Here is a 71,610-nt window from a genome sequence, read left to right as displayed (position 1 = left end):
GAGTCCTTTTGGCGGGGGCTTAAGACCTTTTTATTTACACAAACCTTTTAATACTGACACAAGGGGGCATGGCCTTTTCTTCTTCTTCTTCCTTTTTTTTGGGGGGGGGGGAACCAATTGTTTTGCTTGCATTTATTGTTTTTAAATGTTTGATTTTTATACTTATGTATTTTTTTCATGGTTTTCATATTTTATTTGTTAGCCGCCTTGAGTGCTCCTTTCTGGAGTGGAAAGGCGGGATATAAATTCTGCTAATAAACAAACAAACAAATAAATGTCTTTTTTCCTTAGAGACATGCATTTAAAAAAGAAATCTTGGTACAATTGTACATATGGATGTATTAAGAATTTTTGTGCAGCACTTTACTAGGGCTTAGGAGTGCAAGTGTACATTAGTAAAACACAGTATGAAAGGAATGTTGATGCCATCATAAGCACAATCACATCAGAGTTGCTTTTTTGCTGTGTTTTATCAGTGAGCACAAGCATGCTGGTAGCATAGAGACAAGGGAAATGCAAATTATCCATAAGCCGCAGCAAACTTCATGTGCTCCAGTTTGGAATTAGTTTTAGAAATCTGATATTTAAATCAGAATTCAGGAGAATGGACAAAGGCTGCAATGCTATAAACCTGAGAGAAATTTTGACTGAACTCAATTGGGCTTTTTTCTGGTTAGATATACAGGATTGAACATAAGACTCTAAGAACAGCCCTGCTAGATCAGGCCATAGGCCCATCTAGTCCAGCTTTCTGTATCTCACAGCGGCCCACCAAATGCCCCAGGGAGCACACAAGACAACAAGAGACCTGCATCCTGGTGCCCTCTCTTGCATCTGGCATTCTGACATAACCGATTAACCCATTTCTAAAATCAGAAGGTTGCACATACCCATCCTGGCTTGTAACCCGTGAAGAACTTTTCCATTGCATTGTAAGGCACAGAGCAAAATTCTGAAATCACCCAGTTCCATCCCTTTCTGCCCCCATGCGCTATGGGAGGCCACCCTCTGACTTCCTGTGCAGGGCCTCTTTGCCAATATTTCTTTTGCTGACACTTGCACTCAGTGCAGTGAACATCTCATGATGTCACAGCCGCTGCCTAACAGCACAGGCAGGCCTCTCCCCTACTGCTAAACCTAATTCTTAAAAACCAAAACCCATTTTTCCAATCTCCTAAACTGCTTTTGGATGACATGATACAAGTATAGGACTGATGGTCCTGCAGCTGCTTCCAATATGTACAGTTGCAAAAGCCATTTGTTTGTTATAACAATGTCTGTTATTTCTTTACCCTGCTCACTTTTCACAAAGGCCAAACTCCAAACACACCTTCCTTGGAAATTGGATAGTTTCTGCAGAAATATCTGGGGTGAGAGTGGGAGGGGTGAGGCATTGTGAATTGCGGGGGGGGGGGGGGGGGATCTTCCATTATGAAACCCATATGGGTCTTTAAAAAAAATCATCCATAGTTATGAATATACTACACCTTCCATTTCCATGGCATGCAGATATTTAAAAAGATTTTAAATTCCATGTTCTGTGTGCAACTCATTTTTTTACAGAAAAGATGGGAGAGAATTCCCACATTTACATACAGAAATGAGAGAGAGAGAGAGAGAGAGAGAGAGAGAGAGAGAGAGAGAGCTTCATATAGCAATGATTTACACCCCAAATTCTGCAGCTGTCATTTGCTTTACGCAAGAATAAACCACAGTCAGCAAAGGTTCACACCAAAAATATATATGTATATATTTTTATAAACAATCAGTACTAAGTCATGTGCTGGGGGCCTGTAACACCCCCAGCAGAACAAAAACAAAACAAAACAAACAAACAAAAAGTCATGCAGATAAATGATCTGATGCAACAGCAATGACCGTCCAAGCCTCTGTAGGTCTACTTGGAAGTAAGTCCTGATTCAATGGGATTTACTTCCAGGTAAATTGGATGGGATTGCATTTCTGCCCCCTCCTTCCCTGACCCAGATGTCAGAGAGGATGAAACATTTCCACACCCCTGGGGCTTGGAGACTTCTCTAAGACCCCTTGACTTTTCCTGTTCAGAAGACTAAGAGGGAGGATTCTTCGCCCACATGCCGGGGTGTGGCTGCCCCTGGGCGATCCTCTAGGGGGCGAAAGGGCTTCTGTCTCCCCGCCACCCTCCCTGCACACTCTTTGGGATGAGCCTGCCGGGGTCAAGGCAGCCCCACAAGATGCCTTGCTGCAAAGGGCCCTGAGCCGCCAGACCGGTCCAGGGTCCCCTTCTCCCTTTGGAAGAAGCACTTGCAGCGAGATGCCAGGGGTCCGTTCCAATTTCCAGTTGTTCTGGCTAGCTTGGCCGTGCAGGGTGGTGGTGCTCGGTCCCAGGGCAGAGAGGGGACTCTGGGCACTTCACTGCAGGGGTCAGTGGATCACACCGTCTGGCCAGCGAGGCAGTGTCAGGGGTCGCTGCCAGACCCCAAGCCGTGCACCTTCCAGTCAAAGGAATGCCACTGAGTGGAGCGTGTGGGATCATTGGGACCCCCAGACTTCCTAGGACATGGACCGAAAAACCTTTCTCGACTCTGAAGCTCAGCAAAATTCAAATCATGCAGAAAAAGCCTTCCCCTGAGCATATGCAAAGTCACTTTCCTTCCCTGCTTATCCACCGTTGAGGCTCTGCACCAGCAATTTTCACCCAGTGCACCGCAAATGGTTCACAGGTGTGCTGCAGAAGATTGGGGGATGATCATTTATTGGTAGGGCCATCGAAGATGTGAGCCCCCCACAAACAGCATGGTGTGCCTTGTCAATGGTCAAAAAACTGATGGGGCGCCTTGTCCGTTTTAGCACTTTGTCAGAGTACTGCGAGATGAGAAAGGTTGGAAATCGCTGCTCTACACCAATGAAAGTAATAAGATGATTTTCTGCAGTGGGTGCGGCCTCCGAAAAGGCTTCCATCACCAGCACCTCTGTATGGATAGTCAACATCCTAGGAACAAAGTGCCTTTGAGCATTTACAGAGTATATTTTCCCTCCCACACCTATGCACATGGAAATTAGAGCAAAGGCCTTCAGGTGGTGGGGAGGTTTGAAGGTGATTTCCTAGCAGGTCTCAGCCTTGGCACCTTTTCATTAAACGAGAAAGAAGATATCATGCGACTGATCCATTTTCTCACCAAGCCACAAACAGATCAGTTCAAAGCAGTTTCTTCGTGAAAGCTGGGAGCACACATTTTGTCTTTGCAAAAAAGAGAGATGAGGGGGAAAAGACTCTGGTGCACTTTGAAGCTGATACAAGAGTTTCCAAGAGCATCAACAAAGGCAAAACAGAAGTGGAATGGGGAGATAGAGGTCCTTAGCAAAACAGCATCTTTCAAACCAGAAAAAGTGGGGAGGAGGGGGTTGTACCAGATATGTCTTTTCAGCAGAGATGGGAAAGGTCAATAATAGCTTTGGGGGAGAGCACATGTTTTGCATGCAGAAGGTTCCAGATTCAAGTTCTACTGTCTTCCTTTGAAAGGATCTCAGCAGGTCTGAGTAAAATGCTTGCCAGTGATGCTAAAGAGATACAGTACGACCACTGCAGACTGAAGCAGTAGTGCTGGCCTAGGGTACCAAGGAATGGTTTGAGCACACATGATGCAGCCACCTCACTGAAGACAAGCTGATCTAGGTATGGTTAGCGCCTGGAAGACTAACCAATTGGGAATCCTATGTGCATTGAGCTTTGCGATAGAAAGTTTGATATAAATGTCATCAAAGGTGAACCAATGCAGTATATAAGGCAGTTTCATGGGGCATTTCCCCCTTAAATAATTGTTCATGTAGCCAAAATATCACAGCTCCAGACACAGGATCTTCATGCTGGGAACTGGTAGATGTGTGGGATTTCTGCCTGTGTCAAAGCTGTTCCAGGCAAGGGGAGGACGATATGGGCAGCTACCCTACCCACCCCTAGAACTCTATATGACAAACACCTCAGCTGGTGTTGCAAGGGCAACCAGCGCTCTCCAGCCACCCACTCCCTGGCACTCAACAAACCCATCCCAGGCTCCCAAATCTAAATTTCAATTGTCATAACCTTGTAAGGCAAGGAGGTTCATGCAGGTGTAAGTTTCCCTCTTCCCATAAGGCATTTGGGCTATTACCCTCTTCCATTTGAAATGTTTCTGTCTTTTAACAACTTGCTGGATGGGACCTAATCCAGCACAACCAATCAGCATGCATTGTAAAGCAGATAATCAGCCTGCCAGTTTGCATGCATTTTGGAGGAGGGAAGGAGGGGGAGAGAGAGGCATATGGCAAACCCCTAGAATATGCATGTACCAAACTTCCACTCTCAGGAATCTCATCTCTTCTCCCCAGTCTTAGCACTCCAAGTCCTCTCCCAGTTTGATAAGGCCTGTTCCCATGATCTATCTCTAGGTGAAGCTGATCTTTAGCAGTACACCAGTCCTGACCAGACAAATTGTCTCACCTCTCTGGGAAAGGCTGCACCGGCCACTGTGGTTACACCTTAAGGTTCTGGGATGCCCTGGTCTGCCCACCATGCAACAAACATGCAACAATCATTTGAGGGAAACACTGATTGCCTATCACCAAACCTTAACAGTAGCTTCCAACCCCTTCCCTTTTAGGGACCGGAAAAGGGAACAATCAAGGAGACAGACATGGACAAAGGAAGTTTGAGATCAGTTTATAAAAAGGGGAGTAATGAAGTCAGGCGAAGCTCCTTCTCCCCCATAAGCGTATCTCTCTTGAGGCTGCTGCCCTTGTTCACCACCTTGATTTTGAGGGACATTTTCTTGATGTTGCCAGCTCCCAAGGCATCAAAGAAGAAGTCTTCATTGAAGATGGGGTTGCGGCTGTTCTTGATAATGGTGCTCCGTTGTTTTTGGAGCTTGCCGGGGTTCAAACAGAGGGAGACACAGCAGTTAATGCTCCGCACATCACAGTGTTTGTCATAGAGGTCTTCAGCTGTGATGACACGCACCCTCAGGCGGGCATTGGAAGGGTCGTATTCAGCCACCAGGCGCATGCTACCCCCTTTGCTCAAGCTGATGGTATGTTCTTTGTGGAGGCGGTCTTGGGGGTCAGCAGGCCCCACAGGTTGCTGTTGCACCCCTCCCACTGCACCCCCTGCTGGAGGGGTGGCACAGCGCATGCGCCTCTGTGAACTGGGACTGGTGTCAGCCGAACTGTCGTCGGTAGACAGGGAGCTATTGCGGGCGACAGAGTGTTTCAGCTTGATGACTTTCGATTGACTCTCCTGACTAAAGATCTTGAGGAGGGACACTGACCGAGACAGCAATGGTGAGCCAAAGGGGGATGATTCTGCAGAAGAGCAGGTGTCACTCTCCCCACCACTGAAGTAACGGTAAGGGTTCATGAGAGACATGTTGATGTCTGAGGGGTTGAGGTGGGCACTCTCCCCGTTGGTCTTGCTGCCTCCCGAAGTGGCCTTTCTCTGGGAACTGGGAGAGGAAGACTGGGAGGGGCACAGGCTGGTGTGCTCGCTGTGGAAGAGCGATTCTTTGCGCCGTGTGTGAGGACTCTCCATCAGTGTTGCGAAGCCATAAGACGTCTGGGCCTTGGGCACATAGGGCAGTGACATGGCAGTCTGTGACTGTGGGTCTGCATTTGTACTGAAGTCCTCCTCCGACATCCATTCATCGGCACTCTCAATCTGGATGATGTGACGGCTAGCTGCTTTCAGGAGATTCTTGCTTTCAGATACAGCTTTCACTGGCAAGCGGGGGCTGCGCTGGGGTTTGCGGGCTGATAGGTTCTGTTCTGAAGCTGAAGTGCCTAGGTTGGACTTGACCTTCCCTTCCGCCCCCTCTGCCTCAGGGGGCACCGTTGGAAGCTTGGGTGGAATGAAGAAATCTGGGATCTTATCGGGTGTCAGGACATTGCTGTACAAAGGACCCTTGGATTGCTTATCCCCAGAATCGTTGGCCCGGGAACCATTTTCCACCGAGCCACGAATTTTCTCCAGTAGCCACATTCTCTTCCTCCAGATCAAGAGAGGAGTCAAGTCCAAATACCTGATGTAAAAAACAATGCAGGAGAAAACTGTCATTTGAGAAGGAAGTCTAAAGCAGCCTTCTCACTGACTGTACAGAAAGCCTTTTCAACTTGCAAAGCAATTAGCAATTGATGTATTGCTATTTTATTGTATTGTATTGTTTGTTTGATTTTCTCTGTAAACTGCTTTGTGAACTTTCTCTTGAAAAGCGGTATATAAATACTGTTGTTGTTGTTGTTGTTGTTATTATTATTATTATTATTAATAATAATAATAATTAATAATTAATTAATAATTAATAATTAATAAATAATTAATAATAATAATAATAATAATAATAACCATCTGTTTGCCAAGTCAGCAGCCACTTTGGATCAGCTGTTGGGGAGCTTAAGATGGGCACAGAGAGACAAAATGAGACAGTAAATTAAAGCACAGAACAAGCAGATTTCCAGAAAACAAAATCAGCTCATATTCACAAAAGACAAAAATACCAGGCACAAATCCAGGGTGCAGACTTTAAAGATTTAAAGACTTTAAATCCAGGGTGCAGACTTTAAAGACTGTGTAGCTCTTAGACCTCTCTAGCTGCCTCTTATGCCTAGAAGTCTCTGCAGGGCCCAGTGGCATAGCTAGAGAGGTTGCAAAGCACTAAATTTTTAAGGGAGCCTCACCCTGGAGTCCAGATGGCCCCTCCCTCCCTCCAGAGCCATTTTTTGCTCCCACAGCCCAGAATGGCTCAGAGGGGGGGTGGGCTCTTTGCAAGGCTCCCTGCAAAATTTAGTGCTTTGCACCACCTCTAGCTATGCCACTTCCTGGACCCCATAGATTTTGTGTTCCTATAATCAACTCTAGCACTATTAATAGTTCTATTCCTATAGTTCTCTACCACTATTTATCAACATTCAAAGCAAGCTCCAGCAGCCTCACCCATTCATCTCCACATCCTGACAGGACTGCAATTGCCCCAGAAGGAAAGTGACATCCCACTAAAATTATAGCTGCAAAGAAGTACTGAATGCAGTGGCGTAGCTCATGATTGAGTAGCCTGGTGTCAGGCTCAAAATGATGCCCTGGACGTCATGCCCAGGCTTTTAAAAAAGTGAAAATGCGGGAGAATTCACATCCTCCCCACAGCAGCTCACTGCCCACTTGCTCTGCTGCCTCTTCCATGGCTCCCCCCATATTAACACTTTATTGGTTCCCTGCTGTATCGTATTAAAACCTAATTGGCTCTCGGAAAAATCAGTCTCATTGGCTGGTTTTGAGTTTAAAAAATCCAGTTTTTGTTACATAATGCAGTTGTGTTTTTATTTTCTGGTTATTTGACTATAACTTTTGATAGAATAGAGATATTTTGACACAATTTCCTTGCATTCTGCATTAAATGCTGCATCAAATGGTGTATAACATGATGGTTTTATTAAAAATACCAAGGCCGTTGAACATGCCAGCATGATTACTCATGGGTGAGCAGTGCAACTCTATGGAACTTTCCCACTCTCCTGTTTTCATGGGAATAATCCCTAGAGCCATCCCACAGACACAAACCTTTGCATCACAACAGGCCCTAGAATTGTCTACCCCCCCCCCCCCCCACAAAAAAAATCCAATAATCTTGTCAGCATTTTTGTGAAGAATAGAACCTTGCCTGAGCATGGAAGACTCAAAACTCTGCTGGAATCAAGGACATTTTTCGACTGACAAGTTGTGATAGAAGCCCCAGGTCTGCCACATAGGTCTTGGGAGCACTGGCTTCTTTGCAAGTGATGCTCTGGTTCAGGATTTGGTAATGAGACACACTGACTAGACTTCTAAACTCTTCTCATTGGCTCACCCAACTTTATGCCGTTACTTATTTTCACTGGAAGAATTACTCTGCCTTTCCACCCTTGCAGGAGTTCAAGACTCCAAATTTCCTGTCACCAGAGTCATCACGCTTTGCTTCTTCAGCTCTAGCATCCTCAGGTATCCAACAGTCTCTCAAACACTTCCACCCTTACTCTTTCATTGTCCTTATGACTAGAACATTGTCCTGGTGTCTCTTGGCCAGGAATGTGCAATGTGGGGGCTCAGCATGTGGGCTGTGAGTGCTTGCACACCTCACATGATGGCAGTGGCATTTTTTGGCAGTGGATTCTGGTGGGAAGGCTCTGCCTCACCTGCTGTCCCCACACCAAATGTCCCCACATGGCACCTCTGGCTCACTTCACTAATGTAGCCCTTTCACCCTTCTCGCCCCCCATTCTTAGAACTTCCTCCCTGTTTAGCACCAGTTCTCTGTCTTTCTCAAATTCCTGACTGAGGGCCCAATCCTATCAAACATTCTAGCACCAGTGCAGTTGCAATGCAACCCCAAGGTAAGGGAACAAATGTTCCCATAGCTTAAGGGGCCCTCTGGGATTACTTCCCCATCACAAGATGCAGTGCATGCCCCATTGGCACGACTGCACTGGCACTGGAAAATTGGATAGGATTGGGCCCTAACTCTTCTAAGAGACATGGATGTCTTAGTGGGAGTTCTCTTCTGTTTAACAAGAAGAGAGCAACTGCCCCTATTCATCCATCCCAGTGGGCTGTTCACTGGTGTCTCTTTTCTAGATTGCCAGCCCTTTTATTAATTTATAGCATTTATATCCAGCCCTACTCTTCAGGAAGAGACCACCAACATGGATAATAATTTAAAAACAGCCCATCAAGCAATATGAAGAGAGATGGGAAAGCATTTCTTCATTTATTTTGTTGGGCAAGCTGCTTTAGGAACTTCTGTCGTTCCTGATGAAAGGCTGTACATACATATTCATCATCTTCATCAACTCTGTTCTCAAAATCCATGCAGCTTTTGGCTCAGCCCTTTAATCCTCAACCTGAACTGAAACAAAGTCTGTACCTGTGTCACAACACATGCTCCAATTCATGCCTAGTTACCTTGGCACCTCCCCTCCCCCTATTACCTTCCCCTGCTGCTAAAATATGGATTGTAAATTCTGGGGCTGGGGTGGGGAGGAGAAAGAGAACCTTCTTTCTTTTTTTAATGAAACACTAGAAAGCACTGTCAACCATCCGTGCTGCTGCATAAGTGCTGCTGGATAAATATTAGCACCACAATCCTCTGTACACCAACACAAAAGTAAGTCTCACTGTTTTCAACGGGGTTTATTCCCAGGACAGTGCATACAGTATAGGACTGTAGCCTAAGACACGTAGCAATCAATGAGGACTCCACAGAGATGGGAAAACAAGCTCGGCCACAAAAATGCAGGCAGCATATATCAAACAGAACACAGTAAGCTTTTCTTCACAGAGGGCCAAGGACTATCATCTTGGATTCAGCAGCTTCAAGTTAACAGGGTCATTTGGCACTGATTGTTTTCCAACTCACTTTGCAGCTTGCCGACAGACCCTGGATTGCCAGCTGCATTTGGAGAATTACATACTGTACATTTTTCTTTATGTCCAAAAGTTTAAAAATTACCAGGGATAAGCCTCCCCCAGAACCAGGCCCCGCTCAAAGACCTCTTTCCTTTGCATCTGTCTGTCTGTCTGAGCAGCCCAAGCATGGCTGACCCAAGACTCTTCTAACATGTGAGATGCATGCCAAATGCATCTACCTATACCTAATTATTTGCCAGCCTTTGCCTCTTCCAGTGGTGTACCTAGCAGGCAGCGCAGGGAGCGGGATGCCTCAGGTTCCACATTAAAGTGTCATGTGGGGGTGCACAAGAGGACCAGGCCATGATCGTGGCAGTTGCATCTGGTAGAGCAGTTTGCTTTATGTTGTCACACAGTAAGGTCATCCATTCAGTGGCTGCTTGTCCGTCTGTCTCTTCCTTACTTCTTTGAACATCTACCTACTTATTTTGTTAGTTCAAGGCAGAGTCATCAATGAGGCTGGCTTGGGGTGCAATCCTAACCTCTTATGATAGTGTTTTCCAGCACTGACATAAGGGCAATGCAGCTCTGAGGTAAGGGAACCAACATTCCCTTACTTTGAGGAGGCCTCCATGAGTGACACCCAACTGCAAGATGCAGCACACATCTCATTGGCACCGCTATGCCAGTGCTGGGAAGCACTGACATAAGGGGTTAGGATTGTGCCCTTAGATAGTTACCTCCGGTGGCAAATTGGTGAGGGGCACTCACTGCCTGTGCCTGCTTCTATCTTGCCCGTCCCTGCTCATCTCTGTCGCTCCTTACCCACTCCACTCCCTACATTTGGAAAGGAAGAAGGGAATGGAGCGAAAGAGTGAAGGAGAGGACAGGAATACTTTACAAGAATAGGAGGAGGAGGAGGAGAAGGAGAGAAGGAGGAGGAGTGGTGGAGAAAGACAAACCTGGCTTCTACCAAGTCAGTCTATTGGTCAATTTATCCCAATATTTTAGTACTAGGGTATTTTCGTCCTGGACAATTGTGTTTTGGTCAAATGTGTCATGGTCATTGGCATCCCTGGATGTTCACATCCAGGGTTTTTTTCCCCTTTCATCCTGGTCATTTGCATCCCACTATAATGGGCAACAAACCCCTTGTTATATATGCTAAGCCTCTTATCCTAGCCCTAACCCTACCTTTGTGTTTTAAAAATAAAAAATACATATATTATAATTTTCCATACATTGGGACACAAATGTCTGGGGCACACAAAAAATGGGCACAAATGTCCAAGGATGCCAATGACCAGGACACACTGGACAGGACACAGTTGTTCAGGATGCAACGATTCTGTCACTCAATATTTCTACTCCAGTTTCGCAGAAGTTAATCAAGGGGAGGCCCTTCCAAATGCAGCTACCTGCAATCTGTTCAAATGGAAATGCCAGGGAATGAAACTAAGATCTTCTGAGTGTCATGCTTGAGTTTTACCACTGAACTACAGTCTCATGTCAGCTCCATCTGTTTTTTTTCCTTTTGGGGGGGGGGTGTTAGGGCAAAAGGGTCCCCCACTGATGTGCTTCCCCATGCTCTGGAAAGCATGTGCATGTACCAGCCTCCCCCCCCCCCCACACCATGGAACCTGGAAACCTGGCAGTGGATACAACAGTTCTCCTTTGTCACTGCTGCTATAGTTACACGTGGCCATAGTTACAGGTAGCAGTGCAACAGAGGACTTATGACCACTGCTTCCATGGCTCTCCACTGCCTTCTAGTAAGCCCCCTACAGTGAATGGCTTGCTGGATCACTGGACAGTAGGAGAGAGAGGTAGCAACACCAGACCATCCTCTTTCTTCCCCCAATGCTATGCAACCATGCACAGATGCCCCAGCCTCTGATGGAGCATCAGGGGACAGGGCATCTGGACACCATAAAATGGCAGTGAGGGAAGAAGGTGATCCATCTGCTGCCACTGAATCTCCATCATCAGCCAACAAGCATCTTAGGGGCACCGGCTTGCAAAGCCGTGGTGGGGAAGATTAGCAGTCGTGAAACCTCACTGCCAGAGGGGTGGGCCAGGAAGAGCTGTGGACCCTCACACAGACATGGCTCTTAGCATGTGCCCCACCAGACCCCCCCTGTGGAGCTATCCCTGCTCCTCCCTTAAGCAAATGGTTGTAGATTATAAAGCACCTCTAGTGCATTGACAGAAAAACAGATAAATAACAGCCCAATCCTACATAAACCCCAGTGCAGTGATGCAGCAGCACTGGCACGACCTCCGCTGCATCCAGTCGAGGAGTTTTGGCTGCTGGGGGTCTCCTCAGGGGAGGTGTCCTCAGGGGACATTTGTCTCTTTGCCCTGGGGTAAGCCCCAGCAGCCGCAATGGGTCAAACTGGACATGAACCAGTGATATTGCTGGCGCAAGTTCGCTTTGACCTGCACAGGCAAATCAGGCCCAGAAAGGGATTTGAATTTGGTAGGCATCATCATCACTGGACCTGTTCTCTTCCTAGGCCGCATCTACCCATCCACCGTCCCATCACTTCCCTGTTCCACCCTCCCCCTGCCCCGTTCCATCCCTGCACCAGACCTACCTGCTCCGGTGGATCTCCCAATGTCCACCAGTGCATGTGGGAAGGTTCTGGCCTTCCCACCAGTGCGCCAGCTGCTTGCATGATCACAAAGTGCTTTACAGCTGCTTTACAGCAGCCTGCACCAGCGGAACACACATTCTGCTGGAGCTGCTGTTAGTCAGGATTGGGCCATAAATGTAGTAAGTCAGTCAGTCAATAAGCATGCGGAAGAGGACAACACAGGACTTGGGGGACAGTGTTTACTAAAAGATCCCAAGTAGGCATCAATGTGTCTCTGAGCAGAAGACACAGAGACTCATTACACCCTCCTCAGGGATGCAAGTCCTCCCTACACACCACATACATACACCCTGCCCATCGTACTGAGAAGCATTTCACTAGGGTCACAAGAATAGATCACGCTTGTGTGAGGATACACATGCAGTGCTCAGCTCCTTGCTAAGGTTAGTTCTCCCCTTTGCTCCCCCCTAAGGAAAAGGCTTCAGCAGATTTGAGTCGCCCCACCTCATATTAACATTAAACAAGGCACCACTGGGCAGGAATCGGCACTTCTCCATCTCAATGAGGGTTAGACCCGGGGAGACTGGACTCTGTTGCAATCGCAGTAAACACTTGCATGATTTAACTTCTGTAACAAGGACAAACCTGCCTCTGACTCCACTGCTGCTGCTCTCAAGCAGCCAGTGGATTCCTTTAAAGCTTTTTTCTTTTTTCCTTCCTTATCTCTTGCAGTCTGTGGTGGAAAAAAAAAAAATCAATGCCACCCAGAGAGGTTGACAAATACACCAACAAACCAACTCTTAGCAAGCATTCTTAGCTAGCAAAAGCAAAAGCACAGAGGAGAAAAGGATGACTAGAGGTTGGAAAAGAATTGGGGGGGGAGTAGAATGTCTCAAGATGAGATGAGATGAGATGAGCATTGCAGCAGGTTAGGAATGCATGAATTTTTTTATTTTTTTTTACTCTTTGAAATCCTGCAAATGTTTCCTCAAAATATGAACTGCCCAATTTGGTTTGAATTTTGCTCCTCAAATTTTGCTGAAGGAAGATGACAAAACCACAGAGGAATGTTGAGGATCCTGTCAAAACTCATTGGGCCTAACCTGAAATCCTACAGATATGGCATTTCACTTCAGGCAAAATGTCAGTGCAAGCGAAGAACAAAGCTTGAAGAATTTCAGTGCAAATTCTAAGAACATACTCATGCTTTCCACCTGCTCCAGAGATCCTATTTTACCTTCTGATGCTCAGCTGGCATTAGAGGTTCACAAACTATGGATGAGATACATCAACATGTCTTGTAGTGCAGTACACTTTTGGCCTCAGACAAGGAACACAAGCTTGTCCAGGCTTCTGATACGTGATAAAAGATAATAATGTAACAAGCCATAATAGCAGCTTATGCCAGTGGCTCACAAACTTTGAGGGAGCTTTACTCCCTCCATAAGTCTTTGTGGGGGAGGGGCTAGGGCAGCAATGAGTCACTAAGAGGGCCTGCTGCAGCCCCGCCTACCTAACATGTCAGAAGCATCCCCCTTGCCCCCCCATGTGGACATGATCCTGGGGATTGCTTCCCTGCTCCTCCCCTTCCCTCATCCCTTAAAGGGACGGGGGAACCTTTACACAAACCGGTGGGTCGCGACCTACCAGTTTGAGAACCACTGGCTTATGCAGTAATGTAACAATTGTCTTGAAGTTTCACTCCTCACTAGCCAATGTTTTGGCCAGGCTAAGTGCTTCTGAAAATCTCCATCAAATTTCTCCTTGGACTTTGGAGATCCTCACCCTAGATTTGGGAATTCTGAATTTGCTCGCTTTCAGTCCATTCTTATCCATGTCTACTCAGAAGTAAATCCCACTGAGTTAAGTGGGGCTTACTCCCAGGAAAGTGTTTAGAATTGCACTCTTTGTCTCCCAAGTGGAACTACTTCCTAATCCTCATTGTTTTGTTTTTTATTTTCACATTTTGTAAAGGTGCGATGGATCTTTCAGTTCCTTCCTGATATTTTCCCCCTGTGCATTGCCATGTGCCTGTGAGATTGATAAAACATTGTCAAAAATTAAAAAGCAATCTCGATGTGGTTATATCTATGATTGCATCAAGATTCTTTTTATGCAGTATTTTACTGCAGCCCAGGAGCACATGTGTACATTGGTAAAACACTGCACCAAAGACTGTGATGCTGTCTTACGTATAATCACACTAAAATAGCTTTTTGCAGTGCTTTTTTTCCCCTTTGCACACATGCATATTGGTAACATAGCAGTGGGAAAAGTGCAAATGAATTGAATTAGATGGAATGCTGTGGCAAACTGTGCATGCACCAATGCCAGAATTTACTGTAGAAATTTTTGTAGATGGACCTGAATTCAGAAGAAGTAGAACTCAGAACAGAGGATACCCTGGAACAATAAGGAATGGAACAGGAGAAATCTTTGTGAGCCTTGTTTGGACCGAGATTTTGAAGGGTGAGCTGGACTTCCATGACTGGCTTTCTTGTTGCACAATTTTTGAACATTGTGGTGATAACAGAAACAAAGTACCAGCAAAAAACCAAAGAGAAAGTTTGTCTTGTAGAAAAACATACTCAGCATCTCCCAAACAGTTCATTGTTCTGTCTTGTCAATGCAGCCAGAAATAAAGAGCATCTTAAGGAACTGAAAGAGAATCTTGCTCAAAATCACAACATTATATGACTCAGGGAATTGGCTTATGTGAAGATTTTGCAAAGACACATACACACAGATCTATTACCTTATTGTTGCTATAGCATCCTGGCCACCTATATTTTCCCTGGACCTGGTAATATAAGCATAAACAAGGCAGAGAACCCTCCCCCGAGGAACCTACAGTCCAAAGAGAGATACAATAGCTCAATATTAAAGCATATGCTGTGCTTGTAGATGGTCCTGGGTTCAAACTCCATTAAAAAGGAATTCAGGTGGCAAACCAGTCTGTATAGTCAGTTTCAACCCGAGGGGCCAATCCTATCCAACTTTCCAGCATTGATGCAGCCGCAATGCAGCCCTGAGGTAAGGGAACAAACATTCTTTCCCTTAAGGAGGCATCTGTGTCTGTCCCCTTCCCGTCCCCCCCACCCCACGCAGGATGCAGCACATGTCCCAGTGGCATGGCTGGTAAGTTGAATAGGATTGGGCCCTTAGTGGATGAATGTCCTAGAGCTTGTAACTCAGTGGTAGAAGATGTGCTTTTGCACACACGAGGTCAGGTCGTGGGTTCCAAATCTAGTGAAAAGATCTCAGACAGCAAGGATGGGAAAAACTTGGATGTAGAGACTTGGCCAGTCAGAGTAGACAGTACTGAGTAAGATGGACCACTTGTCTGACCCAGGAGGCAATAACTGAGATGCCCCTATTTGTGCAGCTCCTGTTCGTCCCCAGCAGATTCCGCAAGCTTCTTCCCCAGACAAGCTCTGCCATTGTAGTCGTAACCGGGAAGTATTTCAGATGTGAATAGCAAGCATCTATGGCAAAATTCAGTGAGATTCAAATGCCCAGCCTTAGAGACCTCTAAGCATGTCAACTGAAGAAACTGTTCTGTTTAATCATTTACAGTAACCATCAGTAGAACCAGTGGGTCTGCCTGAGATATGGCTGTTTCTCAGGAGTCGTCAGAAGCTTAGAACCAAGGGGAGAACCGCTTCCCTCAAATGCAGGTAGAACACACCTGTCTTGCCATCTTGACTCCAGGCAGTGATCCCTTCATCCCAGTATGCCATGGACAGATGGCATTAAGGAGAACCATGCAGGAGGCAGACAGGGCAAGACAGCAGAGCCCTTTTGGGCAAATGCCTCTGGATCAAATGGTACATCATAGGATCCGACCACCACTTTGTTTCCTCATGTCCCTTGCAAACCTTTCAAATGCTACACATTTGCAAAGTCATGCGTTGTCAGTGTGCCCAGAGGGTTAATCCCTGCGATTCATTGAGCATCAAATTCATTGATTCATGTCAGAAAGATACCGGGGCTCAGGCTAGCCTCCACCTTTGGAAGAAACAGGTAGGCTTTGGTTCTTCAGTAAGAAGGTGCACTTTGGACATGCTCAGAGGGACTCCCAGGCGACTCAGTGCAGTCCACAGATGATCGCTGGCTTAGAGCCTAAGATCAAGCCCTGCCGACCGGACCCACCTCACTGTCAAATATTTGGACCGGGCACTACACAAACATACACACACACACACACAGACACACTCCTGATGGCCAAGTCACCCCACACACACCCTGACGGCGAAGTCTGCAGCGAACAAGCTCTGCGATCGGAGCAAAAGTTTCCTGCGTAGCTGCGCTCGCGAGGCGCGGGGCAGCGGGAGAGGAGCCCTCGGCTTCCCAGCCCAGCCCAGCCTGGCTGCCCCCGGCCGCAGGGAGGACTTCGCCAACCACCTGTGCCTGCCGCCCGCTCCCGGACACGCGCTGCCCTCCAGGGACCACCGAGCGGGGCGCCTCCCCCTTCCCAGCGCCGCCCAAGGAGCCCGGCTGCACCCACCTGTGCCCCCAAGTCTGCCCAGGAGCGAGCCGCGGGGGGATCTGCACGGCCGCCTCCTCCTCGGCTGGCAATGAGGTGCCCGGCACTTGCGCGCGCCTTTTATACCCGCTCGGCTGGCTGGCTGGCGGGCTGGCGGGCACCCTGCACTCCTCGCCGGCACCCGAGAAGAAGCCACCCAATTAGGAGCCCTCCGCCACGGCGCCGTATTCCTCCGAAGACGGGCACCGCCGGCTTTCCTGGGAGCCTCTCCCCCTCCTTGCTGCACACACACAGGCCTGGACACACAAGCTGTCCAGTCCCAAAGGCCCGCGGTTGATCTGGGATAGTTTTTTTCAACCACCCCTAATTCTTTTCCCCCACATGCCTCTCTCGCCACGCAACAAGCCTGACAAATGGGAGGGGGGGGTCCTGCTTGGTTCCCTTAGCTTCTGTTGCTCCCCTTCTACAACCCTCTTTTCTCATCCCTGCACCTCTGTTGGCCTCATCCTGAGATGCCCCCCTCTGCCCTCTGAATACAGAACCCCCCCCACACACACACACAATAGCCATCCACTTTGGCCCTTTGGGTACCCCCTAGAGCTGAACTTGCCATTCAGAACCTGCTTTCCCATCTCAGAAGGTGGACTCTTGGCAATGTTGTCATAAAGCTGTGCACCTGTGACTTCTCGGCCTCTTTAACATCTGGCCTTCACAAGCTGGGGGCTTTACTAAGATCGCTGCTGCTGCTCTTTTATTGTATTAATGTTTTATTACTGTTTTTAAGATGTTCTTGATTGTGAAGTGTCTTAATTTGTGTTTTTAATTGCATTCTTTATATTTCTGAATGCTGTCGTAAGCCACCTTGGGTCCCTTCAAGGAGAAAAGTGGGGTATGCATAAATAAATAAATAAATAAATAAATAAATAACTCAAATGCCTCTGAGCATGCACAGAGTGCTTTCCCCACACTGCTGAAGATCACATCATTTGCAGTCAGCACTTATGCACATACTGTATGCCAGTGTTTCTCAAACTGTGGGTCGGGACTCACTAGGTAGGTCACAAGCTCATTTCAGGTGGGTCCCCATTCATTTCAATATTTTATTTTTTAATAAATTTGCTGCCATGGTACATGACTGCATTTGGGAAAATGTTACAGATCTGTACTTTGAACAGCCTCCTACATACATGCTTTTAACAATAATAGTCAATGGGACTTACTCCTTGGTAAGTGTGGGTAGAATTATAGAGTAGGATAGTGAAAAATTTCCCTGCTTGATGATGTCACTTTCAGTCATGACATCACTTCTGGTGGGTCCTGACAGATTCTCATTCTAAAAAGTGGGTCCTAGTGCTAAATGTGTGAGAACCACTGCTGTATGCACATTTGTTTAAAATCTTGTTTATTTAAATCTTACCCAAACAATATGAGGATTCCCTTCTCAGGGATGCTAGTTAAAACCTTTTGCAATTTGTGGCACTGAACCTAGAACACACATGTACTCTCCCCAAACTGTTTACCCAAGCCTGACTGCCACAGGGCTGTAACTGTCATTTCCAAGTTCAGGAGCAGTTGCTATGTTCACAGTTCCATTTTTGCCAGAAATAAGCACTGCAGTGTGTTAAGGATAGTGGGGGCCTTTGAGACTGCAGTCCTATAACACTGACTTGAGAATGCTCTCATAATACACATGCAAAGGATTGCATTGTAAGGTCTCAGTTGCTTAAATGTCAAACTCTCACAGTTTGGGCCACTTCTGAATATACTCTGTGCTTGAATTTCTCCAGGGATTTGGTTTTTCTCAGATTGGCTGATCTATTTTGTTTCCAAAGTGGAGCCACTGCATTTAGAGTTCTTCTGGTTTTTCATTCCAAATCGTGTACATCACTTTGCACATATTTACTTGCTTTAAACAAAATGTTGGTTCCGCCTTTCTCCAAGGATTCAAGGTGGCTCATGGCAGGAACTTAAAATATAATTAAAAGACAGGAAGAACCAACAAATAACAAATGAGCATGCCTATCAAAATAAAATTCCATCTGTAAGAGAGAAGGAAATAGCACTCAACAATAGAAAAGCATCAAAAAAGTCCTTTGGAAACAAATGAATCTTTTTCCAGTCTTCTCTGGAAAAGCCCTGGGGGGGGGGGGGAGTACAGTAATCCTTTTGCAGGATGAAATTCAGCAGTGGACCACCACTGAGAAGGTTCTCCTGAATCCTGTTTTTACAAACTGAACTTCAAATAAGCAAGGGGAAGCCTAAGAGAGAAGTTCCCAAGGATCTCAAGTTGCAGATAGACTCCCTTAGGGGGGATCTTTCTGGTACCTTGGGTCCAAATCATTTAGTGTTTTAACCCATTTCTGCCCAGCCCACAGCTGTACACATTTGATCCCTGTTGCATATATTGAGCAGAAGTGGCTTAAATCTCATAACCAGCATTTTGAATTGTGTCTAGAAGCAAACTAGCAGTCAATGTAGATGGAACAAGATGTTCCGTGATCATAATATGTTGCCCCTGTTAGATGCTCTCCCACAGCTGCATTCTGTACTAGTTGAAGCTTTTAAAGGTTCTTTAAGGGCAGCCCCATACAAAGGGCATTGCAGTGGACTGAATAAGAGGTAACTAAGGCATGGATAACCAGAGCCAGATATGACTGAGACAGATGTGGGCACAACTGATTTAGCAACCAAGGCTAAGGAAAGCTCTTCAGGCCATAGGGGACACCTGGACATCCAGAAATAAGGTAGGATTCCAGTGCCCCCGCCCCACGCTGAGCATGGGATTCTTCAAGTTTGCAGTCCCTGTTCCAGCCCCTTCAGTTCATTCACATAATTCCTCACCTCTACATTCAGAGTATGCTATGTTCATGGATGAAACGCTGCAAAAAAGCGATCATTACAAGCTCGTACACAAGTGCATCAAGATTCCTTTTGTATGGAGTTTTACTGATATACCCATGCATTTGTGAGCATTAATAAAACACTGCCCCACCCCCCAAAAAATCTTGATGTAATTATACCTAAGATTGCATCAAGATTTGACAATGTAGTGTTTTACCAAGGTGCAGGAGCCCATGAGCACTTCAATAAAACACTGCACAAAAAGGATCTCAATGCAAACAACTTTACAAGTTCATTAAGCTGAGTTACTTCAATGAGGTATTGAAATAGGGACAATAGTTTCCTATTGCAGCCTATAATCTCAAACTCAATCCAGATAAAACGGAGGTTCTGCTGGTGAATGGTCTGTCAGTCCAGTGGAGTAGAGTTCTGCCAATTCTGGATGAGATGGCATTCCCTCTGGAAGATCAGGTTTAGAGTTTGGGGGTGCTGCTTGATCCATTGTTGTTGTTTGACATTCAGATTGTTTCAGTGGCATGTCACTCAGCTGATATGCCAACTACAGCCCAAACCAGAGAGAGATTTCCTGGACACAAACCCTCATGGTGCCCAGGTTAAATTACTGTGACCACATTACTGTTGATCAATCCTATCCTCCCCCCCCCCCCTTCAATGCAGCCATGCTAAAATGGCTTGCACTGCATTGTGGGGGAAGGCAGTCACAGAGGTCTCCTCTGGGTAAGAAAACAAATGTAAGCCTTCAAGGCCTGGCCAGGCCTACTTGGACCTGCACCAGCAAAATTGCTGGCACAAGTCCACATGGGCCCAGATTGGAGGATTGGGTCCAGGAAGGGGGTTGGATTTGGTAGCCACCACTGCCCCTGAATCTGCCCCTTCCTGGACCAAATTTGCCCCATTGCTACCCCCATTGCATGCCCGTTCCACCCACCCCCGTTCCTCCCTCTTCTCGCCCTCTTCCTGCTCCGTCCTGCCTCCCCTGCCATTCCTCCTGGATCATTGAGTTCGTGATGATCCTCTGGCACATGGGGAAGGGCTCCGGCCTGCCAGAACATGTTTTACAACTGCTGTAAGGCATGCTAGTGGAATGTTTGATCCACTAGTGTAAGAGCCCAAATGGGCTGTGTAAAGTATTGTATGTGGGGCTTGCGCTAGTGTCTAGAAATGGCAGTAGCTAGGCACTTAACTGGGACTGGGTACTGTGATCACCTTATGCCACTGTTGGGACAGTTGCACTGGCTACCAGGCTGCTATTGAACACAACTGGTGTTGGTGTTAACCTTTAAAGCCCTGAATGACTTGGGCCCAGGGTATCTGAAGGACCCTCTGCTCCCACATCAGCCTGCCCCACAGGTAAAATCATTGTCAGTGGCCCTACTCCAGATGCTCCCCATTGTCCAAGGTAAGGCAGATGGCTGCTGGAGAGGGCCTTTTTGATGGTGGCCCCTAAATAGTGGAACTTCCTCCCAGGATATGTTCACCTGGTACCGACACTGCTATCTTTCCAGTGCTGGGATCAGGTGGTCAGTCTAAGAAGCTTTCCTTTGATCCTTATACAATGATAATGGAAAAGGCCCTGCTGCTGCATCCCTATGGCATGACCTACTTGTAGGTTCTGAGGGGCCACCTGCTTGAAAACTAATGGACTTGGCAGTACCCACAGGATATGTAGATGGGCAAGTGCTTCAGCCCATGTCCAGTTACCAGATTAAGGACATAAGAAGGGCCCTTTTGGAACCGATCAAGGGCTTATCTTGTCCTGGATCCTGTTTCCCACAGTGACCAATCAGGCATCTCCAGGAACCAAGAAGTGGGACATGCAGGTTCCTGCACACCCCAGCACCCAAGCAGCCATGAACTAACCGTTTGCATGCCATTGTAGTGAAGGGCGCTTGAGAGCAGATGAACAGAACGCATCCCAATCTGAGCATCTCAATCCATCAATGTGCTTAACAAAGCCAAGGGCACTCCAAGGACGTGGCAGCCCTGCTCAAGGGTTTGCTGAGTGTATTAAGCTTTAATATTGTAGAGAGGAAGAATGGCAGGGGAGGCTGGGGTGTGTGCAGGGAGACAGAATGATATACCGTCTGGCAGAAATAATAACAGCCGGAGGCAACAGCGAAAGAGAACAAGACTGGTTTGTGCAAGGAAACAGAAACATAGGATGAACATCCACACGGCATGGGCTTGAGGGGTGTGGTGCGTTTGCATGATCAGTTTGCCACTGGAATGACTGCAGGATACAGCCCTGCTTGTTGGAGTTGGCAGGCTGACGGCAAGTTAAGACAGGCGGTCCCTGGCCATCTCGGACTGTGCCTGAACAGGAAGTTCACAACTTTATATGCCCAACTGGTACCCTATTGGCCCTCTAGGTCACCTGACTGATGCGGAGTTATCATTTTTGATGCCACCTTCTTGATGTTTCCTCCGTTAGCAATTGAACAAAGTAACACAAACCATCGAGCTCCTGAGGCCCCTGGTATGTTAAGGCCCTTTGACAGCATTGTTAGTTAACTCTCCACGCCAGGTTCTTCTGTTACACTCGCTCTCCCCTTTCTGACTTCATCCCATTTCACTCTGCTCTCCCCAAGCATATCAGCTTCCATCCTGATTCCAGCCCAGTTTTCCCCTGATTATGTTCCCAGTGTGCCTGGTTCCCCACTATCTTAACCTCACTCAGGAGGCAGTGAGGACCACAACCAGCCCAACACCTTAGGCAACATGCCAAACTCTGCCCTTCCTTACTCAGTGATGGGCCAGACTCTGTCCCTCCCACTCTCCAGTGCTCTAGCTCAGCACTCTCTTCCCCTCCACATTTCCTCTTCCTCTCTGCCCCCCTCTTTCTTTTCCAATCCAGAGAAGGAGAAAGAAGAGCAGTGGAGATGAGTACACAGACAGAGACAGGTGCTGCCCACCAAACTGCTGCCTGAGGCAACTGCTTCAATTGGCCTAATGGATGGGCCGGCCCAGATTAGGACTAACTCAGAGGAGGAAGCGCTAACCTAGCCATAAAAAGCCCACAAGACCAGCTGCGGAGGTGCCAGACCCAGGTCCCAACTTGAACCCCAAGCCTGAGAGCGAACAGCCCCTCATTCCAGATAGCCCCTGAACCGGGACACTCCAATGGCAGTCACACACGAATTGGATTCTCCTGAGGCATCCTCCCTTGCATCTACACGCCACTGAAAACAAGACACCAGGCAAGCATTAAGAGAGGAGTGGGGAAGTCCTAGATGTACTCTCTCTGGTACAGGGAATCAGCCCTGCTCAGGCAGCAGCTTGCTACCAGCCCCTCCAGCAATTGCAAAGCAGCATTTGCAAAGAGAAGCTGGTAGGGAGCTGCTGTGATTCTGTTCCAGGAGAGCAATCGAACTGCCCTTGTTGCCTCCTCCACTGGCCTGCTTCGTCTTTAAAGCGGCCTGGGCAGGAGGATGCTGGGAGCAGAATCACCTTCCTTTCCCAGCACACTCCAGCACTTGCCTCTCTTGAGGGTACAGCTGGGCCAGTAGAGGAAAAAAAGGGGAGAAGTAGTAAGTGGTAGAAGGGATAGGGGCATGTGTGTGCCAGCCCATGCTCTTTCAAGAAGGCAGAGGGAGATTGGAGTGCTGCTTATGTCCCGGATCCCCCACTCTGCTCTAGCCAACCTTGGCCAGAGGTTTATCTGCTTAAGACTCACCACTTTGCAAAAAGGAGGGAGTGCTTTGCAGAGGTTATCAGACCCCAGGGAAGCACACAAGAGCTCAGTTGATCTCCAGAAGATCTCAGGAGAAGTTGTCTGCTGGGAGTTTGCCAAGGTTCTGCATCTCCAACCTGTCCATGTCTATCTTCACCACTGACAGGTGCTCTCTCAGCTCCTGTGGGCTCCCACTCACAGTAGGATAAGGACACTTCCTGCTCCTGGATCTTCCCCTTAGCTCTACTCCAGCAGTCTTCCCACACTGGTTATTTGGCAGGAAATGTTGTTTACTTGTTGGACCGGTACAGGTGGCAGCTCTAGCCTCTTCCCCCATCTTTCTCATGGCTGGGGGGGGGGGCTGCACACAGCTGCATTTCGCATCACACTGGGGGAAATTAAAAAGATTCATGCCACTACCGTTCGTCTTGTTAAAGGTCCATTGCTCATTAGAGCTGCGCTTTCACCGTCATCCTGGCACAGCGCCTCATAAATTACACCGGGCTCCTTCGGCCCTTCTGACAAGAGGGAAGGGGAGGTGGGAGGAGAGCCAGACATAGGCAGTCCAGCACCCATAATAGTTCTGGCATGGAGACGTTGTTGCCATTTTACTTAGAAGTGAAATCTAAAGCAAATGCTGGAGGATGGTTTTCAGCACACACAAAGGAGGAGTGTCAGAGTTGGCAGCCTGGAGGCAGTGCTGCACCCAAGTCGGGCAAGCAGGAGGCTGGTGGTCATTGGATAGGGCGTCTGGGGGAGGTGAAGCTAGTCTGGCAAGCTGATAGCAGTTTCATCACAGCTTGGTCTAGGCCAGGCAATTTTCAACCTTTTCCATCTCACGGCACTCTCACAAAGCGCTAAAATCATTAAGGCACACCATCTGTCTTTTGACAACTGACAAGGGACACCACACTGCTGGTGGGGGGAGGGGGCTTACATCCTGCAATGGCTCTGCTAATAAATGACTCTCCCCAATCTCCTGCGGAAAATCTACAGACCATTCATGGCACACCAATGAGCTGTGGCACACTGATTAAAAATCTGTGCTGAGACCAGAACAGTCCTAGCCCATATCAAACAGGCATTGAAGCAAATTCCTTTTTTCTTTTTTTTACCTGCACTAGCACCACTGCCAGCCCACCTATGAGGCCACCTGATTCAGGTTACATCAGAGCACACTGCAAGGCATCCAAGGGGATGGTGGATTTGGTGTACCTTTCACCCTGATTCTGCTGCCACCGCCTCCCTTCAAGTGGAGGATCAATGCAAGCTACAAGGATCTGCTCCCTGCTCGCTTGAGCAAGGTGCAGATAATTTCCCCTCCTTACAGTGTTTCTGACAAGCTGTGCCATGAAATGCAAAAGCACTGTCCATGGAAATGAAACTAGAAGTCCCCAGTGGTGTAGCTAAAGGGGTGAAGGGGGGCCAATTGCTCTGGGTGCCACACCTACAGGATATCAGGGGGTGCCTTTCTGAAGCCTTCTGAAGCTGGGGGGGCATGCACAGCCTCCCCAAGCCTCGGAAGACCTGAGAAGGCCTACCAGAGGCTTTAAAAAGGCACTTTTTGTTCTAATGAAAACCAGAAGTGCCATTCTAAGGCCTCCTGGGGAGTGCTAAAACATTTTGTGCCCCCAGATGCCAGGTGGTGTATCTAAGTCACTGGAAATCTCACACATTCAGGTTTCATGGCAGTGCACAAGGAGCATGGTAAGTGTTTGGGGTCTTTTTTGATTGCACAGAGGTGAAGGACCCAAGATGACATCTAGCAGCATTCTGGGTCATACCCACTCCAATGCTGCTGACTCTGTCACCTCAGCCACTGCCACAACTTCTTCTAAATTGACTGGGTAGGGAGAATCCTGGAAGAGGAACCTGTTTAGAAGAAACTATCATGGAGGACAGCAAATGGAAGAGGATACATCAAGACCTGGTAGAAGAGCCATCTGAATCAGGAATGGAGCAGTGGCTACTGCCTCCAGTCCTGCCACCGCCATCTTCTGCAGCAGCACTGAAGGAGTAGGTAATTAATTATATTATTATTATTATTATAATCTGAAGGCCTTAGGGATCTGAAGGCCTTAGGGATGGACCTCAACAAGTGGGAAACCCTGGCCTCTGAGCGGCCCGCTTGGAGGCAGGCTGTGCAGCATGGCCTTTCCCAGTTTGAAGGGACACTTTGCCAACAGTCTGAGGCTAAGAGGCAAAGAAGGAAGGCCCGTAGCCAGGGAGACAGACCAGGGACAGACTGCACTTGCTCCCGGTGCGGAAGGGATTGTCACTCCCGGATTGGCCTTTTCAGCCACACAAGACGCTGTGCCAGAACCACCTTTCAGAGCGCGATACCATAGTCTTTCGAGACTGAAAGTTGCCAATACAATATTATTATTATTATTATTATTATTATTATTATTATTATTATTATTATTATTAATTTATACCCCACCTTTTTGCCCAGCGGGCACACAAGGCGGCTTACAAACACCTTAAAAATACATTAAAAAAACAATTTACAATAATTAAAAAACTAAAAACAAACAAACCCTGTGGATTTTCATATAAAAAGCAAGAACGCCAGCCAGCCTGTCAACAATTAAAAGCTTTTTGAAATAAAAAGGTCTTCAGTCCACGCCGAAACGTAAGCCACTTCCCCCACATCCTCCTCTTGCTCAGTCTCCAAAGGCAGCATACATGGAATGAATTGGACAGCAGTTGAAATGGCCACACAGCCAAATGTGCTGGTGAAGGTGGCAAGGGAGTGTTTGCAGCTGCTTCACCCAGACTCATGCTTGGGCTGCTCCTGTTCCACAGTCCTTCTAGGACCAACAACCCCCCCATGTACCCCTTTACCCCGAGCCTCCCCCCAAAAGAGCACTGCTTTCAGGATTCAAACTGAACCCAAACCCCACAAAATGGTTCAGAGAGCTTTGATTCAGTGAACCCAAACCTAAATTATCTTGTTTCCCTTGAACCTAAACCAGAACTCAGTCTCTTGTACCCCCAAAGTGATAATGGCTTCAGAAAACACTCAGCTTTCTGTTTCATGGTGAATGTTTTCTTCTCCTGGTATTCATCTTGTTCCCTGCCTGCTTTCTTTCACTCATTTCCTAGGCAGCCTTGTGCGGGACCTTGTGTTTCTGTACAAAATCTTGCAAACCACCACTAGGATTCTCTTATTCAGGCAGTACGGTATTAGGAGGAGTGATGGGGGTGGAGGGGTAGTTAACAAAAGGCGAGTGTTTGTTTTCTCTTGGAGGGGAGGAGGAAAATAAATGCCAGAACAGAACAGGTTCCTTCAGAACAAGTACATGTTGTTGGAGAAACTCCAGGTCTGCCCAACAGCAACAGGTTTCAAACAGCTGCTACCTTGATGGGCAACAACGGCCACAAAGGCAGAATGTGCCAGATGCTGGCAGTGAATTCCTAACTTCCTAGAAACACTGAGCAGAAGCCCCACTGAAGCACCTCCCTTTGACCCCAAAGGCTCCACCCCTTGACCATCAGAGGACTTCTAAAGTCAGTCAAAAGTCAGGAGGAGGAGGATGACGGACCCGTGTGGAACATACCTGAGGCACAGGTTCCATAATGGATGTTATTTATTAGGAATATTTATACCTCACATGTCCACTTTCAATGAAATGCTCAAGGTGGCTAAGAACATATATAGATATCATCATTGAATATTCCAGTGAACCAATGAACAAACTGAGTCTGCCACTTGGGTGGGTAGGAGCTTAAGAAGAGCCTCTGATGGATCAGCCAAAGGGTCATCTAGTCCAGCATCCCACTTCTCACAGGAGCCAGTCAGATGCCTGCAGGAAGTCCAAAAGGAGGGAAAGAAGACAACATTTTCCCTTACAGTTTGTTTGCCACACTGGTATTCAGAGATGGACTGCTTCTGGACCTAGAGGTTCCATAATCATGACTAACAGCCATTGACAGGTTTAACCCCTTTTAAAGGCATCTAAGCTAGCAGCCATCACTATATGGCATGGCAGCAAACAAGAATGCAAGATAAGAGCACAGGAAGAAATTAGATGTTAAATTTTTCATGTTGCAAATGCAAATATTTAATTATTATTGTTTATACACCACCAGCCAATCAAACCTGGCTCCTCTGATTATTCAGTGACACAGATGTCCAATATAGTGGGAGGGGAAATGTCAAGATGACCACCACTTTTAATGCCCTGTTTGTAGTTTGGCCAGAATTTGGCCATTGTAAAAAGCAGGATGCTAGATTGGATGGATCCAGATCCAGCAGGGTTTTTAAAAAATCTCTTTATTAATAGGAGATCAGACTCATTCATAGAAGAGACAATAACAACCGCCATTAGCCAGAATAGCTAAATGGAACCTCCATGGCCAGGAGCAGTGCACCTTAATGAACATTGAGGTACTCTCCCTGTATGTCTCTACTCTAGACATACAGAGAAGGGTCCTATTATGTGCTTCTCAGCTTCCAGAGGCATCTGATGATTCATCACTGTTGGAAACAGGATATTAGTCTAGATGAACCCCTGGTCTGATCCAGCATGGCTCTTTTTCATTTGTGATGGAAGACAAATTTATTAACTGCTCTTAGCCATAGTAGTTAAATAGAACCTCCATGTACAAAGGCAGTCTATTACACAAGGAACTTGAGAGTGCTGTTGCCTTCATGCCCCATTTGGATGCTTCCTGGAGACATCTGGTAGGCCACAAATCAAAATAGGATGCTGAACAAGATGGACCTTTGGTCAACTTCAGTAAGTTTTGTGATCAGTGCAGCTTGTGCAGCTTGTGCAGTGCAATGGATCATCCCTCTATTAATTAGTGGGGAAAGGGGTGCCACTTCCTATCATAGGCCAGCCTCGTAAGAGATGTCATTTTGAAGGAGATCTCTTCCCTTGGAGATACTCACCCACACACCAAATTTGAAAACCATCAACAAAACAACCTCATAGGTCCTGGGATCACTGCGCCTTTTATTCCCAATGCCGTCACAATGCCGACACCTTTTATTCATTGCCAGGCAGCTATTTCCAGCCTGGCAATGTAACGCCGGCGTCCTTTTTATCTCGTCTTTGTTCCTTGCACAATGGCAACGTGAAAAGTGAGAGAGCCGGGGAGAGAGGGTTGCCGGATAAATAGAAACAGGCGCCAGAAATGAAAGCCGGAGAGAGGGGAGAGGAGGGCGTTCTTGTTTGTGGTTCACCTTTACCTGGGAAAAAGGGGTTGGAAAAGGACAACTTCAAATGATCAAAGGCTTGGAGCACCTACTCTACAAAGAGAATCTAAAGCATTTCAGTTTCATGGGAAAAAAGATGACTCGAGGGGAAACGCAATAGAGCTTTATAAAATGATGAACAATGTGGAAAGAGGGACATTTTTCTCCTCTCATAATACTAGAATCCAGGAAGTAGGCTTCTGAAATCCTCCCTCTCCAATTTTTCACCTGAATGTTGGAGTTGCCCATTACCTGCCTTTGTTTCCAAACTGGAACTTCAGTAATATATTTAGGAAGAGGAATCCTCCATTGTTCCATTTTTCTGTTCCCAAATTTTGTGCAGAGTGCCATTTGCCATCACTTTCAGATCCTTGTTTCTTTTTCCCTGAATGATGTGGATGTGTGCACTGATCAAATACTGAAAAAAAAACTGCACACCCTTGACACTATCATGTATTATACTATGCATGGTTGCATCACCCATCTTTTTCTGTAGCATTTTACCAATGCTCAGGAGCATATATGAGCATCAGTGTTCTCTGTAAGTTGTGCAGCCACACAACTGGGCAGCTCCAAGCAGAGCTCTTCACAGCATGATGCTCGGCATAACAGAAGTTCAGCGATAACACATGAAGTCATCAACGAGTGTCCACTGATGGTGTTGTCATGCAGTTGTCATGCAAGGGGACACAAGAAAGGGTCTGCATCCCAGTGCAGGCCCCTTAGCACAGGGGTGTCAAACTTGTTTCATACCAAGGGCCGAATAGCATTCATGATGCCAGCTGAGGGCCAAAAGTGATGTCATTAGGCAGGAAGTGATGTCATTAAACAGGTCATAACCAAAAATAAGCACCTTTTCTCACTTAGGAACTCATTAGCTGCAAATCACAGAAGAGAAAACACACAAATCTTCATCATATTTCAAGACATGGGAGAACCCAATTTTCATGTGGGCTGCCCTTTCAGCAGTGCCACCTCAGCATTGCTCAGCAGCTGAGAGCACAAGGGCCTGATAAAAAGCTTCCGCAAGCCACATCCGGCCCCCAGGCCTTATGTTTGACACCCCTGCCTTAGAAGGAATAATTCTATGCATCAGTAAAACCTGTTACAAAAAGCATTCTTGATGCAATTGTACATAAAATCACATCAGGGTTGCTTTGCTGCAGTGTTTTATCAGTCAGGCAGCCCATTCCTATCCAACACTAGTGCAGCAGGTTCACCAGGCCCATGCTGTATCCAGCATGGATTCAAGCAGGCAGGAGGTCTCCTCGGGGCAAAGGACCATAACCTCAGGGTAAGAGAACATTATTCTTCAGGGTAAGGGAACAGCACCACAGCACCAACGTTACCCAACGATAGAAGGGGGTGCAGGCAGCCCAATCCTAATTTGTGCTGGACCGGCAGGCCAGCTGGTCTGTGCTCCATTCAGTGCAAGGTTGGAGCTGGACCTGGCGCAACTTGGAGTAAGGGGACTTATGTCCCCTTACCCTAAGTAATGCCCCAGCCACCTCAATGGATCTGCACCAGCTAAATCGCTAGCGCAGATCTGAGCAGCCCGGTGTAAGTCTGGGCTGCTCGGGAGGGGGATTAGAATCCAGCCTAAGTGCCAGAGGCCTGGCCTGGCCCCACCCACCAGCCCACCTGCTGTCCACCCTCAGCCCGCCCCCAAAGGCTCCTGAAACACCCTTCCCAAACCCCTGTGCTGACAGCCCACTGCCAGTGTGAATTTACCTTTGCCAGAGTTGGATCCGATGCAGGGAGGCTGGCAAGCGTCCTTGCACCAGCCTCCCCAATTCCTGTGGTGGCATAAACATGCTTTATGGCATGTTCACGACACCTGGAAGCTGGGTCCCAGAGGGACTTGCGCCGGCTTAAATGCAATTTAGGATTGTGTTCTTAGTGTGGTTGAAGGAATGATTATCACAAGATTACTTTTGTGCTGCATTTTAACATTGCTCAGGAGCACTTGTGCACATCAGTAAAATACTGGGCAAGCCAAAGAGGATTGGAGCACCAAAGAAAGTGGCAAGGGCAGTACAAACCAAAGTGGCAAGCTGGAGAGGGCAGCAGACAGAGTGGCTGGGTGTTCATTAGTTTGCCACCCCTTGATTTTTCCAATCTTCATGATGACTTCCATGCTGCTTCATAGACATGAGGGTACAGCACCTGGTAACTGTCCATTTCCAGCCTATCTCATTCTGAATTTGAGGTTAACTGAGATAGTAATTTGCCACTGCCACCCAATACCAGGGAAAGCCAAAGAGGAGCACTTTAGCTTGTGAGCTTGATGGACTAGAGCAGGGGTGTCCAAACTTTTTGGCAGGAGGGCCACATCATCTCTCTGACATTGTGTTGGGGGCCGGGGGAAAAAAAGCATTAATTTACATTTGAAATTTGAATAAATTTATATAAATGAATATATCAGAGATGGAACTTACATGAATGAATGAAGATCTTGCAATAGCTCAAGGCCTATAAAAGGCCTTGCACAAAGCAAGGCCAGCCTTTCCTTTGCTGCTGCTGCTGCAACACAGACGTGAAACAGCAAGCAGTGGAGGGAGCCCTCGTCCCACAGCTCATGCAAGAGGTCAAACAGTTGGCCATCACACTGAGAGCAGTTGCATCAGGCCAGCGTGGGCTCAAGCAAGTCTCCGGAGGGCCAGAGTCTCATTGGAGACTGGGGGCTCCCTGAGGGCCGGATTGGGAGTCCTTGAGGGCTGCAAGTGGCCCCAGGGCCGGGGTTTGGGCACCCCTGGACTAGAGTCCTCCTAGTTTGCAAGCAAGAGTGGACTCCACCAGAAGGAAGAAGGGTTGTTGCCTAGAAGATGTGGAAGGAATGACCAAGGGCATGAAACTTGTCTTCTTTGGCCTATGGTACTCGGTAAAGTGCAATGTACAAGGATAATAACCATAATGAATTGAAGGTTATGCAGAGAAAAAAAATTCCATCACAGCTTGGAAAAGGCCAGAGGGAGAGGAGAGCGGCAAATCAAATCTAAGGCAGGAAAGAACCGAGAAACCACAATACTGAATTATTACCTCCAGCAAAAATCTCTTGACAGTTCTGAAACTCATGTTAGCAGATCTAAGAGAGAGATTTGGGGGGGGGGGGTGAAATGAGCAAGAAATAAACAATACGCCCCAACAACCTGATAATTAGTGAATGGAAACGAACCCCCACTCATCTTTCTGCACCTTGATTGCATGTTTCCCCAAATTACTTTTTTTCCTTAACTGACCCCCTTCGTAATGGGCAGATATACCGAGGCAATTAAACACTATGAGTTGGAGGGGAGGGGGAGAATCCCTCTGCAATAAGACAGAAGTAATTCTGGAAGCCAAAAGTCTGAGCTGTAAAAATTCCACAGTAATTGGCTGGAGCTTTTTCGGAGGCGCTAGCAGAAGAGAAGGACGTCTTGAGCAACCTTTATATGTCTCCACTCCAGAGGACAATGCAATTATCTCGACAGGCGCACAGCAGTGAGATAGAACATAGAAACAGGAAAGGAGAACCTCAAACCACCCTATCGTTCCCCTTATTATTTGACAATCAATGGAAAATTACCAGTGTATTATTGTTAGTATTATTATTGTTACTACAACTACATCATCTAGAGTGGTGTTCCTGGAGGGGGGGGCAAAACACTAAGTTTTTTCAGGTGCAGAGATGCCTGGGTAAAGCGCCCTCTCCCCCTCACCTTCAGAGCCAGTCCCGGCTGTGAAAGCTTTTGCAGCCTTTACAGTTTTTACAGCCCAGACTTTGCTTTTGGCACTGAAGGCAAGGGAGAGGGGGCACTTTACACAGGCATCCCCACTCTTGAAAAAACTTAGCATTCCCCCCCCTACCCCGGAACACCAGTGATAATCTATGCTTCTTGTGCTTAACAATGTACAAGAGGACAGGCCCCTGCCCCAAGATGCTTACAATGATGCAACAGAGGGGAGTCAGCATGGGGAGGGAAGTGTAAACTAAGGATGAACGTGGGTTTGTTTTAAACACCTACACGTAGGCCTGGTTCCAGTAGGGTGTGGGGACTAAGGGACTGTGCCAAAGGCATCACTGAAAAGATGGGATTTACTGAGGGGTTTGAAGAGAGAGATGCTCCCAGATTGGAGATGGTCTAGGAGGAAGCCCAAAGCATAAGCAGCAGCAAAGGGAAACCAAGTGGAGTTGTTTGAAGGAGCAGGAGGTTGATGGGGCTTTGGGATGCAGTTAAGGTGCAGCAAGGGATTTAAAGGAGCCAGAAATCTGTGGCGTTTGGGGAGGCAGTTCCAGGAATTAGAGACAGTGTGGGAGAACTGGTGGACTCATTGGCAGGTGGAGGAAACTTTTTAATATCTTGACACACCCCTGCCCGTGACCTTAACCTTAACTCCTCCAGCTCCACCACTCTCAGCCATCCTAAGATCTCCACCTTTCTCCCATGTTCCTCCTGATGCTCAGAACTGCTACGCAGAAACTCTGCAAGACGGCTGTTCCTTTATGTCCTCAAAATCAGCTCTTTCCAAAGAGTGTTTTGCACAGTCCCTTTGTCCCCACATCCTACTGTACCTAAAGCTAAGTTTCTGCCATTGGAATAATAACATAAGAACAGCCCTGCTGTATCAGGCCAAGGGCCTTTCTAGTTCTATAACTCACAGGGCAAAATCCTAACCAACTTTCCAGCACTGAGGTAAGGGCAATGCAACTCCAAGGTATGGGAACAAACACTGCCTTACTTTGAGGAGGCCTCCGTGACTGTCCCCCAACTGCAGGATGCAATATGTGCCCCACTGGCATAGCTATGCCAGTGCTGGAAAGTTGGTTAGGATTGCACCCTCCTGATTTTAGAAAACCTCCTGATTTTAGAAACGGGCTATGTCAGAATGCCAGATGCAGGGGAGGGCACCAGGATGAGGTCTCTTGTTATCTGGTGTGCTCACTGGGGCATTTGGTGGGCCGCTGTGAGATACAGGAAGCTGGACTAGATGGGCCTATGGCCTGATCCAGTGGGGCTGTTCTTGTGTTCTTATGTTCACCCACAGTCGCCCACCAGATACCTCTCGAACCACACAAGACTAGATACCTGGATCCTGTTGCCACTCCCTTGAATCTGGCATTCAGAGATCGCTTACCTCTAAAACCTGAAGGCTGCATACAGTCAATAAATGAATTGATTTCTTCCTGCTTATATCTGTCCCATCTTCCCCCCCCCCCCGCCCCTTTCTCTGCTGTCCCCCTTGTTTGTTTTCTAGATTACAAACCTCTGAGGGCAGGGAACTGTCCTCTTATTCGCTATAAACCCCCACCACCCACCAGTATACTCTGCAAAGCACCATCTGCAATGATGGTGAGATAAGAAAATATGACAATAATCATAATAGGAAGCAGCTAGGAAAAGTGGAGAAGTGGCAGGTGGGGACAAGGTGAGGTAATCCCTTCCTTTGCCACTTCTGTTCTCAAAATGCACACTGCTGCCCTCAGTGGCTTTTTCTGGAAAAAAAAAAAAAATCACCCACACAGTTCAGTTCAGTCTTTGCATATAAGGTGTTGTCAGGTCTTTGCTGTGTCATTCATTAGGTAATTTCATGTGCATTAACATTTTGATCCTCTTTCTTTGTGATGCTATTCTTCAGAAGCCTCTCTGCACTGACAAGCAAGGATGTATCATTTGAAAAGAATACTTTGCATCTGTGTACTGCTCTCTGAGTTCGGAAAGCACTGCACAGATGTTATCTTGATATCATCTGTAGAGCAACCTCCAGGCAAAAGGAAAACCCGCGGATGAGTCAGCACTTGTGCAGTTTCATCATTAGGATCCCTGTCACCTGCTCATCCATCAGAAAAGCTGAACCTGGGATACTGAGAGACAGTGCCAGTTTGTCTGACACCTAGCCCAGATGGAACTATTGGCCAGGAGGAAACTATTGGCCTACCTGTCATGTCCATCCACCAAGTGGAGCTCCAGGAGGGTGGGTAGGAGTTTCCTACTTTGGAGTATCCAATGAGGACAGTGGAAACTTGACCCTCACACCCCAAACCGGATAAAAGAAGTTTTAACCAGGGCACAATTTGTCCTAGTGCTTACAGAGGATGCTTGTTCATTGCTGGTCATCCCACCACCCTCTAGAGGTGAACAAGGAGGCTGCAGCTACATAAGACTTCAAGGCAGGGTTTACATCTAGATTAGGGGTGTCAAACATACTGTCCGCAGGCCAGATGCAGCCTCTAGAAGCTCTTTATCCAGCTCCCTATTACAGCTGGGCTCTCTCAGAGCCACCCTTTCAGTAGCGCTGCTTCTGCCAAGGCTCTGGAAGGGAGAGACAGAAGGAGGCCTTGGAAAGCAAGGAATGCTATGGCCTAGGGGGTAGACCAAGAGGGGTGAGAGAGGGAGACCCTTGGAGAGTTCAATTCTCATGTGGGCCACTCTTTCAGAAGTGCAGCTTCTGCCAAGATGTCACTTTGCAGACCACCTCTCAGCTGATAAGCTGCAAAGTGATACTGCAGCAGAAGTGGTAGTGCTGAAAGAGTGGCCCATGTGATATTTGGGCTCTCTTATACCTTGAAAATTTGATCGAGATTTGCACATTTTTTCTCGTGGCATTTGCAGCTAATGAGCTTCTATGCAAGAACGCCGTGCTTATTTCTGGCCATCATCTGCTTAATCACATCACTTTCTGCTTAATGGTGTTACTTCTGGCCCTTAGCAGGTGCCATGAATTCTATTTGGCCCACCATATGAAAAGGGGTTTGACACCCCTGATATAATTTCATGAATAAGTAGTATTGTCTCTAATTCCAAGTGCCTGTTTTTGACTATTCAGCCTTTGTTTCCCCTTTGTTGCTTCTCTTGATGTACTCCTGTTACTTTTGCAACAAGAGACAAGCTTTCTGACAAGAGACAAGCTATAGCTCCTGTTTCCCTGACAGGGTGCTCCCTAAGTAGGGCAAGTGTAGGTGCAGAGGAGTGGGCTCAGCCAGTGGTGTATCTGGGGGGGGCAATGGGGGCAAATGCCCAGGGCACCAGGTTTGTTGGAGCGGTGCCACAACTCGCTCCCTCCACCAATGGTTTTTTGATGTGGTCTAGAACCGCACCAACAGTAGCTGCAGAAGCACAGCCACGGTTGGCGCAGTTCCACACCGATCTGAGGGCTGACATCGTCTCCTCCCCTTTCTTTAAAGGGGACACGGGTGCCCTCAGATCAGCAGTGATCTGTGCCAACCATGACGGTGTTCCCGCATTTCCCAACCATGACTCCTTCTGGGCTCTGTTTCTAGTGGTGCAAAAGTTCCAATGGATTCAGCAGCAGCACAAAAGGCTGAATTTGAGCCCGGGCTGCCTCCTTCCTCCCCCCTTTTTTCCAAAGGGGAAAAGGAGGGCATGTGCAGAACTGAGGTGACGATGACATCATTGTAATTACTTCTGGGTTGGGGGTGTCAAATGGAGAGGCAGGCCCTGGTGGGAAAAGTACCAGCGCCACCACTGGGCTCAGCAAGAGTAGTTGGCTTCCCAGATCACTCTATAGCAATTAAGTTCCATGGTAAGTGAACCCCAATAATTGGGCTTCTCCATATAGAAGGTGGGATGATGAAAGATCTTGTTGATCTTTTTCCTTTTCTGGTGGTGGGATCTACCCCATTTCCAGGCTCCTAGTCACCCAGGAGAAGAGTGACGCTGAAGGGTATGAGAGCATCAGATAGATGCAGGGCCAATCAGGGGGGCAAGGGGGTAATTTGGCCTGGGCTTCAACCTCAAAGGGGGCCTCAAATTTAAAAACTTGTTAATCCCCCCCCATTTCTGTTGAATGCAAATGTGATTCTCTCTCTCTCTCTCTCTCTCTCTCTCTCTCTCTCTCTCTCTCTCTCTCCCTCCCCCCTTAATTTTTATAATGCTAGGGCCTGACTACACAGGTGATGTACCTTGTTTTTCCTCACCTCATGAGGCAGACAGCCTGGTGAGGCAGACAGCCTCACTGGATGAGCTTGTAAGTTTTATTATCCCCATATTAAAGATGCTGGAAACTAAGGGGCTTTGTCCAGGACCATCTAACAAGTTCATGGCAAAGGCAAGATTTCAGAGTTCAGTCTCCTACACCACAATCATATGCATGTCTGTTCAGAAATAAGGCTCATTGAATTCAATAGGACTTCAGTGGCAGACCTCCACCTCAAGGCATCCTGGGGCAAAGTGCCATGAAGCCCCCCCCCCTCACCTGGATTGCCACAGAGCCTCACACAACTCCAGGACTGATGGGAGAAGCCATCTGAGGCTTCCCCAAGGTCTTAAACTGTGCTTCCGGAAATCCAGAAACACAGTTTCCAACCCTGTTGGGAGCCTCATTAAAGGCTTCCCACGTGGGCCTGGAGGCGCATGAACTCCACACCAGGGGTATTTGTCCCATTCTTCCAATCGGAGGTCCGCTGCTGTAGGACGTACTTCCGGGAAAGTGCATATAGGATTGCTGCCTTAGCCACAATGCTACACCAGCTCTCTAATGTAAATGACGGTAACATGCAAATAGCCTTAACAATTGTAAAGTTTAAACTTGGGAATGACAGTGTCAATTATCTTTACAATGACCTTACAATACTAAAAAGGTAAATAAAATTTTCCTAGGAAAAGCAACAAAAGAGGACCTCAAGCATCATTAAACATTTCCACATTTAATTAGAAACATTCGAAACAGCAATGCTTTCTGATCATTAAATGCACCGGTGGATAACTATGGTATTATTGAAGATGCCATATATGTGCTCAAAAGTCTGAAAGGGTTGATCTGAGCAGCATCGGAGAAAGAGCAAATGATCTGGTTTGGCAGCAACATCACAGATCAGAGAGAGAAGCAAGTGTTAAATTCCTAGAGAGGATACTTTGATTGTAATACTAGAGGAAGGAGAAGCAGCCCAGAAATGCTCTTTTAGTGCCACAGTGCCCTCTGGTGACATACTAGGAATTTCTTCCCAGCCATCCCTAGTAGTTCATTCTAATAGGAGTTTATGGAGGATTTTGTTTTACAATATTGTTTCTCATATGAATGATTTTGGAGTTATCCGTATATTCTAATCCACTCAGCTGGAATAGAGGACTTACAAGAACTGGTTGGTTAAGGCAAAAGCTCAACATAATTCCTTCCTCTACTCCTCACCCCAGATCCCTGAATCCAAAATCACAAGCCCACTAGAAGGAAGGGGAGGCAAAACTCTTTATAGAAAAGAAAGCTAAGGCTACAGTCCAATATAGCCCTTGCTTGGCAACAGTCCAAGCTAATGCCTGTCCAATAAGCCACAGGGTTGCTGCTCCATCCTCTCCTTTCCAACCAATGTTTGCATGTGTATAAAGCTCTGATTGAATCAGGATTATTATAGTGCTCCCTTCATCCTTTCATGGGGGAAACTGAATTATCCAAGGGAGCCCTGTCATTCTTCCAAAGTTGAATCTAAGCAGGTTCCCATCACGGGTTAGCAAAACAGCTGCTTTGATTCTGTTGCAGAAGAGAGTCATTTTCAACTACAACTGAGAGCTGTTTTTTCTCTTCCAGTTGCCTCTCTCACCCACCCTCACATCCAAACCCTCAAGGTAACTGATGCAGCTTGTATTTACAGGCATCAATGAATTCGCCCTCAGGGCACAGCCTGCAAAACAGGTCAGTCAGTGAGTCTGCTCTCACCTTTCCATCTCATTGGGTAAATAGAGCTGGGGTGAAGAGAGAAGGGCAGCATTGGGAAGGGAAAGGCAGCTTAGCAGAGGATACGTTAACAGAAGACAGGAGTGGTGATGCGAGTGGAATGCAGGGATTCCTGCTCTGGTTTTCTTGAATGAAAAATCTCTTTGTCTTTTGCCAACAGGTCAGAGTTCCAGCAAAGCTTTTCATTGATCGTCTTGGGCTTGCATTTGTTCAGCTCATAATGTCCAGGGTGATTTTCTCTGAAGAGGGCCGAATTCCTAACAGGAAAAAAATTGCAAAAAGGGTCGATATTCTGGTGAGTCAATTGCCATTCATGCACTCAGGGAGGGATGGACAATGTTTATGGTGGAGAACTAGAGGAAAAAAAACAGGAGGTAGTAAATTGTCCAGCCCAAAAAGGATACCTTTACAGCCACTTTCAGTGGCGAGAGCCAATAGTCAACCTTTTGACATTCAGCTGGCAGCAACCCACAACAGGGCCTTTTCTGTTGTGGCACTTAGCATCTAGAATTCTCTTTCCCTCAAAACTAGAATGTCCTGTCCTTGCTGGTCTTCCACGTGAGGTGGGCTGTGAGGTGAGGTGTGAAGACCTTTCTTATTTCACAGCTCTTTTAATTCAGGTGTCACTGGTTTTGATTGACTGTTTTTACACTATTGTTTTTATTGTCTTTTATGTAAACCATGCTGAGCTCCCAGAAAGATGGAAAGGGGGAGTGTAACTCTTTCAAATAAATAAATGATAGGTCCTTGTCCCAGGGGGCTCACAATTTAAAATTGACATAAGGGAGACAGCAGAGGAAAGGGAGGCAAGGAAGTAGAGAGGAGATAAATTGAGGAAGAAGAAACCTTTTTTCATTTGCACTTATTTAGGTTTGGCAACAGAGTAAGAGGACTTGGAAGTTGGGCTTTAGGAGACTGTACCTTGTTGGCCTTGTTGTTAATATAAATAGACACCCACAAAATGTTTAATTCTCCCTCTAAATTTTTCTTTTTTTAACAATTCTTTGCCACACCTATATCAGTAGTTCTTACAAACTGATAGTGTTCCTGGTGAGACTTCTGTTTTTGTTTAAACCTTTTTGTAAATGTGCCTCTGATCTTGAAATGCTGAGAATGTTCACCCTGTGAGGTCATATTCTGAAACATTCTAAAGAGCATTCATTTTCTGGATCATTCTAAAGGTTGGGACCCCCAACCTTTTGCCCGTATTTGAGCACTGTACATTTAATGTAATGGGATGTTTGGCCCCAAGTCTCTTGACAAACAGGTCAAGCAGGACCTTTTCACATCTCTCACAATCCTTCCAGTTTTTCCCCCAAGGAGGGACATCCCAAACTCATTTCAGATTTGCTTTGACTCATGTTTCCTGCAAAGGGAGGGGACTGATTTGGCTTCCCTTCACCAATCCTCCTTTCCTCCCTGGGGACTGACAGGTAGTGGTGAGCTGCAGATGAGGAGAGGGAAAGGGTGTCGAGAAGATGGAGGCGGAAGAGGAGGAGGGCGAGAATGGCAAAAGGTGGCCTGCAGGAGTGGAAGAGCAAATAAACAGGAGGATGTGTTGATGCTGTGGAGTAGAAAGAGGGAAAAATAAATGGGCACTGTTCCAAAATGAAAAGAGGAAAAAAAGAGTGAGATAACAAAGTAGGCGGAACTTGAGAACAGGCAGCTGCTACCAGTAACTCAATCCACAGAAGACAGATAGCATTAAATGAATACAAAGGGCAGGGACAAAGTCTTTATTAGGGCAAGATAAGAAGAGTCCTGGCAGATCAATCTAGTTGTCCAGCTGTTTATCTGTAGCTTCTGAGTGAATGCCTCTTGCCTTTGTGGCAACCCACAAGCAGGGCAGGAAGCTAGTAGTTTTCCCCTATATTTAGCAGAGTATTCCCAGGTATACTGCCTCTGGATACAGAGGTTCAATTTTACTGATAGCTTGCACTTTTCTTCTGTAATAAAACTCATCACTCTGTGAAAAAGTGTAAGCTTTGCCCACAGGAGTTCCCCAGGCTTGATCCCTGGCCTCTCATAGACACTCCCCACTTTGAAACCCTGAACAGTCACTGCCAGTCAGTGCAGGTAGTGCTGACTTGGATGGACAAGGGATGGACCCAGCAGAAAACAGCTTCATAGGTCCATAAGGTGCCCAGGTGGTTTCCCATTCAGGCTCCAAGCAGACCCAACCCACTTAACTTCAACAAGATTGAAGTTAAGTGGGTCTGCTTCTTTGGCCTTCAGTCCAGGCTCTTTCTGACCACAAACTCATGGGGGAGGGAGACTCTATGATAAACAAACATATGGCCTTCTTGGAGCATTGATGATTCCCAGTATCCTATTTCCATCAGGTGCTTCCAGGAGGTCCACAAGCATGGCATGAAGGTGACAGCATCCCCTGCTATTTTTTTGTCACATCAGCTATTCAGAGTTATAGCCCATGGCTATAGAGGTTCCTTTTAGTTATCTTCCCTAAAAGTCACCAAAGGCCCCTCTTTCATGAATTTGTGAATGCTCTCTCTCTCTCTCTCTCTCTCTCTCAAACTATTTATGCTAGTGATCATCACCACATTTTATGGCAGTGAGTTCCACAAGCAAATGATGCAAGTTTTGAGGAACCTTCCAACACCCCAGCAATACATACCCAGTCATCACTGCTTCCATTTCACCACTTGTCGTAGGTGGAGCTCACTCTCAGCAGCCATAATGGGCTGTTCATTTTGCAAATGATAGTTAATGAGGTGACTGATGCTTTCGAATAAGGCATCCTTGGTTCTCACCTAGAGTGACAGTAAGGAAAAAGGGGGATTGAGCAGCTGCATGGCAGGAAGGCTGTTGATTTGTCTACAATGTGGGGATCAAGGTTTATACTGATTCAGTGGGATAATGAAAGGGTGAGGGGAGATCTCATATCGGCAGTATTGAATTGGTCTGGTAGTTCCGCCCTTCTCCGTTAGTCATACCCAATCAGCACCATCCTCTCCCATCTGTGGCCATACCCTTCTTTAAAGAAACAGATACAGTCAGTTCTCGTTATCCACTAGAGTTAGGTTCCTGGAACATCTAATGGATATCAAATTAGCGGATACTGAATCATTGAATCTATGGGAAAAATGGGGTTAGGTTCCAGGGGGACTCTCTTCACAATGAACTTTATGAGCCTGAATCTTAATTTGAAGTCTGTGGAACTAGGCGATAGCGAGGGCTCATCAACACAACACCTGATGCTTCCTCCTCTATGCTGGCTATCTCTCAATTCAATGAATGTTGCTGGCCCAACAATGAGGCCTCAGAGTTCACCAGTGGGGAGCACTTGCCCAGCCCCAGAGCAGTGCTCAGGTAGCCTTCCAGAGACAACTCATCACTGCCAGGGTTGTGAAGGTTCAACTGGAGTCCCCAAGATGGTGCCCAAGATGGTGGGGAAAGTCTGGAAGTGCACACAGTTGTGCCAGATTCTCCATGAGCCAATCACAATGCCCTTTGTTGTGGAAAATTAACCCAATTCATACAACTTTCTAAAAAATGAGAAATATAATTGGCTGGATGTGATTACCTCAACCCCTCCCCTGTTGGCTGAATACACTATTGCAGGGGTGTCCAAACTTTTTGGCAGGAGGGCCACATCATCTCTCTGACACTGTGTCAGGGGCCAGGGGGAAAAGAATTACTGCAGATACTCGCCTATAAGTCAACCCCACAGATAAGTTGAGGGCAAGTTTTGAGCCAACAATCGTGGAATTTTCTATGACCCTTGGATAAGTCGGGTGTTAAACTTAGGGGGGTGTCTGACTATAGTTTTGTCTGATTTTACCCGGGGCCAGATCCTGAAAAATAACCTTCCACTAATTGTTTCCTAAGAACTGTAGTCTCTAACTTATTGATCTTAACACAGTAAAAGATCATAAGATACATTTTTATTCTTTTTAAAATTCTGGTCTTCACCACCTTTTTGTAAACACTATCAGAGTAAGTGCACTGTAAACAACATACCAGTGGTTCCCAATCTGGTATTCATGTACTCCCAGGGACACTCAACAGGACCTTTAGGGGTACTTGAAAAAGAATGGAATAATGGCAGAAAAAGGCAGTCTGTGCTCCAGAATGCATGGCCTGGAAGGGAGGTAGCTAGTTGGCTGTGAAAGCCCCACCAATAGCTAGTTTTTGGTCATCAATTCATGTATGAACCAGCGATTGAAAACCAGCACAGTAAAAAAGCTGAAACATAATATGGAAAGTGATCCATCCCCCAGAATTTCTCAGCACACTTCTGGTGCAAAGCAGTGCAAAGACAGAGTCTTCTGTTCTTCAAACAGATGAAAAGAGAAAATATGTGATGAATACATGAAGGCTTTCATATGGAGGATATGAGGGCTTGTCTTACCAATTACAAACATTTTGCTAATAGGAAGGGTACAATTTATGGAAATGGTCTGCCAAGGGATATACCAGTGAAAAAGGTTGAACCATGAATCAAATCCACCTTTAAGGTGTCTGGTGTGTTAAGCCAGAAGCTCTACATACAGCATATAACACATAACTGGGAGTGTGCAATTCAATTCGCAGCAGAGAGATGCAGCTGCATATATTTGCAGCCCTTTTTACTCAGAAGTAGACCCACTGCTTTCCATGGGTGTTAAGAATAAGGGTGCACTGAATTGTAGCCTGGGAAGGAGGGTCCCATCCTGGTGTTTCCAAAAACAGACCTGCTTTGCAAGCATTTGCAAAGCAGAACCAGAACCAGGCTGCAGCAGAAGGAAGGAGATTAAAAGGTTAACTTTGGCTGGAATTTCCCCCTTTCAGTAGAAACTTTCAGATCTCTGCCCTGCCTGCCTGGTGCCTGCCTGCTGCTTGAGAAACTTGGCGCCTGTTCAGAGTTGAAAGGCTCTTCCCTCTGATTGACCCAGAGATCAGGCGAAGTGATAATTGGAGCTTGATTACTTGGCAAAAATTTCACGTACTATACATGAGTATCAACGGTAATTTACATTTAAAATTTGATCAAATTTACATAAATGACTATATTAGAGATGAAACTTATATGAATGAATGAAGGTCTTGCAATAGCTCAAGGCCTATAAAAGGCCTTGCACAAAGCAAGGCTGGCCTTTCCTTTGCTGCCGCTACTGCATCACAGATGTGAAACAGCAAGCAGTGGAGGGAGCCCTCCTCCCACAGCTCACTGAGAGGTCAAACAGTCACCCTCACACTGAGAGCAACTGCGTCAGGCTAGTGCAGGCTCCAGCAAGTGTGCGGGGGGCCAGAGGCTCATTGGAGACTTGGGTCTCCCTGAGGGCCAGATTGGGAGTCCCAAGGGCTGCAAATGGCCCCTGGGTCAGGGTTTGGGCACTCCTGCTCTATCAGCATCTCTTCCTCTCCCCCCTGCATGGAACTGGAGCTGCCTTCTGTTTGAGAGGAGGCCACAATCTCTTCTCCTCCTCCTGCAATCTCTCTCACCCCCGCCTGCCTGCTCATAGCTGCACTGAGCCCCTCCTGCCCTGAGTGCACCAGCACAGTATTCACAGGTAATGAGAACAGAGCCATGGATAGTGAGAGGCAAATAGCAGTTCTGCCCCTCGCAGATAAACGAATTCGTGGATACTGAATTCACATACCGTATAAGGAGAACTGACTGTATGCTATAAGGAAAAGTACTTTTGTTCCTATACAGTACAAAATGCTTTTGCTCTCCGCTGTAAATATTGCCCCTCACCTCCTTCAACAGCAGAGTAAGAATTAGAAACATAAGAAAAGCCCTATTAAATCAGACTAAAGGTCATTCATCCAAAAGCAATGCAAAGTAACCATCTTGATGTGTTCATATATATGATAGGTTGTGTGTTGTGTTTTACCAATGCACAGATGCACTCATGTCCAAGCATCAAACACCATATGAAAGCATCTTGATGCAATAATAAGTATACTAGCTTTTCATGTTGTTTTATCAAGGCATATGTGCATGTCATTAAGGAATAAAGATACAAAGCAATTGAATGCTGTAGTAAATCACCCAGCATATCACTGTGTTCAAAATCGGTAAACAAAAAGCAAAACAATGGAAGATTCATCATGCAACAAGACTAGGTAACTTGAAAGTCCAGAATCTGGAAAGAAATTTGAATTAGAATTTCAGAAGCATCCCAAATTTACTTACCACTCCTTCAGGATCCACCAGGAGCAAATGTTTAGGTTGGCTGTCATGCATCCCTGTCAAGACATATTGTCCAGGGTTGGTAATGCTGTCTCTCACCAGGAAATCACCATCCATCTGCAGCAACTTCTCAGCATCTCGCCGGCTCATCTTCCCATGATACCAGGGCTCTTGCTTCAGCTGCTCTTCTGTAGGGGCAATGGGGGCCTTCCGGGTTGGGGGGCTGGGCCACTGATCTTCTATCTGGGCATCGCTGTCTATACCACAAGCTGACAAGGACTCATGAAGTTTCAAGGCATCTTCAAAGGGCCCTGGGAGAAGTCAAAAAGGGCCTTCATGTATGGACTTGCCACAACTGTGCATCACCATTATGCGGAAGTACTGAAGTGGGTTTCTAGGTTAATATGCAGCTTCGCAGTCTAACACAATGGACTAGATCAGTGTTCCTCAACATTTGTACTCCACGGTACCATTTCACATGATCCACCTATTCAAAATACCAGTGGAAGTAACTGGCGATGAAATCATCACCAGTTCCTTCTGTGTTGGGAGGCCAGATATGACATAACAAATACCAACAAGAGGCTCAGGGTGTTCAGGAGGGTTCTTACGAGTGCTGACAAGCAGGCTTTGGAGCTCTGCCTGCCTGCCAAGCTGAGCCGAGCCTATTGCTGCTTGTTGTGTTGCAGTCCTGCTCTCATTGCTGGGTGGCAGATGTCCAGGGGTCCCACAAGTACCACCAGACACCACCCCAATTACCACTGGTCATATCTGTGCCACTGGTTGAGAAACAATGGACTAGATTACCTCCAAGTTCCCTTCCAAATGTAACATTCTATGTTGTCTATGATGGTGTTGAGATTGTGTAGGCTTGAGACTTTAAACAAAACAGCAGTGACAGTACTGCCACAGCTCACCCAAGGCCAGATTGCAACCCACTTCTGGACCCTGAGACCCACTTGCTGGTGATCTAAGAGAAATGTTACAGTAGGATGGATTTTAAATGCCTCCCCCCTATTTTTACCATCCCATTCACAAGGCGCAAAAATAGGGGACATTTTAGCAATGCAGGGGGCAGAATGAAAAAGGGTGTTGACCTGCAGCAGTTTCTTCCAGTGGCTACCATTGTTTTTATTTACCAGACATCTGGTTAATCAGGTTGTCAAATTTGGCATTCCCTGGAGCTGAATCTCGAAACAGGACGTGAAATAGGTGCCAACATTTGTGCCAGGACTTACATTGATAAAAATTAACTTTTCCTCTTAAAAAAAACTTCCCCCACCAGAACTCATGTGTGGTGCTTATATGACATTTCCTATCATCATTCTTATGTAATACATCCTGGGAGTGCATCACTGGGAGTGGGCAGGCGATATTAATAAAAATTAGTTGTAAGGTGGGAGTAGTGTTCTGTCCAACTTTCTGCTCCCAACACCTGCCTTGGCAACTTGGAAAATAAGAACAGCAGAATCATAACCCTCCTAAGCGAGCCCCCTCACTTACTCATATCAAAGAGGTCTTTGGTGGGGCTCTCGTCAGGTACCTGATGCCCCCCAGCATCTGCCTCCCAATTTTCCAGGCTCTGGGTGTTGACGTACATGTGCTCTTCATAGTCTTGGGAACCCAAAGGCTTTCCGTCTGCTTCTACATAGCCATTGCAGCTCTGGTCTGCAAGATATAATGTCAGCTGTGTCTTATATCTTACTGTCAAGCCTCAGCCAGGTTTGGATGCAAACAGTGGAATTACTGCCAGTCCAGAAAATATGCACTGAATATGTATTTGGCTTTTGGTGGTGGGAGGGGAGGGGAGGATCTGACTCAGAACCAGGATGAACTCTGGCAAACTGGGGAGGGCACTAAACTTTTGAAGGTTTTCACAGATTTTCACAATGGCAGTAGTGACAGTATGTTTTCTTTCTTGCTTCTTGTGATATGCTAACTTCACAGCTCAAAAAATCTTCTAAAATATTGTGCCCTCTGAAACTGATAAAAGTTCAGACAAAACGTGAGGTCCACCTGGTCTGGCTGAGCTGACGAGCTGCAATACCATATGTGGCCATTATCAGGGGTGCTGCAAAGCAGAAAAGATAAAGCCAATAGGCCCCTTTGCCTGAGGGCTAAGTAAGCTAAGTAAGATGCCAAGTCCTGGCTGCTGAAGGCCTCTGGTTCCATATTCCACACCCCTCCCAAGAGCCTTACATGTTTTGCACCCAAATGAAATGCACAGCCCATGAAGTGGAGTGGGAGAGCTATAGATGTAATAGATGGAGTGTCAGGCTCGGCATCAGCACCAGTCTGACCACAACTGGATGAGAGGAGGAGCAACATTGCTGGACCCAGGATGTACTAAGATAAAGAGGAGAAGTTGTACTCTGACAGGCAACCCAAGACCGCCTGCCTGGAAGAGTCCCCGCCTGGGGAGCCTGCAAGTGTCAAGGGCCTCATGCACCCTGAATGGTCACTTATACCCCATTCCAGATGTTCTACTGTCTCCCGAGATCCCAAAAGAACAGGAATGCAATGAGTCTGAGCAGAAGCCCAGAACAGAAGGTGTCACGTATATCTGGTAGCACAAAGTCTTCCCCTTCTGAGAAGAGAATTCATGAACCTGTGCACTAGATCAAAGCACTACTGATGCACTAGGAAGAGGAGAAGCAGCTGGGTTGGCTATAAGACCCTTTGCTGGCTACCTGGCTCAGTAGCATAGCTAAAGGGGGGATGGTGCGGTAAGTATTGCAGGCACTGCAATGAGCTGTGTAAGCGGCACATCCCACTTGCCATCACAGCCATTCTGGGCAGAGACAGTGCCATTGCTGCCCAGAATGGCTCCAACAGTGAGTGGGAGGGGCTGCTTACTCAGTATGTTGCAGTGCCTGCAATACTTATTATGCCACCTCCCTATAGCTACACTACTGGCAATGCTTCTTCCTGCCCACTCCTGACCTTATGTCATAGGTCTGTTTCTGTGGTTGGACAGCTCCCCTGCTGCTCCAGTAACCTTGTCACATGCCTGCTGCTCTCTGTCCTCTCTGACAAGATGAGGAATGTAAAACGCATGGTGAAAAACAGGTCAACTGGCAAGACCAGAATCTGAATCCTTTTCTCAGTCATGAATCTTGCTGTATGACTTTACTGTCTCCCAACCTAACAGTTGTGCAGTGAGAGAATAAAAACAGGATTACCAGCACTGTGTGCTACCCTGAGCTACTTGGGAAAAGGGTAGGATACAAACGTAATAAATAAGACCTAATAGTGTTCATCATGAAGTCAATGATTGATCTTCTTGAAATACTTCTACCAACCTAATAACTGGTCCAATGTTTGCCAGTCACACTCTCCTCCATGCAGCTGTTATGATTGCTGTCCTGAAAAGTGGCCAATAGTCTAATCCTGATGAGGCTATTCAATTTGGAAAGGCCAGAATCTGCCAACCAAGGAACCCTAGGAGAGAATCAGCCTCTTCCATGCCTGGAACATCCTGCTCTCCAGTGCCAGCACCAGGGCAGGAGGAACCTGATGGAGAGGAGGAGTGGGAGACTCCAAGCACGCCAGAACTTCCCCAGTAAGGCTCCTGGCTCTCTAGACAGGGAAACAGAAGCTGGGAGGGAAAGTCTGAGCCCAGGGGGGTTTAAGGCCTCGGTCCACCTTCAGATCTGGTTGGAGCAAGTTGTTCTCTAAAGCCATCCCCTGTCTTGCACCTCTAACCTGCCAGTTGGGCATTGTGAGTTCCAGTGAACTCACAACTTTTCATTGTGAAAAGTTCAGAACATGGTAGTAGTATAATGAAGTACGATTACCATGAGGATCAGCATCCCAGTGCAAGTTGGAATGGCTGGTTGGGTCCCTTCTGGCTGGAGATCCTACCTGTGAAATAGAAGATTTGGAAAACTGATGAGTCACCATCTGCTATGAGAGCAAAGTCCTGTTTGCACAATCAAGCTAACAGAGATGCTTCTCTGCTATCCTGAGATAACAGCCTGCCTCTATGAATGAGGAGGTGCAGTTGTTTTTTTGTGTTCAGCCATATACAGAGTTTGACCTTTGCAATGGATAAGTTTGCACTACAGCTGCAAGACATCATTGGCCAATGGATTATTGGCAGCCACTGGCATTCCTTGTGAAGGCGGGGACAAAACTCTAAGTTTTTTCAGGTACAGGAACACCTGTGTAAAGTGACCCCTCCCCCTTGCTTTCATAGGCTTTCACAGCTGCAACTGACTCTGAAGGCAAGGGGGTACTTTACACAGGCACTCTTGTGCCTAAAACAATTTGCCATCCCGTTCTGCCCCCCCCCCAACACCAGTGGTGGCAGCTTTGTTTGATCGATCAGTAAATCTGCAAGTTAAATGTTTATTGACTGGTGATTGTTGGGGTCTAGGGTGTTCCTATAACTGAAACTGAAGATGTTTAATGCATTCTTTCCAACTGCCAAAAGCTGCTGGGGCTGGATCTACCATCCAGGTTCTTTTGGATTACAGCCAAACCAAAATGGTCACCCCATTAATGGGTAACAAAATGTGGGAAACTTTTTGGAAATATCTCAGAGTGGAGGTGCTGTGTAATATAGTAGCTGACAGCTGCTGTCTTTTTTTTTCCTCTGGTAAGCCTCTCTGAGCATCACATGGCACTGTTCAAGAGGCAAGTAGGAGAAAAATGGCAATCCCAGTGGTGACCACCAAGATGAGCACTGATTGCTGGAAAACACAGACAACAGCACTGTAGAAATATGAAAGGGTGAGTTTCACATTCCTGCTCTGCCTCCTCTTGTAGTGAACCAAGGAATTCCTGAGGTCCAGAAACATCCCACCCAACCAAGTAGCCCATTGGCTCCCCCTGACTTGATAAGATTATAAAAGATGCCAGATGCAAGGGAGTGACAACAGGATCCAGGTATCTTGTTATCTTATATGCTCCCAGAGGCATCTGGTGAGTCACTGTGAGATACAGGAAGCTGGACTAGATGGGCCATTGGCCTGATCCAGTGGGGTTCTTCTTATGCTCCAGATTATATTTTCGGCATTCAGCTTGCTGGCCTAGTTTTGGTTCTCTTGCCTTTTGGATTCCCCTTAGGTCCTGATCCCAAGGAACCATGTCTCTTGCTCATCATCCAGCTGGCTTTCTATAGTTGCTCATAGTCCAGTGATGCTAATATTGAAGACTAGCTTTTGTCAGATTACATTGCAATTTCTCATGCTTCCTTCAATGTCTCTAAAAACAGAGGTGCTGGAAATATGCCATTTTAATCTAATTAAATGTAATTGATTGCCTTGTTGGCTATAAGGCAAGTGTTGATCAATGACCTGACAACTTGTTCAGTGGTTGACATTCTTGGGTTTTTTAACATGTGGTTCTGCTTCTCTATAGAACTGTAGCTGCTACAGATGGCAGTACTTGTCCAGGATGGTCCCCTAGCATCCCCCTGGAAGGCTTCTCAGGTAGCTTACACACAACAGTACTGCCACACAGGCCTGTCTCAGAAGATGATGGAACAGAAGATGATGTTCCACTGGTAGATGGCTGGGATGAAGCCCACCAAATGTAGTTGTCGTTTTCACTGAGGAGGGGATTGGACTAGGTGACCTCCAAGGTCCCTTCCAAGTTTTTCTATGATACTATGAACTACTCAGGGTCTAGCAAGTCATTGGTGCCAAAAGCCCCACTCCACCCAGACTCTGAAGGCCAGAGAGGGGTTCACCATTTCTCAAGCAGAGGGAGCCAACTAGGAGGGGAACTGCTTGCCTTCCTCTCTCATTCTGAGGCCCTGTAGAGCAGGCAGAGACACCTGGCAGGAAGGGAGTAAGCCAGGCTCAGACAGCAATGGAGCATTCTCTCCCAGAAGATCACAGCCTATTACTTTTCACATGAGGTTCTAGAATCTGGCCTGGATCGGTCCCTAGAGGGTGTGGGATCAGTGGCACTGGCACATGCCATATTCTACCCCCTTCTGAGGTCAGATCTGCTGACATGGATCTGCTTGCACCAGTGAATGCAGGCACAGGTTCAAGTAGATCCACTGCTGCAGCTGAGGCTTTCCCAAGGATAGGCAAGTGTTTCCTTACCTCAAGGAGACCTCCAGCCTGCTGAAATTCTAGACAGGATGCAGTGCAGCTGTGCTGGCCCCACTGCATCTGCGCTGGATAGGATTGGGTTGCTAATAATAATAATAAACATTGCAGTCCGACAGGGCAGTTAGTTCTCACCTGGTTGAAATGACTTGTGCATGAAAGCTGCGAGTGTACATGGCACAGTGAGGCCCCATGGCGGAAACGGGAGTCCACAAGGCCTCCAGGAGGTGGCTCCTTTCCTGGGATCCTGTTGTAGTAGTCATGGTCAGAGGTTTCCTCCTCCTCACCCCAGGCAGAATCTCCTGTTCCAATTGCTCTGAGCAGAAAAACAAAAGAGGAGAATAGAGTTGAAAGTACAACAGTAGTCAGGTGATGCAAAGGGGCCAATAGAGTTCCACCTGGGTCTATAAAGCTGCTGCATCCAACTTGATTTAGGCAGTAACTATTCTAACACTCAATTCTAACACCTTCCTGTATGGGAACCACTGAAGATCTGGCGAGGAGATAGAGTGTGGTGTCTGCAGTGGCCCCTTTAAGGGTTACGGCCCGGCCTTTCTGCAAGAGATGTGCTGCACAGCTGCAGCCACTAGAGGCAAGGAGATCCCTCAGGATATAAGGAGCAACTGAGCTAGAAAGGATGGTGGGTTGTAGGAGGAGTGAATGTTGAGGGAGAAGAGATGCGCTAACCGGCTTACCTGGAATCTGACCTTGGATTTTGACCTGGCATATTGTTTCTGCACTTTCATTTGGCACCTTGCATTGACTAACTGGCTTACCTGGAATCTGACCTTGGACTGTGACCTGGCATATTGTTTCTGCACTTTCATTTGGCACCTTGCATTGACTAACTGGCTTACCTGGAATCTGACCTTGGACTGTGACTTGGCTTATTGACTTTGGACTTTGACTTAGATACTCTGACTGATTTGACTGGCTTACTTGGAATCTGTGGACTGGAACTGGACTCTGACTTTTGCTTGCTGCCCTGGTGAGTTTAACAAAGGGAAACCAATCAGCCTTAAGCGGGCATGAGGCCCAGTGGGGAGGATTTGTGGCAAAACACCTCCCCCAATGGTGTAACTAGCATTGCACCAGCAGAGGTGCTTTAAGGGCTGTCACAAAGCAGCTTCAGCTGATGTATGCTGCAGGTCCATCAATAAGGAGGCCAGAGTAGCCTCCCCTACACTGGCAGATCTACAGAAATGCAAAAGAGCAGGTAAGCCTGTGCAAGGGGTTAGAGGGAGGTGGAAAGGATGTTGAAAGGGGTAAGGGATGGGCAGAGCGGAGAGAAGTTGGACAGAACAGCGCAGTGACAGAAGTGGGGAAGTGGGTGGATGAAGCACAGAATTAGAATGGGATCTGCAGTAGCAGTGTTGCCAAATCCCAACCCCCTTCGGCCTGATCTGCCTTCCCAGGTCTATGCTTACTTGTTCCAATTATTGAGGTGGCACAAGTTCAAGTTGACCAAATAGCATGGCTGGGGCTTACCCCAGGGCAAGGGGTCAAATGTGCCCTTTACTTCGGGGAGAGCTTCAGCAGCTGGAAATCTCCCTGGGATACAGTAGCAGCCATGCCGGCACTGCTGCATCGCCACACAGGGATTTAGTTAGAATTTGGCTGCATGCCATCCTCCCAGGGTGAGCACATTCCTGAAATCAGTTCTTTCTGGTTTCAGAATTTTGCTCTGTGCTATATCCCATTCTGTTCCAGCTTAACTAGGAGAATTTCTAAAATTTCCAAAGTGAAAGTTTTCACAGCTTTCATGCCTTGCTTCCATGTCAGGAACAAGGTCAGGTAATTCAGAACTCTAAAATCTGGGAAGAAATTCAGCCAAGAAAAACTTTGGAAGCATCTCTGAATGAGGCCGTCTCCTGGAAAGTGAGACAATTGCCCAAAAAGAGACCGCCTGCTTCCATACGACCTGCCCCGTTCTCTCCTGTCATTGAAGAGGGCCCTTTCACAGGTGCCACCACCAATGGAGGTGAGAGGGGTGGTGGCAAGAAGTAGGGCCACCTCTGCGGTAGCACTGGTTTTATGGAATTCACTCCTCCTTGGCTTACGCACAGCTCCTTCCTTAGAGGCTTTCCAATGGGGCCTAAAGACATTTCTTTTTACATTCGCGTTCCAGATTTAATACAAGGGTTTTATGCCATTTAGGGCACAATCCTAACACCTTATGTAAGTGCTTTCCAGTACTGACATAAGGGCAATGCAGCTCTGAGGGAAGGGAACAAACATTCCCTTACTTTGAGGAGGCCTCCGTGAGTGAAACCCAACTGCAGGATGCAGCATACGTCCCATTGGCACCGCTATGCCAGTGCTGGAAAGCACTGACATAAGGGGTTAGGATTGCACCCTTAGTGGGCTGCTTTTTTATCATTTTATTGTTTGCTGCTAGTTTTAATCTAACTCTGATTTTTATGAGCTTCTAGGTTTTTTTATTCTTTTAGGGTACAATCCTTGTGCCGGCCCAGGAGGGTCACAAACATGCAGTAAGGCATGTTTGCGTCTCCGTGGGAGGAAGTCGGGCCAGCGCTTAGAAGTGCCCTGGCCTGCAGAGGCTGACACAAGCCTCAGCACTGGCTTCCTTGGCTTGGCTGGCCAATGCAAGCTTCTGGAGTGGGTGGGGAGGAGGCAGGGAGGAGGCCAGAGGGAGGTGTTCCTGGGCAGGGAGAGGGCTGGCAATGGGCAGCCCCGGGGGTGGGAAGGGGGAGCGGGAGGCAGGGCTGGAATTCAGCACATGCTGGATCCCAACACTCGTTCCTGGGGAGTTTGGAGTGGCGTGAAGCCAATCCACTCTCCTTGGACTTGCGCCACCTCAGGAGGGGACACTCAGGAGTGGCGCTCAGGAGGTGGCGCAAGTTCAAGGGGACCCATTGGGGCAAAGGCACCTTATCCAGAGGTAAGGGGAAAGCTTTCCAGAGGTAAGGTTTCCCCTTACCTTCGGCTGAGCCATCTTACAGCCCAATCCTATGCATGTCTGCTCAGCAAGTCCCATTGGAGTCAATGGGGCTTACTCCCATGAAAGTGTGAATAGGATTGGGCTGTTAGGCCCCTATCCTGCGCTGGATACAGCACAAGCCTCTTGGCTTGCCTGTTCCAGCGCAGGATAGAATTGTATTTTAACATTTATATATGATTTTTTAAAAAAATATTTTTGGAAGCTGCTTTGAGTGCCCGGCAGGAAGAGAAAGCGGGCTATAAATTTTGTAAATAAATAAAAAGTTTAGTATTGTCTTGGTAGTGGAGCTCCAGATTTTCAGATTAGTTTCCCAGCCCTACCTGGAAATGCTGTCAGCAATCTAACCTAAGACCTTCTCCAAACCAAACAGGTACTCTTCCACTGACTGGCAGTCTACTGTGCCTAACGCAGAGGGATCCTTTCCCAACACTTGTTACCCAAGATGAGGCTGGCCCATCCATGAGGCCAACTGAAGCAGTTGCCTCAGGCAGTAGACTGGTGGGGGCACCTGTCCTCCTACTTGCCTCCACTACTCCTCTTCCTCCTTCCACTCCCTGAATTGGAAAAGGAAGCAGAAGACAAAGGGGGAAGAGGAAATGTGGAGGGGAGAAGAGTACTGAGCTCACTGGCATAGCTAGAGGGGGGCAAAGCACTAGGTTTTGCAGGGAGCCTCCCTGCAACATGCAAGCGGCTCCTCCTCCCCCCCTTAGGAGCCATTTGCCTCGGTTCCCCCCACCCACCCACCCACATGGCTCCAGAGGGGAGGGGATGAGCTGCTAGCACACTGCAGGGAGGCTCCCTGCAAAACTTAGTGCACCACCCCCCCCAGCTACGCCAGTGACTGAGCTAGAACATTGAAGAGCAGCAGCAGACACATTACTGGATAAGGAAGGGTGGCATTTGGTATGTCAGGTATGTCAAATGTCAGGGGTTCTTGGGCCAGCCCTCCCCAAGATTCTTTCAGCTGGATACCAAGAATGTACGCTACACCTTAGGTAAAGCCTTACCCCCCATCTCTTGCCTGCCTCTACTCACTGGGTCTGGCCAGCTAGCTAGCTGTCTCAACTACTAGCCAGTCATTGATATGAACCTTCCCAAATGTTGAGGAAACCTAAACATTCTTTGATTCGATTCATTGGGTTCATTCTTCAAAGAACCGAAACATTTTTTGATCATGTTATGCTAATGATGCTCAGTTTTCACAAAAGAATTTTAAGTTGTTCTGGGGCACAATCTAGACTATGGGGGGGGGGAGAGAGAGAGAGAGAGAAGAGAGAAAATAGGAGATACTATGGGTCCTGAATCCACTGACACATAAATCCCTGCCTCTCTAATGCCTGCATGCCAACCACCCACCTGTCCTGCGGTGCCATGGTCTTGGGGGGGCTGTGTAGGTACTGCTTGAACCGGAGCTCAAAGGCCTGCCCCACAGTGTTGATGACGCTCTGTGCCAGTCCGTCACAACATTCCAAGATGTGGCATGCTACAAGGGGGAGGGGGAGAGAGAAATAATTTAATAGGCATATGCATTTATTTTCAGAACAAATGAAAACAGAAACAACAAAGGGACCCTTCCAGAACAAAAGGGCCCCATTTGTACCTGATTCCACTTGTTCTGAAATGAGTATAGCCTAGAACAAATGTCAAAAAAATGGGGGTCCGTTTTCAGAAACCCTATTTCTCACCACTTGTTTTGGGAGCTTTTTGCTTATAAAAAGAAATTATATCTGACCAGAGGTGGCCATCATTTTTCATGGCAGCAGTTGTTTTTGGGCCAGCCTATTTATGAGGCAGTCACCTCAGGTTACTAGGCTCCTCCTCCCCCTCACCCTGGATTGGAAGAAGGGACAGAGAGGAAAAGGAAGTGTGGAGAGTAGTGCACTAGAGCAGAGGTTCTAAAACTTTTTAACACCAGGATCCACTTTTTAGAATGACAATCTAATGACAACCCACCAGAAGAGATGTTATTAACCTGGAAGTGATGTCATAGCCATAAGTGACATCACCAAGCAGGAAAATTTTTCCATATGACAAAATCAAAACAATTAACAGCCCCTACCAACCTGTGCTGGAACAGGCGGGCCAGCTGCCTGCCCCAAATCCAGCGGGGGGGGGGGGGTTGGGGCTGGCTGCTGCTCAGCCCAGGACAAGGGGAATTCTCTGACTCTGGGTAATGTGGCAGCAGCCCCAATGGGGCTACTTTGCTCTGTGCCACCTAAAGAGGTAGCACAGATTTGAGCAGCCTGACGCAGTGCCAGGAGTGGGATAAGGATCTGGCCAAGTGCCCATAGGCCCTCTGCTGCCTGTTCTCCCCCCCCCCGCCCTAGAACACCTCCATTCTGTCCTCCCCCCACCCTCCCCAGACTCCCGCGCTGGCCTGACACAAACTCACCTCTCCTCCGGCACAATGGCACCAGACTCGGCCTCCTGACTCCTGAGGTGGCGCAAAAGTGCCTTATGGCACTTTTGTGACACCTCCAGACCAGCGCAAGGGCCTTGCACCAGCCCAGTGGAGGCTTGAGATTGCACTCTAAGTAAATTAAAAATTTACAATAAATATACAATAAGCCTAAGTTTTAAAAAGTTATTTAAAAGAAATAAGAACGCTTCTAACTCTCCCAAGCAGTTGCTGATCTATTAAAAAATTTCCCCAAACATCCCATAGGCTGCAGTCTTACCCACACTTACCCAGGAATAAGCCCCATTGATTGTCATTGTTAAAAGCATATAGATAATAACCTGCTAAAAGTACCATCTGTAACATTTCCCCAAATGCAGTCACATACCAAGGTAGCATCAAGTCTAATATATTAAAAATAAAATACACATTAAGATGAATGGGGACCCATCGGAAACCACAACCCACCTAGTGGGTTCCAACCCACAGTTTGAGAAATACTGCACTAGAGCAGAGGTCTCCAAACCTCTTGGCCAGAGGGCCGCATCAAATGTCTGGCACGGTTTTGAGGGCTGGAAAAAAATTTATATAAAATTTATATAAATAAATTAGAGATGGAACTTAGATCTGTGAATAAATGAATGAAAGGGCTCATTCATTCAACCTCTCTGGCCCTTAGAACACCCTCCAGATGCAACCAGAGCACAGTTCCAGTCATGTTCGGCAAAGTGGGCCAGGGGCTTTCAGAGGACAAGAGGCTGGCCATGGGCCAGATAGAGGCTTGCCGCGGGCCACATCTGGCCCCCGGGCCGGGATTTGGAGACCCCTGCACTAGAGGATTGGAGATGCTCTAGTCCACTGCTTTCTTGTCCTCTGCACTTGCTCATTGCACTCTATCCTGAGCTGCTGCTGCCCATCTCTCACTCTTCCTCTTCTGCTTCATCCCCCTTTTCAAGTCCAGGGAGTGGGAGAAACAAAGGCTGGTACATCACCCATTAAATTGGATAGCGTTTGGCATGCTGTCTTGCAGAACAGGTCTTAGGCCTGCCCTGTTGTTCGCATAAACCTGGGACAGCGCTGCACCCTGGGACAGATGGGTGATTCAAAATCACCACCTGCAAGGAGATGGTTGTGTAGTGGAGGTACTACTTAAAAGTCAGATATGCTTCCTTTTTTGAAAAGAAATGCATAGCAGATAAAAATGAGCGCAAGCAACAAAACCAAAACAAATGCAAAAAAAAAAAGAGTGTAAAAAAAAATGCAAAGGAAAAAATGCGAACCCCTGGTTGTTATCTATCTTATTTCAGTAAGGTTGATGAGTTCATTAAAGCATTCTTTCGGTGATGCGCATCTCCTGCTGGACTGGAAATGGCACATGCAAAACGATGCTGATGCTGGGTGTTTGTATCCAGCACTTTGGGCTGAACATTCAATTCTGCTGGCCCAAACCACATTTCTGTCTAGTCCAGCATCCAGTGTTTGACAATAGCCCAACCAGATTCCAATTCGGTATAGTTTCCATTCGTTCTGAAACAAAGGAGGGCCCAAATGGGGACAAATGGGATATATTTTCAGAACTTTGTGTTCATCTTTGTTAAAAAAAAAAATGTTTCTTCTTACTTTAACAGTCATTTTTGCTACCTGTAGTCCCAATCCTATCCACACTGTTTTGGGAGTAAGACTTATTGATTCTAATGGGACTTACTTCTGAGTAGACATGCATAGGATTAGACTGTGTGTCAGCAGTAAAAGGAGTTTCATTACTCAAACCTCCCTTGGCAGGTGCCAGCTTATATATCCCTTCTGCCCTGGAATGCAGTGTTGCCCCAGGGCAGGATGGGTAAAAAAAAATGGCAGCCACCAGTGTATCAAGTTGGGGAAAAACAAATCAGGACCTCTAAAGTGACCCAAAACAAATGGAGGAGTACTGGAATATAAGTTAACAGGAGCCCCGAAACCAATGGGGCTCTAAAACAAAACTGGAGTGGGTGGGAGGTGTCATTGGAGCAATGGTGCTCATATGATTGATATAAATGCAAACACTACACAATTTCAGTTTTCAAAAACCACAGCTAATATCCATCATTAGATCTCTTCTCTGTGGATTTGTCTAATCAGTTTGAAACACTTTCCTGAAGCCCCAGGTAGCTGAGCCTCCACAAGGCGATTGCTCTCACCTCGCTGGTTGATAGGATCCTTTGCAACATAAGCCACGTAGTCAGTCGTGTCCTAGACAAAAATACATTTAAAAAGGAGAGGGTTGTTATTACTGATGCTGATTCTAGTGAACCAAAACTGTAATGAAACAAAGAATGGGAGAATGAAGAAAGAAAGATGGTAGACAGGTAGGCAGACTGGGTGTTAATTTTCATCAGGCTTGACTGGGTTTTTAAAGACTTTTATCACGGTAAGTTGCAGAGAGCTCCTACTTGCCTGGAAAGGCTAATCATTTTTTAAGAAGTAATTCTTTAAAATGAAGCCTTGCCTCTCACTGTTTCTGAATTTAAATACTGTATCTCCCCCCTTCTTCTCTGACACAAAGCTACCCCTTACCGTATCGCCCCCTGAAGCGAAGGAGATGGATTGCATGTGGTGATTCGCGATGATCTAGGATGGAAACAAACAAGCAGAGATGGTGATGGGGGAGGGTTTGCGAGCAAGAAAACAAAAAGGTTATTGGGGGCACTGAGCAATTGCTCAGCCATTGGATCAATGTGGTGGGGGGGGGCTGATCTGATCAACCTGCATACAAGCCTTTGGAAGGCCATTCCTGGGAATTTTTTTGTGCTCCTGGCTCCTCTCAGCCTACATCGGCAGGGGGAGTCGTACTCGCGTGGGTGGTGGCTTACCTGGCGCGTTGTGGGGATCATGAGGTTTAGTCCATCAATGGAGATATTGACAGCAATGCTGATGCCCGCAAAACGGAGGTTACTTTTACCAAGGATTGAGAAGAGGGCTTTGTTAGGAGCCTAGAAGAGAAAAAGAAAGTGAGAAATCATAATAGCCAACTTTTTGAGCTGCTGAAACTTTTAATTCCAGTTAATACATTCAAGAGAATCAAGTGGCTACGTTTGTAAGGAAGCAGGGAGATCAATCCACTCACCCATGAAATTCACTGGGTGATCCTGAACCTGTCACTCAGCCTAACCTACCTCACAGGGTTGTAGTGAGGACAAATGGTGGTGAAAGGAGAAGAGCCACACACAGTGTTCTGATCACCTTAGAGCAGTGTTTCCCAAGCTGCGGGTCAGAACCCACTAGAGGGGTCGTGAAATATTTTTGAAACATTTTTTTACAACTTTGCAAGCACCCTCGCCCAGTTTGCAGAAAGAAATTGTGAGCTGGGATGCTAACCTGTGGTATAATATAATCTTCAAACCCCCAAATTAAAATGTCACATTTTCTGATTTTCTCTAGTAATTTGCATGCTTTAGATCACGTGTGAACCCAGTTTCAGTCTTCTGTCTGGCCTGGAAGTCCCTAACTACACATCTTGCTCTCCAGTTCAGCCTTGTGGGTTCCCTGGAATGACTGTAAAGGTTTGGGGGAACAGACCTTGAAATCTATTTCTAGGGAGAGTCTAGCAAATGTCTATACACACATACTATACATAAGGACTCTAGCAGCCTTGGGAGCACTGGATCCCAATTATTATTGATTAAGAAAAAATACTGTCTCAGAGGGAAGGTAAAATCAAAACCTGATAAATAAATAAAATGTTCATTTGCTCCACTACATAAGAAACCAACTCTTTGCAGAAAGGAAAATACATTGAGATGGTAAAAGCAGATCCTGTTCTACACCCAAGGGCCCTTCCACCATGAAGAAGCATTTAGTGATGCCACCTAACCCCCACCACATGCAACCTGCAAATCAGGCCTTGAGCCCCTCCCCCATGACCTTGAAACCTCTACCCTTTGACCCTCTGCTGATTTTGCTATCTCCCATTTACTTATCACAGAGTCTATGCAGCAGAGAAGAGAGAAAGATGAACTGGAAATAGGAGTTCAACACCTATCTCAGGCCTGTGTGTGGGTCAGGGTAAACCCCCCAAGCCCTCCACTCAGTGATATGATTCACTGGTTTCCCTCGTTCTTAATCTGCTCTCTGCTCATCCACTCTAGCCAGTAATGGCTCTCCAAGCCCTCAAGCAGCTCTTTGACCTTGAGATCCTTTAACTAGAGGTTTGCCCTCACCAGTAACAATGTCAGTCCTCCCACCCACACTTCATCAACTAATGCAGACATCTTCAATGGGTGGGTTGCAACCTGACCTCAATTGAGTCATGGCAGTGCTGCTGCCACTGTGTTATTTCAAGACTCAGACCTGAATACATTGCACTGTAGTGAGAACTAGGAGTCTAAGAAGCTGTAAACCCTGGAGATTTGGGCTTCGGAGAAACTGCTTTGGCCAAGTCCCCATTCTTCAGTGGGCCTCTTTGATCTCCTCCCCATTCACCTGCTCTCCTGTGACACTCCCTCTGCACTGCCTCACTTTGCTTCTTCTCCCACCACCTTTCAAAATTGCGTGTATGATATTGCCATGCCTCCCTGCCACACCTCTCCTTCTACCTGGCCTGGGAGGTAAGAAGGGGCAGAATTGAGCCACCATCAGGTGGGAACAGAAAAAAAAGGACAAAGAGGAACTGTTGCAGTCCATTGGCTGACCACCCAGTCAACCAGTATGTTTGCCCACATCACACCATAGCAGATGCAGATGTCAAACAAGATTTCACAGCCAAAAATAGAGTTTGGACTTTCAAATCTATACAAATGAACATAAGTTTTCCCCAGGGACGGCACAAATAGAGAGCATTTATTTATAAAACTCTTTTGCTGACTGTTTCTCTCCTGGTAACTGACTGAAAAAGTTAATTTTGCCATTACTGGGAGAGAGTGCAAAACTCAGATGAATGATCTTTCATGACTAGTCTTTCCACACCTGTACAGTACACATTCTTGCAGCTTCTAGTACATTCTACTAGATATTTGGTTTTGATGTTGAATTCAGAACCTAATTCCCTAACAATAAGATTTCTAGGGCATCAGGTCATTTGTATCATGTTAAAGCTAAGACTTATACAATAGCCTGCTGGTAATTTATCTTCATTCATTCATGGGCGGTCCAATCCTATGCTGGCCTTCACTGGTGGGACAAGCACCACACTGCTGCAAACATGCTGTAAGGCCTGCTCCAGTCTTCCGCCGCCAGTCAGAGGCCAGCACCTGCTGGAGCAGGTAGGCACTCCACAGGACAGAAGGCAGGGGGAAGATAGAATGGGGCAGGGAGAGGTATAACAGAGCGAGGGAAGGTATTTCAGACCCAGGAGGGGGTGGGGGTAACAGAAACCTCCTCTGCCATGTCCTTTCCCCCTTCTGAACCTGAAAGTCCCACATGGGGAGCTTCAGTTTGCACCAGCTATAGAGCTGGCACAGATCTGAGTAGCCCCATAAATGCTGCTAGGGCTTTATTCAAGGTAAGAAGAGACCTCCAGCAGCCACAGTTCCAGTGCTGGAAGTGGTAGAGGCTGCACCTACCCCGCTGCACTGCAGCAGCAGAATTTGGTTAGGATCGGACTCTGAGTCAGCCTGCAATATTATGCATATTGCAGTAAATCCCAGTAATTGCATATTGCAGTAATTTACGTGGGAGCAAATCCCACTGAACATAATGAGACCTACTTCTGAGTAAGTATAGAATAGCACCGCACAGTTTATAATTAGCAATATAACGAAGTGGTTTGTGTTAAGTATGTTAACAGTATCTTTCATCACAGAAGAGACAGGGAGCCTGGCTCAAATTAACCCAGAGGCAGCTGCAATTCTCTGTCTGTATTTCTCTGGAAACTGCCCAATTTGACATTTGATTTGTGCAATTTTTCCTCTTGAGAAGAAAAAAAAAACACCACCTTTTTCTTCCAAGTTCCTTTCACTCCTGGCACTGCCTCATAGAGTCTGTTGATGGCTTCCCTGCAGCAAAGAATGAAAATTAATTACAAAAAAAAAAAATCAAAGGAAACACATTTGTATGAAGCTGCCTTATACTGGATCAAAACATTGAGACATCTAGCCCAAAATTTGCTCAGACAGCAGCAGCTGTCCAGTAGAAACAAACAGATTTTCCCCATTTTGTTCCTTGATTGCCCTGAATATTGCTCTGTTGTGTATTGTTTTCCTTATGCACACACATGCTTGTGTGCAATGGTAAAAAAAAAAAAAACCACTCCAAAACAATCCTGATGCAGTTGTACATATGATCACATCAGGATTGCTTTTTTGTGGTGTTTGCCAATGCAAATGTGACTGTATGTATGACCTCATGAAGATCTTGTTTTGTGATAATGATGTGTACCTTTACAACTGAGCACTGGTTATGCACCCTAGTGGTTGAGTAGTGCAAAAGTGTATGTCAGTAAGGGGGACAGACAATGAAGGAAATGAAAGCTGCCTTAAACCATGTATGCACAATGGTCTGTACAGAATTTGGAAATAAAAAGCAATGGAGGATTCCTAATTTTCTGATTCTGCTTGGCAAAGTCCACATAATGTGGAACTCCAAAATCCAGGAAGAAATGTATTGAGGGGAATTTTAGAAGTATCTCCATCTCCAACGCCTTATGCAAGGGCATTCCTACTCTGCAGCCCTAGATCTTCAAAGTGAGATTTAACCTCAGACCATCAACTTACAAAACATGTATTTTACCCTTAAGCTGTGCCCCATCTCTGGTTGAAGGCATTCTTAGGGCAAAGGAAGCAAACCAGGGAACTGGACTGACCTCCAGGGCCAGCCCTGCACAGAACAAGGCTTTGGAAATCTCTCACCTTTCACAGAACTCCCTGGCTGGGAACTACGACAATCAAACAGGAGCAAAACTGGTTTGAAATTGTAGGGTGAGCACTAGCCTAGGCTTCAGATTTAAAACTATGTTTTGGGTTGAGTTCTAAAGGCAGCTCTCAGAGACAGCAGACCCAAAGGGGCAGAGGCTATGACTGGAAACAAGTCTCTCTCCTTTCTCTGCATAACTCCACAGACTGTGAATTTGACTCCAAAGTCATTGGGGTCAGTGGATGGAGGGACAGATGCGCGTTAATAATGCATGGCCCTCCAGGCCCACTCAGGAGTCGCCTCCCGTCTCCGGTTACCAAGATCGATCCATGCTGTGGATCAGCGAGACAGGGCTACCCCGTTGTTGTGCTCTCTCGCTCTCTCTCGCTCTCTCTCTCTCTCCTTTTGTCTGTGGGGCTTGCAAATTGAGCAGTTCTAAGCCATTGGGATGCTTCCAGAATTCTCATCCAAATTGCTCCCAAGATTTCAGGATTCTGAATTAGTTTGACTTGTTCCCAGTCAAAACTGGTGCACAGGGAATCCTCAAATGGTTTGTTCTCTCTGAATTTGTACCAGCTGCTGCATGTGTGCAGCTTATGCAGCTTACCACAACTTTTGGATCCTTTGATTCGCTCATGACTTTTCACCTTCATGATGTGCATTGGCTGGCATCACTCACAATTGGTTGGGACCACCCTAACCCTAATTAGTTAGGATAACCTACAGGACAAATCCAGAAAGCCACTTGGCTGCACTCCTAAAAACACTAGCTAGGGAGTCAGCCCAACTGAACATAATGGGGCTTATTTCCAAGTAAACAAGCTTAGATTTTTTTTGATACTACTGTATAGTTATTAAGAGATACAAATCAATATTTATTAGAAACATAATTCATCATATTTCATACATATGATGAAAAAACATAAGCAAAAAATGGCGGGATTTTGTATACCTGTTTAAATTTACACACAAACCATATCTAATAGTGTAAATGGGTGAGCCATATCTTAAATTGAACCAATTATTGTTGAGCCATATCTTGAACCTTATTCTTCCAATAGAGAATGAACCAGCTCCAAAATATGCATAGGACTGTGCTATTAGTCTCCATTGCCCTCAGGGATTATTCTGCCCATTAGCCCATTGCTGATTGGCTGAGATCACTCAATAGTGGTGGAGGAGAGGGGAGCAGAAGGGGAGGAAATGGAACCAAACAGAATTGAAAAATGGTGAATCTTTACACTATTTAATTGTTATTCAGAAAACATCTCAGGGGGGAGATCCATTAGGTAAAGTGATGTGGGTTGCATCAATGGTGGATTTCGGGGAAGGGGGAGACTGGTGGATTTGAGGTGCCCTTTGCCCAGAATTTGGTGATGTAGTGGTTCAGGAGTTGGACTTAGACTTGGAAGATCCAGGTTCACATCCCTGCTCAGCCATGAAGATTCTTGATTGACCTTGGTCCAGTCACTATCAGCCCCACATACCTCACAGGGTTGTTGTGAGGACAAAAGGAGGGAAGGAGTCATGTACACCACCCGGAGCTCCTTGGGTGAAGGGTGATATAAAAGTGTGAAAAATAAATAAAAACACAGGTGTGCCCCACAGCCTTTGCAGGGCTCAGAAGAGCCTCCAGAGGCAAGGGGAGCATAGCTCACCTCGCCCCCAGAGGGTGTGGGGGCACAGGGGAGCCCAAATTCATGGATACAGGGACCCCCTGTAAATCGACTGTATGCCAAGTCTCTGTCACCAGCCCAGGTGGTGCGGCCAGTCCAGGAATTGCCCTCGAAATGAATTCCTAAAATCAAGAAGAGAAGACAAAGAGATTGGCAGGTCAGTACTTACTTGGTGACTTGTGTCCGGGTGTTGAAATCCAGAGACCGCATCGAACGTAGGATTTCAATGCATCCCATGTACTGAAAGGGGGAGGGGCAGAAAACAGGTGTTAATCTAGGATAGGAGAGCCAGGCAGTCTCTCAAAACTTTTCCTATATGTCACTGTCCTGAGATCTTCTATAGAGGCCCTGCTTAAAGTCATTGACGCCCCCCACCTTCTGAAATAATGGAGTACTGTGGTGCAATTCCACAATTTTGCCCTATTTTTCATTGCATTGGGACTCAGCTCATAGGTTTTTGTGTTGCCTCAGCATCCTGAAGTGAATGTCACCCAGATGCAGTCACCCAGATGCAGTGATCACTATCCCTTTGCTGTTGTTGACCTCCTCCTTCCCCGCTGATGGGTACACAAGGAACTTGGCTTTGAGCCAGCTCATTGGATCATGAAGCCTACCTGATTTCCAGGAGCAGGAAAGTCAAGCAGCTCAGGTGACCTCCAGTATTCAATCCAACAGGCAAAGCAGGGTTAACACTCACAGGTTATAGAAAGTGGCACCACGCACCCAACCCCCTCTTTGCTCATTGCTCATTTTCCCATTACCACCTATGGGAATATCTGATGCTCCATAGATAGAGGTGTTTTAAAACGGTGTTGTTTACTTTACCGACTGAGTATATGCTCTCTCCTCCCTCCGGCTGATCTCCCAAGTGCCTATTCTGCACAACCACTAAAGGTACAGGAGTCCTATCCACTAGCACAGAAGTAACAGATTTTTTTTTCTTGGTCTGGCTCCATTCAAGCTAAAAAAAATTAGAGGGGGCCCTGCAAAATTAAATCAAATAACTAATGGCTAATTATCACATGGGCTGCACTGCTTCTGCAGAGGTGTCACTTTGCAGCCCACCTCTCAATTGCTGGTAATTGGGCTCTCCCTTATCTTGAAAATATGATCAAGATTTGCACATTTTCTCTTTTGTCATTTGCAGTGAATTAGTTTCTATGTGAGAACAAAGTGTTTATTTCTGCTGATCATCTGTGTAATATCACTTCCTGCTTAATTATGTCACTTTCGGCCCTCAGTAGATGCCATGATTAGCCTCAGTAGTGGCTAATCGGCCCATCATAGGAAACAAGTTTGACACCCCCTTGTTAGCATTTCTTTGTAGGGAAGGTGCTCCAATCTCCAGATTATTTTGGGTTACTCTTTTTTGCACCTTTCCCAGCAATTTGGTCTCTTACTGAACTATCTCCTTAGTCTTCAGGTTAACTTTTCTTTGCCTGGCCTGTGGCATTTATTTGATGCTGAATGGATTCAATAGGAGTCTGACTGGCTCCCTTGCCCCCTACCAACTACGAAACCTTCTGCCAAGGGAATTGCTTCTGTCATCCAGTCTTCTGGAAAGCTACTTGCCGTTCTTTCAAGTATTCTTCCCCTGGGCTTTGAATTAGAGATTGCTGAGGCTACAGCTCCAGAATTTATCACATGGTACAGTCCCACTGGGATTGTACCATCTCAAACAGCAGGTGGTAGTTCACATGTTTGAATGCTTGCCCTTTGGGAGAAAATGTAGATATAGAGAAAGTCAGACTACAGAGAAAAAGAATTCTATCTTTCATCCTCAGTGGTGTACCTAGGGCATTTAGCATCCAGGGTGGGCCTATCAAAGCCATGGGTAGACCTGGCCGCCACCTTAAGATTCTTCTAGATTCTCCTAGAGCTTGAGATTCTCCACCTTGAGATTCTCCTAGAGCTAGATTCTCATAGCTCAGCTCCACCGGATCCTGAGCCCTGTGTTGGACCATGCAACCTAACATGGGACTCTCTGATTCTGCACCGGCTTTGAATCGAGTAGTCCAATGCGGGGCTACTTCCCTTACTTGGGGGAAGGGGACAGAAGTCCCCTTCTCCCAAGGAGACATATCCCGGCAGCCCTGCGCTCCAGGTAGCTCAGGATTGGGCTGCCCATGAGCCTCATGGATAGCTCAGTCCAGACTAAAGTTCTACAGACATATATTTTATATAATTGGGGGAGAGCATTCAAATAGTGACCCTCCCATGTAGCTGCAATTAATGTAGTACAGGAGCAGAATTACAATAGCATGTGATTGAACTAAATGTGTGGACTGACCCTGTGTATTTGTCTGTATGAGGCTTTGGAAGTACAAGGGCTGGTGGTCTGGAGGCAAAACAGGTGAGCAGACATCTGCAATCTAAAGAGCTAGGATTGAACCCAAAGTTCTCTGAGGAGAAGTTTTGGCTTGAATTTTTGTATGGTTGGACAATGAAGGGCTGGAGAAACTATCATTTTTTCCATACGCTGTTCCATTTTTGTCACCAGTTCCACAGTGGCAGTGCTTTTTTTGGTGGATGTCATATTTCCCTCATGAAGCACTGTTACGTGACACAGCATTATTCACAATCTAGGAGGAAAAAGGTAGCCATTTGCCCCTGGGAGAAATGCCCACTGTTGCTGGGGGGTACCCATCCCCTCCCTTCCTCCCATAAAAATGGACAAACTCCTCCCCCCACAACTGGTCACCTCCAAATAGAGTAGCAAAACTGGGGAGGGTCATTTCAGCTCAGCCCAAAGAAGAGTTGTAATTCATCATACAGAAAAGGAGCCAGGCCAAAGTCAGCTGTATGAAATGTCAGGAAACCTTGGCTCTGTGCACAGCTGCTCCCTTGTAGTGAGCTGCCAGAGCTACAGGTTAGAACATCTCCCTAGATAGTGAGGAGCTGCCAGATATTTAAATGGCTCTCCCTACCCAGGTCATCCATTGGCTCTCCTTGACAGGAAGTAGCTATAAAAGCTTCCTGTTCTGATTGGAACTTTTCCTAGACAATAATGTCCCTTCCTGGCTCTCAGTTTGTCTTCTGGTTTTGACCTTGTGCTCAGCCTCCTAATACCGACCCCTCCCTTGACCTCCTACTCAGCAGCTTCCTATAACTCAGATCTGACCACAAAGCAATGATCAAGCAAAGCAGCTGCTGCCTTCCACAAATCACAAGTGGCCACAAGGGTGCATAAAATTTGGTGCCCTGTGGTAGAGATCCCTAGCAGGGAAGCTATCAGCATCTGCACTGAAAATATGTTTTGGAAAGCTTTTATTTGTTTCATTTCAGCCTTTTTGGGCTCATACCCATTCATTTGTTATCCCAATTCAGTTTCATTATCCTGTAGTCACTGGAGATTCTTTATTTTTTTTTTTTTAATATTACATTACCTGTTACCTATGTCTACTCCAGGACACTAATGCTCTTAAAGATGACAATTACCTCCTCATAATTGCCCCAGGACACAACATTATCCCAGGGCAGTGTGGTTATCACCAGGAACTATCTGCAAATTGGAGCTACTGCTAACATAGAAGGCTGTGAAGAATTTCTTGAGAATGCTGATATTCTTTTAAAAGAGTGTGAGAGAAAAGGGAGCAACATGAATGGATATGAATGGAGATTCCTAAAATGAATCCTATTATGACCCATTTGCACTGCTCCCCCATTCACTTCCGAACAATTGGAACCCAAACTGCTTCCCTGATGCCCACAGATGTCTTATGTATCGCAATGATGGCTCAGTTGAATTATACACTTGGGGGGGAGGGTGTCACCTATCAGCACCACGGACAGCACAAAGCTCAAGGTTAAAACTGTGCCTCTTTTTGCCCCATGTACCTGCTAATAGGCTCCTGGTCTTAAGAGACTCTTCCTGAACAGTACCTTCTATTGGTTCCCTACCTAAAGCTAGGCGAGTTTACTTGGGAATAAGCCCAATTGAACATAATAAAATTGAACTTTTGAGTAAACATGTATCATGTGTATGTTAGCAGCTGGTTTGCATCAATTAGATTATACACCCAAATAAGCAAAATGGCAGCGGGTACACCAACTTCAAGCTCATTTTTCCCCCATTACTGTAGTGTAGACTGTTAGTTGCTGGCTTGGCTCCCCAGCCTGTGGAGGACTGGTGTAGCTGAATACCTTCTGGCGTTCCCTCAAAATCCAGCCAAACAAGGAATGATTTATAATTGTTCCTGGGCAAGGCCAGCTGAAAAAGTGAAGAGATGCTCCAAGGGTCGACTGCCCCAATTTATCTGTCAACATAAATTACTCTTAAATTAATTAAGAGTGCAGGGTTAGCTATGCTAATTCACTTCAGCTAATTCACTTAAAAGGGCTCCCTCCAGAAGGGGGATGTGGAAACCATTCAAAACCATTTTTCCAGGTCAGGTTCAGAGTTCTGCAACCTGCTTTTTGAACCCTTATTAAAATAATACCAATGCCTTTTCAGAACTTAGGGTGGATACTGCCTGAGGATATTCCATTTCTGGCATCCCAAAACTCTGCTGTGGCTGTTGGCCTACCCACCTGAGGACAAGAAAGTAGAGATAGTGGCCAGGAGGCATTGAAAGCAGGCTCTGGGAGACAGTGGGAACTTCCGGGATCCTGGAACCTTAGAATTCTAGGACAACCCTATTGTATTAGTTTATAGCCAGATATAAAAGACAATCAAGAATCCCTTATCTTGCCAAACAGCTTCTTCCCAATGCCTTTTGAGTTCTGATTTAACCCTTGATTATGTAAATTAAAGGCTATAGTGAGTTCAGGGGTGGCTATTTTGGAATAACCGGTTGAGATACTCATTGCCAAAACCCACTCCGGTTGGGAGGGGAATGGCATAAAATTGCTCAGGATAAAAGCATTTGCCCCCCTCTCCTCACACCATGGTCTCAAGGTGGATCAGGGGCCCTACAGCTGTGTTTGAACATAAAAAGACCACTTCGAGATCACTTCCTAGTTTAAACCTATCTGTTTATGGTGGGTTTAATGTCACATGTAGTTTAGTCCTAGAGACAGCCCACTCAAAGTTTTCTTTATAGCCACACATCTTAATACATTATGGTTTTGTGTTGGTGAATAAAATGCATTGATGATCCACTAAATGTATTGTTTGTTCTGCCTTTCTGCACTCTTCTTACTCCCATCCATTCAAAATGATGACTTAATGTGTGCAGCTTTATACTGTACTCTCCTGTAGCGTCATCCCAATTCGGAAGGAAAAGGGAAAACAAGGTTCTATCAGAGCCAAAGTAGAAGAGTCAAAACTGTGATGGACAGTTGTTAACTTCTGAGAAATAAGTTCTGGGTCCCAGTTGGCCAAGAAGTTTCACATGAAAGAACTAATGGAGATAAAAATGTGGGCCGCACTTACTCAGTAGTGAAGGAACAAATGTAGCATATTTCCCAATGGGAGACTGCCTCTGATCACATGCAGAAGAATGTACCTCTCTCATTACCAAGTAACTACAACCAGTCTTCACAGGTTTCAAAGGGCTTCTGACCACCAGGGAATCCTAAGCCCCACTACCACTCCTGTCACAAATTAAGCCCTGAAATGATTTCATCACAATGGGCAAAATCACATATCTGGGCAGGCACTGGCCTTGGGCCAATTATGTGCTCGGTACTTGCAGGAAAAACAAATCCCTCAGATAGGCCCTGAGCACATGCTCACACTTATCAAGGAATGCAGGTAAGTCAAGTTACACCAATCACAACCTTTGTCCTTTGATGAAAGGCTAAGGAAGGAAGAGACCACTTACCCGAACAATGTATGAGACCCCAGGGCCTGAGACTCTTTCATCTGGATGAAGCCAGCCCTGCACAGGTTTGCTGATGAAACTCCCCTTGCGGCTCCACTCCTCACCAGCCAGTTTGGCCCCCTCAGTCCGCGGTGCCTTCCTCCCGCCCCCTGCCCCTCCTCTCAGCCTGTTCATCACCTGCAGGCTACAAGGCGTGGCACAGACCGGCTCACAGGCACTGAGGACAGCAGCTAGGCCTGATGAAGATGAGGCTGAGGCCGAACTACTCCCAGTATCTCCGGGGCTCCCCGTTTTGGCCGAGGATGAAAGATCTTTGCTGGCACTTGAAGGACTGCGACTAAGGAAGCCCGACGGACTGGAGAATTTCCACTGGGGCATTTTGGGGATCAACATACAGAAGGTGGTGACTGCCTCCTGTTCTTCACCCAATGGAGGAGGGCAAGGGTGGGTCAGGGAGGTGGCAGGGGGTGGTGGGGATGGGAGCGGAGTAGCTGCGGCGACCTTGCTGCTCATGGCTGCCTTCTCCGAGGGCGTCAGCGAGTCGTTCCAAAAACGATCATACTTGGGTTCTGTTAGCATGCCCAGCCGTTGCTCGTCTGGCTAAGTGCTTTTAGAGTGCTTGAGATGCTCCTGTTAGCTGTGCGCGCACTCTCCCTCTATCTCTCCCTCCCTCTCTCTCCAATCGCCACCCCCCTCTTCCCTCCCATACACATACACAACCTCCAGCAACCATCCCCCTCTTGGGAAGATCGGTTCACACTATGATGTAATGGTGTTGTGGCTCTTCCACCAGCGGCCAACGGCTGCAGAACTCCAGATTCTTCCCTGGTGTTGAGATCAATGGCTCCCTCATTGCAGAAAAGACAAGCTGGGCTGTCACATTTCTGCAGCCTCTCTCAAAACAATGATGGGAAGCAAGTCTTACACCAGGGTAATTTAACAAATGCAGAGGGACAAGATAATGCATGCAAATGATGATTTAAATTTGAAGCCCATCCTTCCTTCAAGATGCTCAGAGCGGCACACTAAGTTTATTCTTCCCCTTCATTTTAGCTGCACAACAACCTTGAGAGGTAGGCTAGGCTGAGAAAGAGAGAGAGACTGGCTCAAAGGGGAATTTCATGGCCAAGTGGGGATTTCAACTAAGGCCTCCCAATCCAATTCAAGCACTCTCATTGCTATGCCACACTCAGGACTGGTCCAAGACCTCCTGGCACCTGAGTTGGCATGCCAAATGCTTCCCCCTCCCTTACCTGATGTTGTGCCAACCTCAACTCCCACTCTCCAACATTCTAGGTCAGCACCCCCCTCCACATTTCCTCCTCTTCCTCTCTGTCACCCTGTTCATTTTCCAATCCATAGAGCAGAAGGAGGAGCATTGGATGCAAGCAGGCAGACAAAAGGGGGTTTAAATCTGCTGCCTGACCACTTCAGTTGGCCTCATGGATAGACCAGCCACGACCACACTGGTATTCTGCATATCAAATCAAATAATCCTCACAGACTTGTGCGCTGGGCTTATTTTAGTTGAGCTTTTTCTACAGTGCTTCTCAGACTTTTTACCTCTGTAACCCACTTCATCAGTCCCATGACTTCATGCCCCAGAATGCCTTGTGGCTTCCAGGTAGCACCCCAGAATGCCTTATGGCTTCTGGGTAGGGCTAGCACACAACCTACCTAAAATTGGGTTGGGACCCAACTGGTGGGTCATGACCTACAGTTTGAGAACCACTCATACATTACATTGTTATCCCATTCTTCCTTCAAGGAGTTCAGAGTGCCCTTAGATAGGCTAGGCGGGAAACTAGTCAAGGGCTCACCTGACAAGGCTGATCTCTGAACCCTTAGTGACAGTGGTGGTACACAATGCACAATTGGTATGGACAAGGAGCACCATGCAGAACTTTGCCT

At 46.7% G+C, this 71,610-nt stretch overlaps 2 protein-coding genes across 2 annotated transcripts; both read right to left on the bottom strand.

Annotated features, from left to right (window-relative positions):
- Positions 1-4,678: 4,678 nt before the first annotated feature.
- C2CD4C (C2 calcium dependent domain containing 4C) lies at positions 4,679-5,998 on the bottom strand. Its single transcript, XM_066636389.1, has one exon. The coding sequence runs from the start codon at positions 5,987-5,989 to the stop codon at positions 4,679-4,681; it is 1,311 nt and encodes a 436-aa protein (XP_066492486.1). The 5' UTR covers positions 5,990-5,998.
- A 31,840-nt stretch (positions 5,999-37,838) lies between these two features.
- On the bottom strand, positions 37,839-70,278 carry SHC2 (SHC adaptor protein 2). The gene is made up of 13 exons (XM_066635723.1): positions 69,700-70,278; positions 64,104-64,174; positions 61,342-61,402; positions 58,283-58,402; positions 57,987-58,040; positions 57,611-57,662; positions 54,392-54,518; positions 50,209-50,389; positions 47,806-47,872; positions 45,512-45,676; positions 44,012-44,319; positions 40,505-40,640; positions 37,839-38,126 (listed from the first exon to the last, which is right to left on the bottom strand). The coding sequence occupies exons 1-12, from the start codon at positions 70,276-70,278 to the stop codon at positions 40,512-40,514; spliced, it is 1,914 nt and encodes a 637-aa protein (XP_066491820.1). The 3' UTR covers positions 37,839-38,126; positions 40,505-40,511.
- Positions 70,279-71,610: the final 1,332 nt, after the last annotated feature.

This window comes from Tiliqua scincoides, chromosome 8, assembly GCF_035046505.1.
Source record: "Tiliqua scincoides isolate rTilSci1 chromosome 8, rTilSci1.hap2, whole genome shotgun sequence".
Taxonomy (NCBI): domain Eukaryota; kingdom Metazoa; phylum Chordata; class Lepidosauria; order Squamata; family Scincidae; genus Tiliqua; species Tiliqua scincoides.
Note: the sequence above shows the minus strand (reverse complement) of the source record. Positions and strands in the feature narration are given on the sequence as shown.

Bases quoted from the DNA above. Each gene is read 5' to 3' on its own strand.
- C2CD4C (XM_066636389.1), bottom strand. From the start codon at position 5,989: ATGTGGCTACTGGAGAAAATTCGTGGCTCGGTGGAAAATGGTTCCCGG.
- SHC2 (XM_066635723.1), bottom strand. From the start codon at position 70,278: ATGCTAACAGAACCCAAGTATGATCGTTTTTGGAACGACTCGCTGACG. The intron at 54,519-57,610 runs GTGAGAGCAATC...TCCCCCTTGTAG, and splicing joins GGATCCTATCAACCAGCGAG to CATGCCACATCTTGGAATGT. The intron at 50,390-54,391 runs GTGGGTGGTTGG...TTTTCTGCTCAG, and splicing joins ACCATGGCACCGCAGGACAG to AGCAATTGGAACAGGAGATT.